This window comes from Dermacentor andersoni, chromosome 1 (genome assembly GCF_023375885.2).
Source record: "Dermacentor andersoni chromosome 1, qqDerAnde1_hic_scaffold, whole genome shotgun sequence".
Lineage (NCBI taxonomy): Eukaryota > Metazoa > Arthropoda > Arachnida > Ixodida > Ixodidae > Dermacentor > Dermacentor andersoni.
This window is the reverse complement of record NC_092814.1, coordinates 217,036,913-217,109,001: the sequence shown is the minus strand read 5'-3', so window position 1 is coordinate 217,109,001 and position 72,089 is coordinate 217,036,913. Positions and strand designations below refer to the sequence as shown.

The 72,089-nt window shown below is 46.0% G+C and overlaps 1 long non-coding RNA gene across 1 annotated transcript; it reads left to right on the top strand.

Annotated features, from left to right (window-relative positions):
• The first annotated feature begins 22,116 nt into the window (after positions 1-22,116).
• Positions 22,117-34,461, top strand: LOC129381078 (uncharacterized). The gene is made up of 4 exons (XR_011895718.1): positions 22,117-22,628; positions 24,345-24,450; positions 26,949-27,018; positions 34,376-34,461. It is a non-coding gene; the product is annotated as an uncharacterized lncRNA (long non-coding RNA).
• Positions 34,462-72,089: the final 37,628 nt, after the last annotated feature.

The following is a 72,089-nucleotide window of genomic DNA, read 5'->3' as shown; positions in this document are numbered from 1 at the left end:
GGTCTCCTTTTGCAGCTACGCCAGTACTGTGTCCGTTTTATCACATCTTCAGTGGCTTTCTTGATGAGTGACAGCGGAATTCTACCGCAGACATCCGTTATCCTTGCCTTGAACTAATCTGACGTCCGTCTCAATCCTGTAAGCACGATATTTCACATAACCCCAAAGAAAGAAATCGAGTGGGGAGAAGTCAGGTGACCTAGCCGCCCAATTTACAGGCCCGTGCCTTCCAATCTATTGCGCATGAAAAGTCGCATCCCGCCAGTTTCGTGCTCGACTGCTGCTGTGTGCGGGTGCCATATCTTGCTGATACCACAGAAGTGGAAGACGTGGCAGCGGGACTTCACTGAGAAACTCATCCACCACTCCTTCAAGGATTTCGTTCACGTAACGCTGTCCAGTCTCAGTGTGTGATCGAAGAAGATGGAACCGATGAGAGCACCGGCGTAAATTCCGAACCACACATTGAGCGACTACTGGTACTGGTACCGACTGCGCTTTACGCAGTGTATATTGGAGTCCTTCCAATAGTGCGCATTATGCAAATTTACCTAGGCGTTCTTGCGAAAATTAGCTTCATCTGTGCACATGATGTTGCTCAAAACTTCCGGTGACCCATCGCCTTTTGTGAGCACCGAATTCGACAAGTCTAGACGATTCTACAGGCTCCTATCTTCTAAGCATTGGTGCTGGTTAAAGTAGTACGGGTGAAAGGCCGTCGCTTAGAATCCTCCGAACGGATGACTTGGAAATTGGTATCTGGGCGGCCACGTCCAGCATACTAGCATAAGGGTTTGAGGTCATAGATGCTGGAACATCCGTGCATAGGCTAGGACTCAAAGATGGAGTCCTCCGCCGTTGTTTCTTGAAGCTGCCGGTTTGTTACAGGCTTTCACAATTTCTGATGATAGTCGCTGCGCTTGGTCTACCGCCACACTTCCATGACTGATATATATATATATAAACGAGAAGAAAGGGGGCTAACCGAGGGTCCCGATTTTTATTAGTCATATCATAAGAAGCCAACAAACACTGACACCAAGGACAACATAGGGGAAATTACTTGTGCTTAATAAATGAAATAAAGAAACGATGAATTAACGGAAATTAAAGTGGATGAAAAAACAACTTGCCGCAGGTGGGAACCGAACCGACAACCTTCGCATTTCACGTGCGATGCTCTACCCATTGAGCTACCGAGGCGCTGTTTTCCCATCCACTTTCTTGGGTATTTATGTGTCCTAGTAGAACCCTGGGAGTGTTAGCCAGCGCCACCACACACAGACCTTGGCGGCGGACGTGGAACGTCTTTTTGCCGCAGGCGTCACGAAAACGTGATCTTTATGGGTGAAGGCAACTGATCAATAAACCCCCATATGCTACCTGAAGGCATCAATGTAGCCGGATTCGAGACCCTCGTTATGTAATAAACGAGAAGAAAGGGGGTTAACCGAGGGTCCCGATTTTTATTAGTCATATCATAAGAAGCCAACAAACCCTGACACCAAGGACAACACAGGGGAAATTACTTGTGCCTAATATAAATGAAATAAAGAAACGATGAATTAACGGAAATTAAAGTGGATGAAAAAACAACTTGCCGCAGGTGGGAACCGAACCCACAACCTTCGCATTTCGCGTGCGATGCTCTACCAATTGAGCTACCGCGGCGCTGTTTTCCCATCCACTTTCTTGGGTATTTATGTGTCCTAGTAGAACCCTGGGAGTGTATGTATATATATATATATATATATATATATATATATTCGCGGCCTTCCTCTTGTTGCCATTTACAGATCCCAAGGCAAGGATCATGTTTGCATTCTGCTCATTAGAGAAAGACATGCCGACTGGTTGACGAATCAAAACGCATCATTACACCTTTGCACTTACACCTTTCCATCAATCTTCATAAAAATATTATTTTGATATTAATCTGATTTCAGTTTCCTATGCCGCATTTTGGCAGGTTATTACAAGCACGAACTGTAATGACGTTCATTGTTTGAAGAACGATTTTCTTACATACTGAACTACGCCGCATCATGTCGTTCGTTTGAAGTTGTATATACTCGAAGCGTACAAACACTACGTTTTCACTGTGGTCGCGATGACTTAATGTGTGGTAAATAACGACCGATCATGAACTCCTTCTTTGCTCTTTCCTACTCAGGCTGCACAGGATGAGAGGTAGGGAAATATTTAGCACATAGTTTCCCGCCTGTGAGCTTAAACCATTGTATTTTCTTTTTGTCTTACTTGTTCAAAGCACACATCTAGTTATCGGACAGTAATACACTGCTAACTGCTACTCATTTCCTTTGTCTTTCAGGATACAACGCCCAGAATCGCACAGCAACAAGCTCACAAAAACAAACGTGTCCATTATAGCTGAGGTGCTACTGCAACTAAGGCCCAGAATGCTGAAGCAGCTTCGCATAACTATAGTCTCCTTTCTACTGTTCCGAAGTTTGATTGATTGAATGTAATAAATGATGCAAACTTCGCAACGTTTCCAATTTGTCACACCTTTATTTACAGTAGCTCCTTTCGCACCTCTGCACACCTCTGCTCTTTGTCTTTCCTTTCGAGTCATATATTTTGTGTACGTGTGCCCGAAGTCTTTCGCGGCCCACCACACTTCTTGTGACCTCATGGTCGCATGTACACTTGTTTATCTATAGCTCCAGTAGCTCCTTTCGCACCTCATGGCGCAAGAAACGGTTTGGCGATAGAAAGTTGGCCATAACAGATTCTGACCGTTCTTCCTGGTGAAGTGAACAAAATAAATGCATGGCTAACGATAGACGACGCAGATGACTATCAGAAAGCAAAAGCTGCGTTGCTAAGGAAATATCGGCTCTCAGCGGAGGCTTTCAATAGTCGTTAACGCCGGGCGAGTCTTTTCAAGATTTCATTTATAAGCTGAAAGCCCGCATCATTGAGTGGCTAAAAGGGAAAGATGCGTTCGGTTGTCACGACAAGGCAGTTGAGTTAATCTGCATGGAGCAGTTTTATGGGTCCTTGAGCGAAGAGATACGCCTGTGGATTCAGATAAGTCGGGCGGAAAGGACTTGGAACGCGCTGCAGTGCTAGCAGATGAATTCTCTGCATGTCGCGAATCCGAGAAAACGCGTGCCAGGTCATTCACTAAATTCAGCAAAGAGGAAAACAGGCGCCCCATTCGCGTCGCAAGATCGCGCGCTTGAGTTGCCTCGCGTGGGCGTTACGCAGCTACGGCGCAGTACATTCAACTCTCAGTGAAGCAGAGTTATATCATGCAAGAAAGTGCTTAGGCCCAAACAATGAAACGTTCCTTTCCTTCGAGCGCTTCCTAACCTTACGTGAGGCCTCCTTACAGCGGAGGACCGATAGACCTCAGACTCTGCCCAGGCGGCGCTGCGGAAAAACCTGTCACCAGCGCCCCCATCGGAGCCTTGGCGCGAACTGAGTAGAGCAAGGAGAGCTGTCCGCAAGCGAAGGTGCATAGGCCCCAATGGACTCTTCTCTTTCGTTTGTGTTGAGGCACGGTTTCCTAAAAATCAAGGACCAGGAAAGCGTCTTCCGCCCATTCACGCTTCGGAAAGGAAGCTCAGCAGGGCGATGTACGTGTACAATATAAAATAAAGTCTCAAGTGTTATTTCGGCGTGCTGCAACTCGCAAGTACAGAGAGCATCAGCAGGTTTGTCTATAGGCATATCAGCATAAATATCTAAGCATTTCAAATTGGTTCATATTGAATATGTCCTGAACACAAGACTTAAGTATCTCTTATAGTTTTATGTATTTTATCGTAATGTTTTGTCGCGCAATTATTTACAGAAAGTAAGTCCTTTCATAGCCTTTTCCAGGGCAGCAAACAGAAAACGTTTTCCAAGGCAGGGGCAGCAAACAGCGTGCGATCATAACGAAAGAAGCTTCTTACAGTGCCTACGCACTGCATCTTTCTTTCTCGCAGGAGCTACAGCATCGCTTGTACCTTAATTTGAACTTTTCGCAGACGCTTCGAGCAACAAGCGCGCACAAATAAATGTAAATAAACGCGAAATTTTTTTCTTTACACACGTGCGTTACTTCGCAATTACTCGTCCAGTGCTCCTACAGCAACTTCATTGCTCACATTCGAAAAACGCAGTCGAGCAGGCTCAGCACATTGCGAAGCGTGCCTACTGTTGTATCGGCGCAGGACATACAAAATACCGAAAGTAGAAATGAGCTCGCGATACAACGATGCTCTAGAACAGGATTTTGAATTCATAAACGAACCAAATGTTTGGTTAAGCTGACCTGCCAAATCTCTCCGTTCCACTTGTTGAGTCAAGCGGAGGCGGACGTCTGTTAAAAGGTGGATATATCGATGGCACATAAGCAGGATGGGTCGCAACGTTGTTTTTTCTGTTACCAACGAAGTGGCGGCTGCAAATTCTTGAGTTTTCGCTTGGTTGCCACGGTCCTTCGTCAGGGCTACGCAACACAATTACAGAACAAAATTGGCGCACTTTCTCATGCGAGCCGCTGTGTTGTGGGGAATGCAAGTAATCCGATGACCCAACAGGTTGAACGGCCCGTATCCAGCGCTCTCGCCTTTCCCCTTCATACGATCGCGATGGAAATCGGTAAAACTGAACGTTGTTATTCCGTCCTTCACGTTCATGGCAATTTACAACACAACAGTAGCGTCGATTACGGCGTTTCTTCGTAGCGCGCGGAGCTATCGCGGTTGCCGTCGTTTCTGCCATCAGTCTGAAAAGTGATCCAGCAAGCGCTTTATGGCACTTCGGCGGCGCGTCCGACTAGCGTAGAAATTCATAGCTCTCTGTCTGGGTGTTAAATGCGCAAAACACTCGTAATATGGACCAAAATCTAGTTAAATCGTTGTTTCGCAGTCGCTAGCTGCATAGGCAACTTAGCAAGGGAGTCGGACTTCGCACTACTCAATTACTGCCTCTTCGCAACGGCAGGTGGCGCTACGTGTCTTGCAAAACTCAAGTCTGATGTCCATGGAGGAAGTAAGCGTACTCCACGGAGGAAGGAAACTAAGGAGAGGCCCTGACGTCACTCTTTGTGAAGCAAAAGTGAAGCCAGAATTTGGCGTTGCTCATGGCGATGCTCCGCCTTTTGGGCCACCCTCCTTTCTTGTTTACATCTTTCGCGAAACCACGCCGCGCTGCGCGTGGTGTCGCGCGCTCGCGCAACATCTGGCAGAGCACGGTGCAGGTAACACAGCGCAACAAGACACGGTGACTAACGCAAACCCGCCCACTCAGCGCCTTTGCCACGGCCCGAAACCTACCAGAGCAACACGTGTGAGCGCTCAAAACCATAACAACGCCGCCATTGTGGCCCAAAAGGCGTGGCCATACAAAAAAAATAAAAATAAACAAGCAGCAAAAGAATGAGAACCTACTACGTCATTTCCGCCACACTTTTCTCCTAGCGCGCGGAGGGGGTAGGGCTTCTCCTTAGTTTCCTTCCTCCGTGGCGTACTCTGAAAGCTCCCTTCGCCCGTATTCACGTAAGGAACGGTTGCCGCATGCCTGGGTTCGAGATTATCTCTTAAAAGCTTTACGCAAACACCATTATTCAATAAAAAAAATGTTGTATCGTCGCACAGTCTTTAAATTAAGAGCTAATATAGAGAAGCGCGGACGCTTTCTTCTAGTTTTGTTTACTAAACTTTAAAAAAGTAGCGCATTACAGTGCCAAACTTGATGTGCTCCGTCAACGCTGGCACACCGGCGTCGTGCAGCGCCTAGCAACGCCTAGCAACGCTTTCATGCCACACGCGTGACTTAAACGAACATGCCTGGCAAGACGTACCGTGCTCGCGCTTCTCCGCAAGTGGGCGACAGCGCGCATGCGCAAGCGAATGTAACGTGGTTAAGCAGTGAGGTAAAGCGCTCGTTCAGGGCCAGGAGCGGCGTAAGGACGCATGAAGGTAGCTTTGGAGCTACCTTATGCTGAGAAAGCACCAAGGAAGCGTTCACCGAGGGCCCCTCAGTAAGGAAGCTTTCAGAGTGACATAAGGTAGCCTCACCGCAATGAAAGCTTCCTTACTGAGGTAAGGAAGATTTCATTGTTTGGCCCTTAATCTTTCCTTTTTGTGCAGATCTAACACCTCTAAAAATATAACAATTACGTTTATACATATCGAAGCATTTTGAAACACTGCCAATAACAAAGTACGAAATGGCATCTTCCAAGACGTCTATGAGTGAGCCCAATGTACGCGTGGTATCACGCGCATAAAAGTGCGTTCTTGTGGATACAAACCACCATTCCTCGCGAGGCGCGGCAGGCGACAGGCGCTAAACGTGAGCTTGCGCGCGTCCGCAAGCGTACGTGTGGTCTGGGCTTTACGGCTTCATCCACACCGTCTAACTTCTCTTCTTGGGCCTGTGTCATAGGTCCGGCGTTTTCCTCAACATCCCTACTCAGAAACAACAAACGCGAAACATAAACAAGAGTAATCCCAGGTAGCACACAAAGTCTTGAAAACGTCGTATTAAGGGATTCAACGTCTGAAACGGATTTTTGACCAAAATCGACGCATCAAAGACGTTCCAAACAAGATAGCTTAAAAACGAGGGGTGAATACGTTTTGATAACGTTGGAAGCCAGGCAGCTTAAAAACGAGGGGTGAATACGTTTTGAAAACGACTCAAGGCGCCACCGCCACGCCACGGCGCGTCAGCCTCTTTAGCGGCTTCTACAATATTCAACAACCCATCAACGCGATCCAACCTTGCGCAAGGTGGCGATACCGTCGTCAAATCATGTGACCAAGGTGGCCACGTGATTCGTGAGGTCGGGCAGCCGGGCGAGCCGGGCATAGTCGCGTCGTCATGGCGTCGTCGCGTCACCGCACTCGCATTGCGCTGTGGTGTGTTTGCGGCTGTTCTGAATGTGCTGCCGCTGCCCTTTGCTACGTAAGTGTTGCAGTGTTTTGCTGTCAAGAAAAAAATATTCTGTGATCAGTTTGGGTTGTGCGATATGTTTGTGTGGTTTTAATTTGGAAATCAGTAGTGTTTTCAAGTGTTATGTGACCTAGGCGGCCACGTTATTCGTGAAGCCGGGCATAGTTGCGTTATCGCACTCGCATGGCACTATGGTCTGTTTGCGACTGTTCTGAATGTGCTGCCGCTGCCCTTTGTCATGTAAGTGTTGCAGTGCTTTGCTGTCAAGAAAACGACATTCTGTGATTTGTTTGGGATGTGCGATCTGTTTGAGCCGGGCATAATAGCGTTATCGCACTTGCATTGCGCTGTGGTATGATAGCGGCTGTTCTGAATGTGCTGCCGCTGCCCTTTGTCATGTAAGTGTTGCAGGGTTTTGCCGTCAAGAAAACGACGTTCTGTGATTAGTTTGGGTTGTGCGATCTGTTTGTGTAGTTTAATTTGGAAATCAGTAGTGTTTTCAATTGGAGGGCGCGGAGTGGAGGGCACTAATCAGCTCTTCAAGTTCATTGTCATGTTATGTGAGGCGCCTTTTCACTGACGCTGTAATTAAGGCGTTAAGGACAGTATAAGGACGAAAGTTAGAGGGACGAAATCGTGCCGATGTGTCCCTAGCGTCGGGATCGGCCGCTATGCGTGATCCTAACAAGAAAGCATTTTGCAGAATGCGAAGAAAGGCGGCAAAATTTCTGTCTGTGCGCACCTTGCCGATCTCCGCAACAGAGCCGTCATCGTGGTATTTTAGTCTCCCGTTTAGCAAGAGTGTTGCAGACAAGGGAACTGGTTCAAACAGGACTTTTTTTAAATGATTCAGTACTAGTGCGGTATCCCAAAAGGTGAGGTCAAGTGCTCGCCCTATTTTCTTCCCTCGCGCTACAGCGCACTGACGGAATTTTGCGTGCACCATACCGTGCTTTTATCGTTTGCGCTTCAGGTTCTCGATTGTGTTTTCGCCCCCTTTACCCACGTGATGGGTATTTCATGGTATTACCGGGTACCACATGTGTCCATATATTGTGTCCAATATATGAAACGGCCAAATTCAATGCTATTTGACGCCTCAAATGGTAGTAATGTATTGAGTCCCTTGTAGCTTTGTGCTTGTTATCAATTTTACTATTTGGCGAATGGATACAGCATGTACGCTGCATAACTCGCTTGTGGATACTGCATACGTGAGTTGAGTATGCCCTTGGTATAAAATAACTTGTATGCTTTAGGTAGTACGATTGTTTGCAGTTTGGGACATGTGTCGGAATGTACGCTGTGCGCCCTTCGCGCTTTACGGCGGCCTGCCGAGTTCGTGCGGGTGCCATGTGTGCGCATGGAGTTCGCGACGCGCTCTCGCAGTTTCATATATATATATATATATATATATATATATATATATATATATATATATATATTATATATATATATATATATATATATATATATATATATATATATATATATATGTGTGTGTGTGTGTGTGTGTGCTGTTCGCGCGCTTCGCACTACAGGGCATGTCGCAGTTCTTTGTCCTTGTGCGACACATTTTCCTAGCGTACGTCTGTGCATTATTTGATACCGGTTTCACACGGGGCTCTTTTAGCCGCTATCCAGTCCGTTACAAATCGAATTTCTCGGTCGTGATTGGCTCCTCTGCGCAAGCTACGAGAGTGAGCCAGTCGCATCGATAATTTCGATCCGGATCGGGCTTGATCGCGATCGAGAGTGGTCGTGTGACACCGGTTTTACACATGGCTCCCACATAGGGAACACTTTAAGTTCAATGCTACTGAGTGAAGAGCAGTGCATATATATGCCAGTGGCGGTATGTGGGCAAGTCTTTCTGGTGAAGCCAATACTTGTGCATTCAAAACACTTCAATTACCAGCGTAGTGCATGAATGTGTCTACTTCGACAAAATGGAGCACCAGTGCAGATATCTGAGCATACATGTCCAGGGCAGCAAGTGTGTCTACATTGAAACCACTACCAGCATGTGCGGCAGTTCTATTTCCAGCAGCGGGACTGCACAATAATCAGTAGGGTGCTCTCAAGCTGTTTATCTATGAAGCTCTGCCTGGACTGTGTGCCAAATATTTTTGGACGTGAAAGTGGGGGTGAATTGGTAAACATCAGTGGAACTGTGCCTGGACTTTCTGGCAAATGTTTTTGGATGTGAAAGTGTGAGTGAACTGGCAAAGAATTTGCTCTGGGCTACATGTGTTAAACGTTTTTCTCATTCAGAGTGCTTTTTTTTTACATTAGGAGACTGGAGATGTGCGCAATGTGTGACATGTCAGTGTGCTAATTAATGTATTTGCTGGTTTGCAAATTATTCGTTGCAACTTTGTTTTTGCCAGAGAGGTACAACTTTGGCTCTTGTAAAGGGCTTTTTAGATAAAACTCTTACTATTTATTATGACCATTGCTTCCTTTGTTACACAAATGCAGCTTCCAGTGCATTCCAGTTTATTTCCATGTTTATGCAAGTTTCTAATATGAGGCTTGCATATTCATTTCTCACGTTCTGGAGTGGCAAGATGCAGCATTACTGTCTCATCGTTCGCTGTACTACAGTAGTGTTCACTTGTTACACTGAATCCCCCGTTTAAGTATTCTGTACTAATTTCACTTTTTGCTTTTTTGTTGTATGGTTATTTTTTCTCGCCATTACCTTCTTTGATATATCCTAAAGGCAATATTTCCAATTTTGCATTGTTCCCATTTTTTTTTATTTCTGTCACAGGATTGTTTTATGATGGTATGCGGTGGTATTTCTTTTTGTGCTCTTTTCAAACTTCTAGCTGATTGGTAACATTGCTTGGAGGCAGTTACCATCCGATTCATACTCTTGCATTTTTCAGTCTACTTCTTCCATTCGCTCCGATGTCACTTCTGCATAACTCTAGTCCATCTAATAGCACGTGCACTTTACTATGATAAATTAGACACTTTAGTACACTCCAGGTTTTTCTGTTCATTTTTGTATGTGTACTTGGAATTTTGTTTATGTGCTAGTGAATGTTCACTTTCGAGGTCATTACGAATCCTTTCTGCGACTTTTGTCATTGTTGATGTACTTTTACTTCTATTTGCATTTCTCACACAGTTTGTTCGAACCTTGCATAAGCTTTACATTTTAATAAAGTGTTTTTGCTTTGTCACAATGTTCTCATTTCATGCACTCTTGGCATGAAGGGCTTGGTCTGGCCACCTGCCAAGACATGGCCATTTGTTCTTTGCAGGATGTCATTCCCATTGTGGTTGTAAGCATCGTAGCTTACTAGAGGCGGTATTAAGGATTTATTATTCCTAACAGGCTCATTTTCGTGCGACTTGGTAGAGGATGCGCCGGCCATGCGGGGAACAGTGCTTGGCACTGCGCCATGGCTCTTACAGTCAAAACCGACGCTTCTACTCAACTGGGGCGCGATTGGAGATCGTTGTTCGAAACGCCCGATCAGTTTCACCTCACGCGATTGGCCTAGGCCGTGCCAACGGGTGCGGCTGACGACGTCTGCGCGGCATAGGCCAGTCGCGTGAGGCGAAACTAAACGCGTGTTTTGAACAACGATTTCTGATCGCGCCCGTCACCCGCGAAAATTAGCTTCAGATGATCGTAAACCTTTCAAGACCGCTTCTAGACCAGCTTTTTGATAACGTCCTAAAAACGTTTAGAAATTGGTTACGAATAGTTTTGGTAAAGGGATTACTTGTGTCTTTCCCAATCCTATTTCTAGACCAGCTTTTCGAATACGTCTTGCAGACCTGTTCTAGATCGTCTCAAGAAAGTAATTAAGCCGGACATTAGCAGAGATATACGACGTTTTCCCGCCGAAGTTCTCTCATTCGTGTCTTCTTTAATCCGTTTTTATCGTCTTGGATAAACGCTACGAAAACGTTACGTATCTCTTTTGTGCTACCTGGGATGCAAGACCATTTGAAAGGATTGGGTGACCAGGACACCGCCAGAAGGCGAACATCATTGCTGCGGTAACAGCGAGTTCGATAATAACTGACCTGTAGGAAAGCAGTTGGGGAGCGTCGAAGATTTGTGGCACTGTCGTGGCCCGAAGCTTCGTCCAAATGCGCGCGCTTTTGAGGAGGCGGTGTAGATATCGTCGTCCCACGTTGTCCGACGAGCAGCTTGAAGTTGTCCAGCATCGGCGGCGGGTGATGCAGCAGGCTCAATAAGACGCGAAAGGTCGATGAGCGGTCCACGCAAGGTATACTGCTCATGCGCAGCTCGTTCGCCCGGATATCCGCCAGCTGTACAGCAGGCAGCGACAACAGCTGTTCCAGGAGCGGCAACAGCAACATCTGTAGAAACGTAATTGGCGAGCGTCTAACGATTGCGGCAATTTATGTGGCATAGTCACTAGCGCTGTGCGATAATCGCGTATCTCAGGACTGTCAATAAACTGAACTAACACAGCAAACTGGGCGAGTTGGTCACTGAACATATTCCTAGGGGTGGGCAGCGCAACCCTAACGAAGGACGAACGGAAGTGCACGATACGAGCGATACTGCGCTCGTATCGTGCACTTCCTTTTGTCCTTCGTTAGGGTTGTGCTGCCCACCCGTAGGAATATGTTCTGCCAATAAAGTTTCTCCATCCATCCATCCATCCATCCATCCATCCATCCATCCATCCATCCATCCATCCATCCATCCATCCATCCATCCATCCATCCATCCATCCATCCATCCATCCATCCATCCATCCATCCATCCATCCATCCATCCATCCATCCATCCATCCATCCATCCATCCATCCATCCATCCATCCATCCATCCATCCATCCATCCATCCATCCATCCATCCATCCATCCATCCATCCATCCATCCATCCATCCATCCATCCATCCATCCATCCATCCATCCATCCATCCATCCATCCATCCATCCATCCATCCATCCATCCATCCATCCATCCATCCATCCATCCATCCATCCATCCATCCATCCATCCATCCATCCATCCATCCATCCATCCATCCATCCATCCATCCATCCATCCATCCATCCATCCATCCATCCATCCATCCATCCATCCATCCATCCATCCATCCATCCATCCATCCATCCATCCATCCATCCATCCATCCATCCATCCATCCATCCATCCATCCATCCATCCATCCATCCATCCATCCATCCATCCATCCATCCATCCATCCATCCATCCATCCATCCATCCATCCATCCATCCATCCATCCATCCATCCATCCATCCATCCATCCATCCATCCATCCATCCATCCATCCATCCATCCATCCATCCATCCATCCATCCATCCATCCATCCATCCATCCATCCATCCATCCATCCATCCATCCATCCATCCATCCATCCATCCATCCATCCATCCATCCATCCATCCATCCATCCATCCATCCATCCATCCATCCATCCATCCATCCATCCATCCATCCATCCATCCATCCATCCATCCATCCATCCATCCATCCATCCATCCATCCATCCATCCATCCATCCATCCATCCATCCATCCATCCATCCATCCATCCATCCATCCATCCATCCATCCATCCATCCATCCATCCATCCATCCATCCATCCATCCATCCATCCATCCATCCATCCATCCATCCATCCATCCATCCATCCATCCATCCATCCATCCATCCATCCATCCATCCATCCATCCATCCATCCATCCATCCATCCATCCATCCATCCATCCATCCATCCATCCATCCATCCATCCATCCATCCATCCATCCATCCATCCATCCATCCATCCATCCATCCATCCATCCATCCATCCATCCATCCATCCATCCATCCATCCATCCATCCATCCATCCATCCATCCATCCATCCATCCATCCATCCATCCATCCATCCATCCATCCATCCATCCATCCATCCATCCATCCATCCATCCATCCATCCATCCATCCATCCATCCATCCATCCATCCATCCATCCATCCATCCATCCATCCATCCATCCATCCATCCATCCATCCATCCATCCATCCATCCATCCATCCATCCATCCATCCATCCATCCATCCATCCATCCATCCATCCATCCATCCATCCATCCATCCATCCATCCATCCATCCATCCATCCATCCATCCATCCATCCATCCATCCATCCATCCATCCATCCATCCATCCATCCATCCATCCATCCATCCATCCATCCATCCATCCATCCATCCATCCATCCATCCATCCATCCATCCATCCATCCATCCATCCATCCATCCATCCATCCATCCATCCATCCATCCATCCATCCATCCATCCATCCATCCATCCATCCATCCATCCATCCATCCATCCATCCATCCATCCATCCATCCATCCATCCATCCATCCATCCATCCATCCATCCATCCATCCATCCATCCATCCATCCATCCATCCATCCATCCATCCATCCATCCATCCATCCATCCATCCATCCATCCATCCATCCATCCATCCATCCATCCATCCATCCATCCATCCATCCATCCATCCATCCATCCATCCATCCATCCATCCATCCATCCATCCATCCATCCATCCATCCATCCATCCATCCATCCATCCATCCATCCATCCATCCATCCATCCATCCATCCATCCATCCATCCATCCATCCATCCATCCATCCATCCATCCATCCATCCATCCATCCATCCATCCATCCATCCATCCATCCATCCATCCATCCATCCATCCATCCATCCATCCATCCATCCATCCATCCATCCATCCATCCATCCATCCATCCATCCATCCATCCATCCATCCATCCATCCATCCATCCATCCATCCATCCATCCATCCATCCATCCATCCATCCATCCATCCATCCATCCATCCATCCATCCATCCATCCATCCATCCATCCATCCATCCATCCATCCATCCATCCATCCATCCATCCATCCATCCATCCATCCATCCATCCATCCATCCATCCATCCATCCATCCATCCATCCACCCACCCCCTTAAAGGGCTTCTCAAACGGTTCGGACAAATTTTGTAGACGCGTAGGGTCCAGCTAAAGTTAATCATTCGCACCACAATTTGTATGAAGCGTCTCATATTAAGAGAGCTACGGACGATTACAAGTTACCCTCCACCATAACCACGCATATTTTCCTCAACTCGTTCGCCGAGTGATCGGGGCTAAGCTCCGCCTTCATTGGCTCTGCGTCATGATGGCACGTCATGTCGCCTACTTCCGGTTCTCTAGGAGCGAGTGCACGAAGCCTCTTCAACCTCTCCGGCAGCCGCTTGGCAGTCGACCCCAAGAAAGAGCTATTGAAGCAGCGTGCGTTGCGACCATTCTGCCGAACCGCCGAACGTGTCTGGTATTCCGGTAACGATAGGCGAGCTGGGCGTTTCCACAGATAGGTGGAGGCATAAATTCAAGGTGATGAAGCAACTTTAGCGTAGACGTACGTGAGCGGCCTGGTCGGTCTGCACGGTCCAGCCACCTGTTGGCGCAAAGCTTAGCCAGCAAAACAAAGAGCTAATATTGCTCTAACCAAGTGGAAAACATTTTAAACATTTACGAAAACAGCATTTTAACGATTACGTTCCTGCGAAAAATTTACACCAGCAGCAAAGGAGAATACACTTCGTTACTGCTGCTGTGTTTGGTTGAGCTCTGTGCCACCAGGTGGCTGAACCGTGCAGATCATTCACGTTTGCGCTTCTGCTCATTCCGTGAAACAGCACGGTCAAGCGGCCAGGCACTGTCCCTTCGCTTGCGTTTGCCCTAATACCGGGCTCGCGAAACGCTATGTTGGTAGTAATCCTCCGGTGTAAAGTGGCGGCCGCAAACGCGCAAATCTTGGCGCCGATCGGATACCGATAGTCCGATGCGCTGCAGCCACTTAGCTCGTCTGCTGCCTTGCAGAGGGACACGATGTCGAAGCTTGACATATTGCCAGTGACTATGTTTGTAGCCCGCAATGCAACAAAGGTGATTCATGGTGCTCACGAAAAGACAGACCGACACTGACCGCGGAACTCTCGTCAAGACGGAGCACGCTGTAACACAATCAGACGACTCTTGCTGCGTGCCGGAAGTGCCTAAGTGTAGTAATAAATTGTTCTTGTGCATTCTCTGAAGGCATGCTGTCTTCAGCGCCCCATGGAAATGGGAACGATGCCGTTTACTAGTACCGAGCACCGCTGATGCACAATGCATCTGGTGTAACTAGAAATACTTTATATCCAGTGCATGCAGAAATGTAGGCAGAAGAAGGCCTATGATTTTCGTGCCTGTCTTCGTCCGCACTTACGTCATTCCTAGTCATGCGGCATTAGTATAGCACACTGCTGGTATATAACAACAACCACACACAAAAAAAGAAAAAGAAAGGAGTGGCCGAGTGGGTCATTTTTAATTCTATTTGACCATGGAAAAATTACCTCTACTTTTGAAGACCCTAGTAATAATATTTTATTGAATAATATGATCATGGTTGCACCATGGCACATGTCAAATTAATTGAAGAACGGTGCTTTCCGAACATATACTATATAACGTGGTATAAGTACAACGTTATTGATAATTTTTCGTGCCACACGATCGGGTCGAGCATATATTTCCATAAAAATGTGCCGACAGGTTCAATGGTTCTCGTATGATGAGGAGGACATAAATATTACATATACAGGTGCAGAAAACCCACAGAGATTTGCCTGCCTAAGATGTTGTGAACGGACGAATTCATAGCTTAGCGTGACAGTAACAGTTGATGACAATTGGGTACCTTACGTCCGTCTAATGGCAAGCAGTGGTGGAGTGTCGTGTTGTCATGCGTTGTTTTGAGGTTATGCGTTGCCTTCAGTAGTCTTCCCAAGGACAAGACATTCCCCGCGACTTACTTTAGAACATACAGCTCCAACGTCTACATGAGGAAAAGGAAATAGAGTAGGCGCAAAGAAACAACGTTGCAAACACTTGAAATGCCTGACCGGATGTCGCGAAAATAGCCCAAACTTTCTTAATCTGGTCTACACGATTCTGCTACATCTGACAGTTTCAAACTTGCTCCATCCGCACCGCTTTGTTGCAGTAAAAAAGGTAACAACTAAAAATTATCGAAGAAACCCTTTCCATCTTCTTTGACTGGCAGCTTCGTTTTACTGAGTAGAATCAGAACACCGCCTGCTCGTCAGAAATAGGCTGTGAACAGCGAGGGCGATTAACATGTTGACTCACTAAGAAACCTTAGCTTTCAAACAGACGAACAAAAGTTGCTTGTCCTTGATAGAAAAAAAAGATTGAAACTACTTTTGCGCCTGCCCAATATTATCAGTGAGAGTGGCCGGCCAATAATAAACAGTTCTCTCGAACGGAATTGAAGTTTTTAATCCCATGATTGTTCCTTTACTATCCTTCTTTTATGGTCATTCGAGACATCATTGAAAGCGAACGGGCACAACACGCACAAACTATGGGCACTAGGACATTCACAATTAAGCATTCCGGCTTTCTTCACCCTCGCTTTCCGACCGATGCACATGAGAACCTAGTCTCCCTGACCACTCAGAAACGCCCACGACAAGTGGTATCCATCTTCGCTAACAACATTGAGCTCGCTCCGGAGCAAATAGCACCACAACAATATTAATAACAGCGGAAACGCAGGAGCCAAAAAACAGCAAAGCTGCAAGAAACATTTTCAGTAAGACAACGCAAGTATAATCCTGGCAAGTGGAAAGTGCCAATGATTGGCACATTGAAAAGGGGAAGTGGAATATTGCGACGCTCCTGGAAGGAAAAAAAAAGCTCCAGGAAACGCAGCTCCTCTCGACATTTCAGTGCCTCTCTCGCCGAGTGTAGCATAGTGGTTAAATAACCCTAGAGCTTTTTCCACATCAACACATCCGCCAGCAACATATATTGCTCATTGAAGAGTAAACACGTGAACGCTCACAAACATCTCAGAGACTTGGTGAATGCGTGATACTTGCAAAAGTAAGAGGATTGATTTGTGATACCGGTTGATGCGTGTAATACCTTCGCACGCGTCTAACGTCCCACTTTCTTTTTGGGTTTCTTCTGACCGCATACTCGCTTGTTTCCTCAACACCAGAATCAAGCAACTGATATCTTGCGTAAGAGGGCCTGAACTCGCTGCCAGCACGCCCCTTCAATGAAAACAGAAACACATTTCCTCCTGGAAATGCGGCCTGAATAGCAACAGGTGGCAAGCGCAAAATAAACTGTGCTATCCTGCGCTGCGAATATTAGAGAGGCAATGCGTTCCACGACATTGTTTGGGCCTTACAGAATGAGTTGCGCATTCGCGGAGAACTATCGGGACTTTCCTATTATATAAGGGGAATGATTATGTGAACCTTCGGGGCGCAACCAATCATTGCATGATCAGTCAGCAATTAGTTCAACGATCGCATTCTTCAGCACGCGTAGGTCGGACATCAGATGGCGGTCATATTGAACAAAACTTAAGGAAGATCCGTAGGAAACGTCCATGTTCCGAAGCGCTGGGATTCAAAGCGGATGGAAGCATTAACTGGTCGGAAGTCGAGATAAGCAAGAAACGGTTCGAGTATTTATGGAAAAAAGCAGGGAAGATATTGAAAGGACTGGAGTCGTTACAGACGTTGGCAACTCTTTTCAAAATTGAAAACAGTGCCGGAAAGCGAGACAATAAATTGAGACACACACAAGCGTGTTTGTGTGTGTTCCACTTTTTTGTCCCATTTCGTAGCCTTGCTTAAAATTTCGAAATCATATGCCAACTAGCCCAACACCAAACTCTCCTATAGATAACTGTACAATACAGAGATATAGGTTTTGAGGAAATACAAAAAAAGAAATGATCAAGAAGAGATAGGCGAAATGCAAGACTGCGATAGCTGTAATAAAACCTGATTAGCTCAAGCAGGTAATAGACCATTTAATTGTCGCGACCCCGTTCCAAAGGATACTCCAATAAACATCTTCATCATCACCTGTTTGCTTTTGCGCACGCTGGCCCATGTTTTTCTCACAACCAGTAGCATCAAGCGATGCTTGCTATCGACTGCAGTTCAAACAGTGCCCTGTGAAAAGGTTAATAAAAAATAAAGACACTGAATCAACGCCTCCGCATTTTTCTCGGCTTCATTTAAGGGATTCCGAGCAGTTCGTACACGCATATTTTCTAGCAACGTGTTCGTGAATGTTTCAGTTCTGCTGTCACTGAATGCTTTCTTCAATCATAGTTCTCACAGTATATACTCCGCATTTTAGCCATATTAGAATGAGTAACCAGAATAACCAGGGGAAGCTACTAACCACAATAACGCAAGATGTTCCTATCCCCTGCATCACGGAACGCGCCCCAAGGACCACCTCTGATGCAGTGCCTACTTCAGCCGTAGGATGGCGCCAGTGGTGTCAGGAAAAGACGCGGTGGCGCGTTGGCTGTCTTCCGTTTCTCACTCTCTCTCGGCTTCTCCTTTGTTTATATGCTCCCTTTCTCTCCAGCTATAATATTGAATAAAATTTGGAAACAGTGATTAGTGTGGATGTAATTTCTTTCACATGAACTAAAATATTCCGGCCCTTTATGGAACAGCAGGAAATACTGCACGTGTCAAACCTTTCGGCGATTTAATTCGACAAGGCTGATTGCACTTTAGTGCACATTTCGTAAAAGTATGCGCGCTATGCTGAATACGCTTGAAAAACTTGGCGGATTAACGAGGAGCTCAGAAGCGTAGCATAACTAGAATTGGCGTCGTTTTGAGCAATAAGATATATGCGAAATTGGGATACAAGGAGACATTTGCGCCTCGCATTTCGTTAAAAAGATTTGCATATATACAGAAGGCTCACAATAATAATACAAGAAAGTGATATCCTAGAACCAGAACCCTCAAAACATGCAGGAGTCCCTCTGGCAAAGGAGGCAGGTGACTGCTGAACCTGATAGCTGCAGCGTTTTCGACTAGCTGCCGTAAACAATGAATTAGGCAAATAACTTTACCGTGGTGCTTGCCAATAAGTTCCTTCAACTGTCTCTTTATCAGGTGTGTGTGTGTGTGTGTGTGTGTGTGTGTGTGAGAGAGAGAGAGAGAGAGAGAGAAGGAGCACACATACGAAAGTTGCATGTTCAGTTACTAACGTCAGAGTAAAACAGTATTAAGTCTTTTTACTATGACAATTTTCTCACAATCAATCAATCAATCCACCGATATTTTATTGTCTCTGAACTAGAGAAGGAGACAGGGCCAAAAGCACGGAAGCTTGACAGAGGTCCTGTACACTTTTTTCAACTTGGCAGTGCAGCTGACCAAGAACGAAAGATAATTTTTCGCTAGCTAAGAAATACTAGGTAAGAAACAGCGCTCTTCATTGCAGTACAAAAGGAAATAGCAACACGCTATGGGAAAGAAACAATATAATTACAAAATGCATGCGGTATCATCTCATAAACTTGTTCAGAAAGAAATTTTTAATAACAATATTTGAATGCTCAATAGGGTCAAACATTTCTTGGTTTAACCGATTAAATAACACTGGCAGAGTATAAGAGATTGTTCAGCGTAATATGCTTGAGGTGTCTGAACTAACCACATTTATTTATGACCAGTCTGCGGAATATGGGTGCTTTTTTGCAAGGTTTGACAAATGACCAATATAATTTTCATCACTTCGTGAAGTTCGAAACTCATTAAAAGTCTGTAATTGTATAAAGCAGAGACTGGTAAGATTTAATATTCCAAAAAGAGGTCTCGTGCATTGTCAGTTGGACAATGCACAATATCATTTAGATCAATCAAAAACAAAAGCGGCCCCAAAATGCTTACCTTGGGTACTACTGCCCTAATGTTTTGTATTGAAGACAGTTAATTTTTTAAATCTACATATTGTGTTCTCTCTGAGAGGCAGGATTTCATAAGGTCTCTTGCTTTACCGCGGACACCGTAGGATTCCAGCTTATTTAGAAGAATTCTGTGGTTTATTAAATTAGAACCTTTGGTAAAATCTATGTATATTCAAGTTCAGTGTTTCACGGAAGCCCTTCTGGTCGGGATGGCACATAGTGAAAAGGCAAACGAAACCCGGGGCACTACGCTGACCAAAGTAAATTTAAAAGAAAAGAAGACGTTTCGGCCCCCACATGGGAGCCTTGTTCACAGGTAAAAGAAACAAATGAGTTCGAGCAGTTTGCTTAAATAGGCTTCAACACGTGACGCAGGCAGCGCGTATGCACTGATGGCAGATTGCCATCGCTCCTGTTCAGAGTGTGTGGCGTAGTCTGAATCACGAGCGGCTCAAGATAAAGGCGCCGAAATAGCCCTTTTTTCCCTGGCAAGGGCACGTGCCTTCTCCTAGTCGATTGCGTGGTCGCTTGAAGCGGCATGCTCAGCCAATGCACTGGATTTCACATTTTATTTTCTCGCGTCATAACTGTGCTGTTTAACACGCCTTTCAAAGTCACCAGTTTCCCCAATATACAAGTAATCACAATCCGCGCATTGGACAACGTACACAACACCTGGGAATTTCTTTTCTTCTTTCCTTCTCAATTTACTTCGGTCGGAGTAGTGCCCCGGGTTTCGTCTACCTTTCCCCCTATGTATATTCGTGCAACTATCTCCTTATTTTGAACCTTTTCTATTATTATTTCTTTTTGAGTCAGTAGTGCTGTTTCTCTGGATTGATTCTTTCGAAAACCGTGTAGAAAATCAAGGAGAAGGTTATGTTAATTAAAAAATGATACTAACCTACGATGAATTAATTTCTGTATACATCTTGAGTATACCGGCACTATTATTATAGGGCGATAGTTATTAACCGAGTTTTTGTCCCCACCTTTAAAGACCGGGATCACTCGAGCAGTTTGTTATGCCTTCGGAAATACAGCGGCAGAGAATATCAGATGGTAAATGTGCGTAATAACTAGACATATGAAATGAAGAACACGTTTAATTGGCGACATCTGGAGGCCACTTGCATCTACTGACTTGTTATCTTTTATAGCGTTCACGCACGACAAATCTTCTGCGCAGTTAGTGGGAGCAAAGAAAAGTAATGTTGGACTGTTGGTTCCTTTCAAGAATTCAATGTAATTTTAGTCACTATTTATCTCACTCTGAGAAGCCTGTTGAAAAATAGAGTTGGTAAAGGCCTCAGCCAAGTAAGGACCGGACATTCGCTCTCCCTCATGATGAAAGTTATCGAAAGCATTAGGAATATTTGGTTGCAATAAGGAACTAAATTTCCGCCAAATAACATCCGATCGTTGTTCAGTCGGACTCCAAAATACATTTGTAAAGTAAGCATATCAGACCATCTTTAGTTTTGATGCAAGATTATTTCTGAACTTTTCGAATTGGCGAAACAAGTTTTTGTCTCTTGATTTTACGAATTGTACCAACAAGCTTTTCTTGTGCTTAATCATATGGAGCAACTCAGATCTCATCCAGGGTTTCTGCGCCCTTGGTGGCGCGGTCACTTTTCTTTTTTTTTTATTGGAAAGTGCGTGTCATAGATGGTCTTGAATGGATGGATGGAAAAACTTTATTGAGGTCCAAGATGGTCTTGAATGCAGTAATAATATTATAGTGAGCAGTATCACTGCTGTCTGCCTCAAAAACGTGGTTCCAAGTCCGTTGACTGATAGCACAGCGAAAGCATTTAATATTGTTATTATAAATTACTCGCCTCATTTTTTAATAACATGCCCAGACTTATCAACTAAAATGAAGATTCCAAGATGATCATAAATGCCGTTGTAAACAACGTCTGCGGCTAATATAATAATGTCAACATTTGTAATGAATACGTCTAATAAAGATGTATTTTCTAACTGCACTTGCGGCGGCTTTCTTATTATTGCCGTGGACACTCTAGTGCCATCGACAGTATGGTGACGGCATGACGTGGCGGTATTTGCTGCCCTTGTGCAGCAGTAAGGCGAGGTATCTGACATATTGCTCATAATGAATAATAGTACTTCGCGCGCTTCCTACAGCGCTCGTGTGCGCTACTCACGGAGATCGCAAGGAACGAAGCCAACCAATGCATCATGGTCAGTGTATCAGACGCACCACACATGCGCCTCGTGGGTATTGAACGCGAAAACTGGTCCATATGCAAACTAGTGCGCTGTTTATAACTGGAACTTTAGAAAATTATTCAGGCGGCTGCACTGTAAACACAAATGAGCCCATATGGGCGTTTTAACAGTTGATATGCCATTTTTCCCCCCTAGCTTAAAATGAGTACTCCCACGAGAAGAAGTAAAATAAGCTAGAACCATTATTGTACCCCCGACCCCATTTGAAGGGGCATTGCGGTTGTAAAAGGGGGGTTTTCAAGGAATAACGGTGGCATAGGGGAAATTGAGACGAGCCAAACAGAGAAAAGAATAACTCAGCCATGACCAACAAGGCAGTCAGCCGCAGCGACAATTTCAGTAGGATTATTTCTGCAGTCAGATTCGAAATATCCCGCGCAATGTGTGTCGGCGCTGTTTTTCTGTTCGGAGTAGCCGCGCCTTGGTGCTGCAGAGGACGCCGAAGTCGGAACTACGCGCGGAGGAACACCAGCCTTCGGAGCGCGCGCGCGCGCGTTGAAGGCTGCGGTCGAGCAGCCATTTGCCAGCGACGGGACATTCTTCTACCGTGGTTGATGTTTCTGACTGCTTTGAACCCCCAAGACTCCACGGTAAGTGACTTTGAACGATTATTACATGTTCTATGAGTGTGCATGTGTTATAAGTGAGGAGACGCGCTGATATGACTTATTGAAGGTCTCGATACAACATGGCGCGACAGTTGGGCCGTCCAGAACCATTTTGCACGATCACTGTGTTTCTTCGAGCTTTGTCGTAATCGAGGCGACTTGAGTGCTCAGAGTCAAGCGAGTGTACTTAAAAATTAGGATTTTATATAATGAGGGACTTTGCCGCGTCTTTAATTGGGCGGATGTGAGCATTCGACATGATCCCCGAAGCGCAAGCCACTACCATAATAGTTACGTGCAGTGCGAGGTGAGCTAAGCTTCGCCGCCTAACCGCGGCCTGAAAATGTGGCGGCTCGTTAAGGGTTTACTGCGGTGCGCGTGTGTGAGTGTTTGTACAGCGATCATTTGAGCGAGAACCGGCGGCGCTTCTTTGTGCGCGGTATCTGCTAGCTGGCGCGTACGTGGCGCCAATCCCCTAGCTCGTGCGATTGTGTGCAGTAGGTCGCCCACTTAGCGCGCATTGTGCAGATTTGCATGTACGCTCAGTACGCTCCTTTCTATCGTCTGTGTCTCTTCGCGCCCACGTCGTTGATTGTGCAGGCAGTGCGCGACTGCGGCACGTAGCATGTAGAGCCTGCGCCCGTCGACTTTGATCTACGGGCGTGAAATGTCGGCGGCGCGTTTGTGGTATTAAAAGCGTGTGGTGAGCTTCCGACGGCACTACGGGTCAACGCCGCATGAGCTGCCGGTCAGAGTATAAGAACCTCTTTATTGTTAGCGTACTGCTTGGCGGTAACAGGTGTCCTGCTTGGGTTCAGATTACTGGATATGCCGTCACTTGAACCTCGGCGGCCGGAGCAGGTGAGTACCAGTGGCGCCGGCACCTTGGCGGGCAGAAAACGGTGCCCGTGCCGTGACGAGATATATCAATTTACGCGATAGCATTGCCGGTGATAGGTCATACGGGCGCGTCGCTCCATGCCTGTGTTCTTTGCTGAGGCCGCCACTACGCCTGCGGTGCACTTACTACGCTATATCTACATAGTCGATGCTTGTGCAATGTTGTTATTCAACAGCTGCAGCTGTGCTCTGGATACCTGAACTTGTTTAATGTTTAATTACTTTGCTGCTGTGCCATTGCGTATTGAGTACAGATATATAGTATTCAATTCTAGGTGCCAAATTCACACAAAGAAGTTGCGCTTTTCAACTCAGGATCATATCACACATCACAGCGTCATCCTATATTGCACGAGTATTAATAACAAAATTTCTGTTGCTGGTGAGAAAAAAAAAAGGCAGACCGATCAACCTGTAACCTGTATCTGTGAGAAAAATGTGCTTCAAGTCCGCCATTGTCTATAAAAAAAGTACTACCTTGGTATTCAATGTCAGTAACACTCATAAGTTATGCATCCTTTTGTGTGAAATAATTCGTCTTAGAAGCCATTCATTGTAAGGGATCAGTAAACATCTCATAGCTTAAGTAGTGCATATGTGCATGAGTTGGGCAAAGGTATTGGTTTGTAAAGAGCAAAGCCATTAAGATATAAAATATTGGCAAGCTTAGTTTAACAATAAGCTGACGAATATACAAAACCTAATGTAGCAGCAGATGTTCTCCAAGATAAGCTTGTGACCAGCTTTTTTGTGTTCTGTGTGATCATTGTAGTGTCAAATTTTTCAATTTTATTTCAGGACTGCGGCTGCGGTCGTTTCATTGCCAACTGTGAGGATGAAGCAGCTTCATGGCCGGAGATCGGGCGCCTCCCATCAGTTTCCCTTTTCAGCAATAGAGGCCTTGGTATGCTCTTACCTAGAGTTTGCTTTTTTACCCTGTATGTTTTGAGTGCAATGGCTAGTTTAGCGGCATTACTTAGAGTGATTGGTGTGACACCTGTTCCATAGGAGGTATGCAGGTTATCCCACGTAACTTTAGCAAACTTTTAAAAATATGAATATGGCACCTAGCTGCACAGAACCTATGTAATGTTGTTTCCTGTCTCTTGGAAATACTTGGATTTGCTGCATTTTGCCTAATTACCTAATTAGTCTTAATCAATTAATCAACTTCTCAAATGTAATTAGATAAAAAGTCTCAATTATAAAATTGTAGAGCATCGTGAAAATTTCCCAGTACAGCTATCTGTGGCTCAATATGTGCTACATTATGTGTTTTTAGAGCATGAAAGAAGCCTGAGAATCTCGCAAAGTGCCTTGAGTATTTTTCTGTGTGACAGTGCCTGTGTTGTGTTCTTCCTTCAGTCCTCGTCTTTTGCGCTGTACTAACAGTCGACCTCGAGTGGCCATTCCCGTGGCAGTCTTGCATGTATTGAGTGCTTGCCCTGTATAGGCATGTGTGTTTCCAGTAAGAAAAAAATACTGAAGGAGCCCAACGTGATGTATTTCAGGACAAGTGTATGGTGTAAATTACTATGTGACAATAAAATAAACTGAAACAAGACTTCACAGTAGAGGTATGCAGGTGTGTGCATCAGCATAATGACGAAAACCTCATGCAAGTTTAGAAAAATATTCATTAAGTTAGTTTCTGTCATTCTTCTCTGTCACATTATTATTGCAAAAATGTGCTCTCTAGTATTGCACGATTAAAAACACAGTTCAAATACATCATTTGCTGGAACCTTGACATTCATAGCAACATAGAGAGGAATGGTTAAAAATTTGCTTTGCTTCTCTGAGCTTCATTTTAGGTCCTTCTCATGTTTGCTAAGCTTCTTAAACTATCATAGACCCCTTCCAGGGTTTACAGGCAGCTTGAGCACATTGTGCCAGATTGTGGAGAAGCTGCAGAGGTCGCAGTGTGTATAGTGGTGTCCGGTAAATGCAAGTTTATTGCAAGATGCATTATGCCCAGTACCAATTATATTAAGTTATAATTTTAGCAAAAATCTCTGTTTTCGAGATATATATCAATGTGTATCCAAAGAACTGCACTTTTTAAAAGAGTTGCTCATTCTCTGTCTACTGTTTGGTGTTGTTAAATGCATGTATGTTGGACAGCATAGTGCTTGGCCTTCAGCTGAAGGTAGTAGTGTAGGTAGTAGTGTAGAAAGTGGTAGCAGTAGTAGCTTTATGCATGTGCATAAAGCTGCAGTAAGCCAAATGTGAAAAGATAAGGGCTAATATGATAAAGCCATGTAGCAATATTTACGGAAGCAAACTGTTTGATGCAATGCCTAGGAAAGTAAGCAAAAATATAAGAATGTGCTTATATGATAAACAGTACCTATGTTTCAGGCGCATGGCCTTCTACCGCCATATTCCATAACAGTTCATTATTTAACACTTTAAAACTACTTGCCCTGTTTATGTCTAACTGCTCTAAATTCGAAAATTTTCATTGATTGCACTATGAAGGTTTTGGCCGTGGCTTAAGTTACTGCCAGAATTAAATATATAGTTCTGGCCGTCCTATGTGTGATAACAAAAAGCCATTTTGGAATCAGGTGACTGTTATGCAGTATGCTAAGTGTGCGTATTAGAATAGCCACTTATATTTTCATTGTAACCATGTATAAAGTATGTATGTACACATCTCGAAGCCATAGACTGTGTACTCTTAATTGGAGGTGTTATTGTGTGGAGTAGGTTTTTTTGTAAGCATTGTCTAGAATTTGCATACATTAAGGTGTAGTGAAGCCAAGCGAAAAATATTGACAAAATGGCTAAAGTACATTCTTAAGAGTATTAAGCGAACTTAGATGACTTTACAGCATGTAGTAAAACAAGAATGGGAACTGAAGTGCTTAATTTTTGTTCATTATTACCATATGGCACCAACATGCAAGGAAGACAAAAGAGGAAGAGAAGTGAAGTGCACTAAAGGGCAACTCGCTCCTGATGGGAGCTGCATTCACATCTACATGATGCATGCAATCTTTGAGTTATAGCAGCAGCTAACCACCTGTTCACTTTGTTGCACATTTGTATTTTTTACATACTAAGTCTGGCCCTGGAAGTGTTAAGCAGTGCCACTTGTGGCATTGGTGCTGCATGCAAGACATCCTTCTAACCACAGGTGTTATGTATTATGTAAACCTAAGTTCTTTTAAATTCATGTAACCCACAAAAGTTCCATTTGAAAGGATGTGCCATATTTGCCACCACTGCCATGAGTAGCATTGGCTGACAGTCACAGGGCGAGACATTAACCTTGCTCAGCTATTATGCAAAACTATTTTACATACAAATGTGGTAATTAGTATACATGCCGAAAGCCTCACAGAATAAAATTTTTTATTCGCATCTTACAACGATTGTTATTTTGCTTTAACTCAGGAGGCCTTTCTACCTGCGTTTCATCCTGTGGCTGGACCACTCCAACGATCTCGGCAGAATGGTTACACAGGTGTGTTCTTTTGTGATTCTCAGTACTTATATTTTCTAGTTTACGTTCAATGTAAATGCACAGATCAAATGAAAAACAGGTTAAAAGATAAGCTCACAGGCACTCTATCCAAATGTTTGTTAGGAAGGAAAATCTTTTTTACAAGTTGTCGTTATAGCAACACAAGAGAGTGTGCACATCACACCACCAGTACCTAGCAAGCAACAGCATTATACCTTAGAAGAAGCCAAAACATCAGGCGAAAACCTGCACTAAACTAGGGACTGTATTAAGACCTTTTCGAGGCTTAAACTACTTCTTGGGTTACTCTGTCTAATTGCTTGAACTGAACTGACGTGTCCTGCAAAACAGTTTGCATTCGCATTTGATACAATTTGCAGCAAAATATGAACAAAGGGCTGCAATACTCTAAGGGCCTACTATTGAAGTTGCAACCAGTCTCCCCAGTGTACTGCAGCCTCAGGAACATGAAATGTGGTACACTGTACCACATGCACACACAACAAATTTTAATCCATGGGCATCTGTACACTGTGCTTGTGCAGGACTGCGCAACTGGCTGTTTATTCGTGACTGAAACAGCTACGTACATCAAGACTGTATTGGAAAGCCACCATTTTTTTCAGTCAGTGTAACAGTCCATAAACATGAATTTCCATGAGCATTTTGTCTGCCACACTTTTCTTTGTCGTTTTTTTTTTTGCACTCCAGCTTTGATGGCTGCAAGACACATCAGGCTGGCTGAAGAGACAGTGGTAGCCTAGTAGGTGGCCTCACAAAGTTGTTATTTTGATTTTTAAGAGCCGACTTGCTTTGGACAATGCTGAATAACGCATCAAATGGCACGGGATTATTGACAAGGTTAGAATGACTTTGAAAGAAGTTTAAGGCTTCTTTTTAACTCTGATCTGTCTGCTGAGACCAAATCATGTCAGCTTTTAATGAAGCAGTTTTCAGGTTGGAAAGCTGCAAGGCTGTGTGGGTACTCAAACACCATCATTGCTTCATATAGCTGAAGTTGCTGTGACATCAAGGCAGAAGCAAATGACATGGCAAAGGAAAAGTTGGTCGACAAAGGACTCATTGGCAATTATGTAGGTTCAAGGGCTATTGCACTGAGTAAGAAAATGTGTTCCTGATACAGTGTGAACAGTGTTAATGCTGAAGAACAAACTGGCACCATCTCCCCAGTCCTACACAAGCACGTGCATAGAAAGGGATGCCTGTTGGCCTTGAGGGCCACCACTGGAGGGATCACCTGCTATCGCTATGACATAGAATGTGACATCAGATGACTATAGTTCACACCTTTGCTGCAGCTCGCTGGCTGGGCAATTGAAGCCTTGATTGTAAGGATGAAAAGTTTCAATCACAAGGTGGCAATTTAGTTGCCAACTCTTACAGCATGGTTCACTACTCAGTGCTGCAGTGCTGGACGTGTTTGACCAAGCCTGGTGCGAGTTCTCATGAGTACCCATGTTCATGCTGCCGCTAGATACTTAGTTGATAAAGTCACTGAAAATGAAATTTGGTCATCGAAAGAGTCATGAAAACGATGCACACAAGGCTTGTAGCGTGCTTACTTGGTATGACCTCAGTCAAGACACCCTGTGTAGAGATGCTGGCAAAAGTGCAGCAGAAGTGTGGATTGAGGAGACAAAAATATAAGCTGTTCAAGTTCCACATATAACAAACTGATAATAAATCGTCGTTCAGCAAGAACTCCGGCAAAAGGGGCAAGCCGCACTCCCCAGAACGAATGCTATAAAAACAGTACTGTTATTGCAGCAAGATTGCCTATAGCTCTTTTGATAGCTGGTAGCTGGTAGCTACTTGATGGTAGCACTTGATAGCTGGTATCACACAATGTTTTCTATGCCACGGAAATATTCCAGCACGTGGGGGCCACAATTCTCCTAGAGGCCAATACAGACACAAGTTGCCAGCAAGCATGGACTAAAGATTTTTCCGTTTGCATTGATGTAGTCTACCACATTTTGTTTTCTTGGGTGCACAGTCACACTAGGGTAACAATTTTCTGCCTGAATATTCATCGCAGGGAGCACTGCAGCCAGCTAAAGCGAGTTTTTTGTTCACACCTTGCCACAGATGCGGCAAGATGTAGACTTGACCCATTTTTCTAGGCACATTTGTTAAGTTCAAGAAAGAACACAGAGTAGCTTAAGAACTTTATTCCTTCTAGATTTAAGGCGTGGGGCCAGGTATTAACCATTGTTTTAAGAATTTTACCAAACCGGGAAAGATTCTTTCTTGAAAGTCTTCTCATATCAGCTTGATACAGTCCCTGGCTTAGTATGGGTGCATGTGCTGTGGTTTTGTTTTAGTCTGTTTAAAAGGTCGTTTTCCTTTTGAGTGTTCCAGTCGCAAAGAAATCACAAATATATTTTGATTTCAGGAACCCTTGTGACATTACACAATTCCTTTACATGTTGCAACCAAGCTTATTTTTCAAACACATGCCTTTCTTTCAGCATGAAAAAAACATCTTAGATGAAACTAGGCAAAAATGGCTGCTTATGCATTTGTACGATATTCCAACTGAGAGGGGTGAAAAGTAATAAAATGTTCTACTTTCATAATTTTTCTACCATGTGTACAACATTTCTTAATAGGCATGAAGCAAATTCACTTTTATCACTAGCCTATTACAGAAACAAAAAATGACAAACTGAGCTTTTAAGGGGGCCCTCAGAAGGGCCCAGTTCGTGCGTCTTCTTTTCTAGCGCCATGGCTGTGAGTGCAGCTGAGCACATCTGCAGCCTGCACACCCTGTTCTAGAGGTGATCTGCTGCGTGTGGAAAGACTAGACGTGCTGATATGGCGTGGTACTGTGTGCACAGTCTTCCCACGTGTTTAGTACACGGGGTTGCATAATCTAGTTTCAGAGATGTATTGAAGTTTGAGACAGACAAAGCATTCGCCTCCACTGCCAGCACTTTTCATGATAGTGTCATTCCACTGTGTGTGGCAGTATCAAAGAGGACAGGGTGGATGCGAAAGCAAGGCTGGGTTTGCTTCATGCTACCTATGTGAAGGTATCGTTAACACACCATGAAACCATATCTTTGGTCGCTGACTCTCAAATTCAAAATTTTTTTCTCACTCAGATTTGTGTTTTCTGACTGCAGCCCTTTCCGTGGGAAAACAATCCATTTGCAAATGTACTTATTTGACTAAACGGGCGAATCTGAGTACAACAAACCAAATTGCTGATTTTAGTGCATTCGTTATGTTGGGGTTCCTTTGTATATGACTCCAGAAAAAGCCGACCATTGTCTGCTCACACTCCGCCGCGCCCACCCATATAGGAATAAACTTAATTTTGGTTGGCCACGATGCTTATCGGTGTAGTAGCTGTCGTGTGTCCACCCATACACATTTTGTTGGCTTCCCGAAAACCTCAAAGAACAGCTGTATTTTGCTTATGTGCATTCACTAATCAAATAAGTACATGTTTGCTAGAATCCCCATAATATTGAGTCAGCTGGTCTGCTTGAAAATGTTCAAAATATGGCAGTTAGATTTGTAATAGGAAGTCATACTAAAAGGCTTTGTATTACTGAGAGTAAGGGTAAGCTGCAATGGCAGGATTTAAAAGACTGGGAAATCTCTTCAGTTAAAATTATTTCAAGCATATACTGTTCCAAACATCTAGAGATAGAGAAATTCATATCAGGCTATCATCATACCTCACAAGAAAGAGATTACACTAAAAAGGTTTATTAATTTCCTTTTACTTATAGGTGATGCCTCACATTGTTTTTTCCTTGGACCAAAGGGACTGCAAGGTTTTTCAGCCTGCAATTGTTTGCATAGTTTTCAAAGATAATTCCCTCCCTGCTTTGTGTGCTTGATTTGAATGTAAGTTACATTACACAGAATGTATACCCCCCCTGCAATGCCAGTACAGGCGAAGCAGGTACTAAATGAATAACCACGAAAAAATTTTGGAGCGAGCAAAAATGGCATGTGCAATAGATATGCGTAGATGTCCCGTTGGTGTTGCTGTCAAACAAGAAATTGGGATATCGAGGAACTGAGCAAAGTAACTACATGTGTGCTTGCCAAACTATAGCTGTCATTTACACCTTGATTGTGACTTAGCTACCAAAAGAAGTTTTTTTGTCTTGTTCTTTTTCTGTTAAAATGTACTTTTTTCTTTGTCTACTTTCGTTTGGGTTTTTGTAGCTATATCGTGCACATGGGACCAATAATGCCGTGTGGAAGTTAGTGGTTGTTGGTATTTCTCACTGCCTGTCGTTTGTTCAATGTGTGTACTAAAGTCAATAGAGCACCAACCAGTATAAACCAGTGTGTTGAATTTGTTTTCTTGTTTTAGTACAAATGATCTGACTGGTTATGTGCCCAAATAAACAATTAGATTATAAAAAAGTTCATCAGAACATGTCATGCATTTTACTTATAATTACCCTATTTCAACTGCAGAACCCACATATTAAGGCATGTAGATTTAAGTAGAACAAGCCTTTTTGCAATCCTTAGTTCTGAATAGGTGAGAGCAGTGCTAAGGACACAAAGTGAGTCCACATGGATAAATGGCATGGTGCACTGTGCACTGACTAATAATTGATGTGTTTTCGCAACAGACAAGCAAATAAATATCCAGTAATGCCTTGTCAATGGCACGAAAGCACATAAAGAGGCAGGGGGTGGTCAGATACAAATGTGCCGTGGTTTCAGGTTTGTTAACAAGCATACCACTTTTCTGTAACTTCAGAGAAAAGGTGCTGCGCTGACACATTAATTTTTTTTTTCTTGTTGTTATTTTGTGGGATTTGATTAGTTTCTGGGTTAATGGTTGCTGCTTTCACTAACATGTTGCACTTATGAAATTTGGGCTGTCATCTGCACTGTTTACAGTGTATGTACTCTTATGGTCACATTATAGTGGTGCTTAATCGTCAAGGCTCTCATTCAAATATAAGCTTGTCTGGTCTACATATGCTGTCCTTCATGCCAAAGGAAAAAGATATACTATGTTTGTGTCAGAAGGAAAGAAACTGAGACTGGTGTCTATTATTGCACATAAATTTATGCTTAGTTGCGTTAACATTTTTGCATAATTTCAACAACTTATTTAGTGCATTTCTGTAACATTCACACTCTTTCTTATCCACTTAGGTGTAAGGAATAAAGGCAAAAAAGTAAAGCATTGCAGTGGATTTAACTTAATGCTCTTGATTCTTCTTACCTTCTTGATAGCTTTTCTATTTGGAAGAGCATATGTACAAAAGCATGTTTTGACCAAATAGGCTGCTGTTTGGGAGGCTTTGCAAGCACCACTATAACGTGACAAAAGCAGTGTGTGGCCATTTGGTTATATAAATTCTGGTGTAATGACACCACAAAAAGTAAACAAAGATATGTACGCACATGACACAAGCACCGGATCTCACTTCAAGCTTTAAAATAAGGAAACAGGCAATATTTAATAACAGGTGGAGACATGATGTGATGATATCTGTTAAAAGAAATTCTTTATGCAGTGCAACTAATGGATCACTGATACATTCGTCATTCTTTTTAAATATTGCAAGCCACAATTACCTTGCATGTTGTCAGGTCGTAATACCCGGCTACAACGCAAGTATTGTGGAACACAGGACCGCAGTCACATTCTTTGCAGTATTTAACATTGTCTGATGGAGGATTGTTTCACACGGATGACTCATACTCCCTCAATTTCCCTGATTTCGCATTAATAGAGCATCCCATCTGTCCAATGTAGGCACGGCCTTATCATGGCAGCAGACTACACAACGCTTGCGGCCTAGCTCACTAGATGCATATTGTGCTTCAACCACAACCAAGCTTTTCATTTTTTTGGCTTCTGCCTTTTATTACAGCACAAAACTCTCCTAACAAGGGTCTGAGAAAACAATGATTTGCACAACTAAATTAGGCATGAATATGGAATATAATGAATGAGATGAAGTAAAAAAGTGGTTGCAGTTGTTTCGTATGCATTTGTAATTTTCATCGGTAATTGTGTAGCTGGTCTCTACGGGCAAAAATTTTTTTTTCTGTATGAAACGTGATGAGAGATTTGCTCTGATGAGAAAAAAAGACAAGCCAGGAAAACAAATTAATTTGTTGCGTGCAGCACAATTTGCAGGCGGTGCACTGTGCAACGGAGGTTATGTACAGTCAGCCATTCCCATCCAGTCATGCTTGCATTGCATACACACATTGTATTAATTTGAGATTGCGGCTAATGAAGTTTGTGTGGAATAACTCTCATTCGCACATAGTGATGCACTGCAAAATAGATTGGTTCGTTCCTGTGTTCACCAAAACTCGTAGCCAGAAATTATGAGCAGATGTACATAAGATAATTAAGCTTTGGCAGATTAGCACGAAAAGGACAAATGCATCAGTCATTCTCAGTTACATTGCACAAAGAATTTGTTTTTGAATTAATGACATCACTTCCTGTCACTATGTGTTGTATATGATGTCTGTTTTCTTATTAAAGCGAGAGTTGAGGTTAGGCACTTGTGTCCTGCATGTCTTTGTCTTCGTTTGCTTCTGTGGTGCCATTACACCAGAATAAGTCCATGACAGGAGCTGCCAGTCTATGCAGTTATACTACATTGGGCTCAGTACGCCTGGCGGCCTGAATGTGACGAGTGCGAAGTAGCAGTAAGAACTTCAGAAGGGTAGAATTTTGTGTCGGTGGCGCATATTACAGTATGGTGAAGCGCTATAGATGGAACAGTGTGAGGCGAGACAGATGGGAAAGTGCTACAGACAACTGTGAATGTTTACTGGAAAGTTTCGCTGCAGCGGGACAATGCATGCGTTATCCTGGTGCAGCAAAATTTGCCAATGTTCATAGTTGTCAGTAGCACTTCCCCATCTACATTACACTTCACCGTGCACTAGTAGCAGTAACAACAGCAACCAACTGACCCAAGCAATAATGAAAGCCCACAGAATTGCCAAATTGTAGGAGAAATGTTTCAGTGTAACACATGTTTTGTTAACTGACAAGCAAATGGCATACATGTCTGCGAACCGATGATCAGACGCATTTTTCATGCACATACATTATTTTGTACAACTGCTTCCTGCTTTGGTTTTTTATGGCTTTCAGGAAGCATTCCAAAGTGCTTAACTGTTTGTCTGTTCTAGAATTGAATCTGTTCTCAGCCAGCACTATGTGGCATTACTGCATAAGCCCTTACTTCGTCAGTGTCCTTCGCACTGTTCCCAACTAAATATGAATAACCAAATAACCATGTTTTTAAATTTTCAGATTATGAAGAAAATACTCTTAATATGTATTTCATTAGAAAAATTTTCTCAATTTTAGGAAGAAGTCTGGCTGGCCCCAAGCCTGGTGCAAAATGAAGAAATGGCACTCCACATCAATTCATGTTTACTTGTCGTCATAACCAGTCTGTTAGCTTAATTTTTGGTTCTTCCTATTGAATTCTCAAGAAAGGTACCAACTCTGTCATTCATTGAAAACAAATTTTTGCACTTGGGGATGCAGCCATGCACAAAGCCTTTGAGCTCATTAATATCTTTATTCTTTAAAGAAAGTGCAGCTCCTGCGTGGAGCATTAGGTTGAATGAGACGAGGGTAAATGAAAAGATGGCGAAATTAGTCGTCAACAGTTGTCCAACAAAGGAAGTCTCAAGCTGGAGGCAACATCTTTGCAAGAGAACCAAATGGCTCCAGCCTGAGACATTCGTTGTTCAACCTGGCAAGTCTCCTTCTCGAAATATTTCCTCTAGCCTGAGACCTATATCCATTCCACCACCCTTGACCGACAATACACCTATACATTTGGCAACCCATGGAAAGGTAGCAAATTCACATTCAAGGAAAGGGAATGTAGTGTGCACCCTGGAAGGTAGCATGAACAGTATTTTATTTACTTAATGAAATGCAGATTTGCTATCCAATTACTTTATTTTGATCCCCGTTTTATAATTGGACAGCATGGTTCCTCAGAGAGAATAATAATTCGAAGCTCACACAATTTTGCTCCTTTATGTCTGTTAAATCTGTCCTGGTTGCTACACTATCAGCCCTGTCTGCAATTGCATAGCAGTGTTTTTAGCATGCATCCGAATTCAAAAGAATAGTTAGGCTTCTACCTCAGAAACCCGCCGTGGTTGCTCAGTGGCTATGGTGTTGGGCTGCTGAGCACGAGGTCGCGGGATCGAATCCCGGCCACGGCGGCCGCATTTCGATGGGGGCGAAATGCGAAAACACCCGTGTACTTAGATTTAGGTGCACGTTAAAGAACCCCAGGTGGTCGAAATTTCCGGAGTCCTCCACTACGGCGTGCCTCATAATCAGAGAGTGGTTTTGGTACGTAAAACCCCATAATATATATATTCTACCTCAGAATGTTTGCTACTGTGTTGCAGCTCGAATTCTATGTCTAGGTGGTCACTGTGATGCCATGTGCTATTAAATAAGACCAATATGCTATTTGAAGGGCAATTAAATGCAATCTCAAATGACCTCAGCTCGGGGAATGACAAAATTGGAGGTCAATGTGATAAGGAGGATTTGATTTCTGAAAACAAGGCACTTAAACGGGAGAAAGCATGACTAATTTCGTCTAAAGATGCTGCTATTGGATATGATCAGGGAAGGTACTTGTTTGTGGCTGCATTTGCAACATGTTACATTGCTGGCTTTATATATTGCACTGGGTACAGTGAAATGTTGCTGCTTGCACAATATTCAACTAAACATGGTAGCCATGCTAATGTGTCCATGCAGAACACAACTCATCCACTATTATGGACTACAGTGGAATCTCGATAAACGAAAATCGCTTCGAAACTGCCGCTTAAATAGGATACCATCCTGATAATTGGTTGGCTCTCTGCAATGTCTCTCAGTAAATATAATGCCTGGTAAATGGAACCAATTTCCCTGGCACCTTGAGGCTCCATTTAAAGAGCACCCACTGTAAAAATATAGGGGGGATTGTGTTTGGAACTTTCGTAAATGTAGTTTTAAACAAAACCGCATTTCAGTGGGAGCGAAATGCAAAAGCACCCGTGTACTTAGGTGCATGTTAAAGAACCCCAGGTTGTCCAAATTAATTCCGGGTTACTCACTATGGCATGTGTCATAATCAGAAGGTGGGTTCTGGTTCGTAAAATACAATAATTTTTAATAGCTTGCTCAGAAATCCAGCACTAAATTATGTAGCTTGTTTGTGTGATGAGTCTCAATTTCTTAATTTAGTACTTTGACATTTATCATATTTGTGTGCTAGTCCATGCAAAATACCACTGATCGGCCTCATTATACCAGCCACTGTTAATTAGGAATGGCTTAGTCAAGCAACTTAAACTTACAGCACAAACACCTAAGACGAACCACAAAAGGAAGATACGACACACACTGGTGCTAACAACTTTATTTCTTCGTCGTCAATGCAATATAAACCCTAGGCCACACTACCGCGCAGGCACTCGGATTACATTACAGAGATCTGCCAAATTATCACATACGCAAGCGTAGGAAGTCAAATTCAGATGGATGCAGGGACAAAGATATCTTACTAATGCAATTATCGCCCTGCCTTTCTTGTGGTAGGGCTCTAAGGCAAGCCACACATGCTCATTCTTGCTTTTGCCAAGAATCGACGTCCCATCAAGTTGTGCCTCACAATTGTTGCAAGAGTTTATATGCGCACCAAGGTGCGCTCCTCTATTTACATTTTTGTTTACTTGTTGCGCATGTTCCCTGAGTCGCTCATTGACGCAATGCCCTATCTAGCCAAGCTATGTCTTACCACATGAGAGTGAATGGTATAAACCACGCCGACCGTGCACAACACGTATGAAGCATCATGCCGAATTTGGCATCCTCCTCTGTCCTCTCCGCAGGTGCGGGAGCATAGCTTTAAAAGCTTGTTCGGTGCAGAAAACGCCTGCAAGCAATTTTCTTGAGTTGATAGATGACCTTATGTGTTTAAGGGACCGCGCAGGGAACATGCACAAAAAGTAAACGAAAATGTAGATAGAAGAGTGCACATTGTTGCGCATATAAACTCTTGCAAAAATTGTGAGGCACGACTTGATGGGACGTCGATTCTTGGCAAAAGCATGAATGAGCTTGCGCGGCTTGCCTTAGAGGCCTACCACATAAAAAGGCAAAATGATAATTGCATCAGTGACATAGCTTTGTCCCTGCACCCATCTGAATTTGAGTTCCTACGTTTGCATATGTGATAATTTGGGAGATCTCTGTAATGTAATGTGTGCGCCTGTGCAGTTGTGTGGCCGAGGGCATATATATGCATCGACGACGAAGAAATAAAGAAGTTGTCAGTTAGCGCCAGCGTGTGTCATATCTGCCTTTTGCGGTTCATCTTAGGTGTTTGCGCTGTAAGTTTTAAGTTCAGAATTATGTACCAACTAGGATAAATGAAGTTTTACTCTTAGTCAAGCGAGCTCAATATATAGTCTGTGCAAAAGTGTGGAGTGTCAGTACAAAGTAACAGTTCAAACACATGGCTCTGTACTTACAGTTCAGTATGAAAGGAGATAAGATTTCTTAGCATTTCTTTCATTTACTAATTTCATTGTGTTAGGACATGTAGAATACTAGCGACTGGCATGCTTACAATGTACAGTGCTCTTTTTTAAAATCCAGACAATTGTTTTACTGGGGCAGAAATGTGCTTTTTTTTGGGCCCGGAAGTGAACATATATTTCTTACATTTGGTGTAAAATAAATTTTCTTCACTGTCAGTGTGTGTCTCGTGCATTTTTCCTTTCAGCTAGTCGCAACTGCTTTCGAAGGCGTTTGCTGGCCTCGGAGGCACTGCCAAGCTAGGACGACTGTATCAAAGCTTTGCAAAGAGGGGCTCTGTGATCAGCGAAAGGGAAAAAAAATGAAGACGTGCGGTGACGGGTTCACTCGCCATTGGACCACGTGTGCGCGTGACTTGGTCGATTCAGCGGTGGCCCTGTGCCGTCGATTGGACCACGTGTGGCGAGCCCGCGGCGAAATGCTTCGTGGCGGTACGCCGCGCCTATGCAGCAGCAGACGGAACACCGCAGGCCAAGGTGTCGGACGCCGGCGTTCGCTCCGAGCAGGTGCGACGCCTGCTCGGGTGGCAGCTCACGGACGGCCGAGTTCCCTTGAGCCTTGATCGCCGGCGTTCGACATTTCGGCCTGCGGTGTTCCGTCTGGTACTGCGTAAGCGCGTGACCCGCGCCACCATGCATTTCGCTACGAGCTTGCCGCACCTAAACTAAAATTCCTTTAATTCCTTCACAATACTCCCATTGTACCTCCCAGTCAAATAGGGGAGGGGGGGTGAAGTGGGCGTATTACGGTACCCCCGTTGTGTGCCCAATTAATGCCCACTTCAATGGGAGTTTTATCGTACGCCCTTTCAATGGGAGCAAAAAGATGTACAAAAGGGAATGCGCTAGAGGACAAGCAAAAAACGCCCATCTGGGTGTTTTCTTGTTTACAGTGGACGCTTGGCAGTATATTTTTTTCTATGGGGCTTAGAGGAGTTGGACGTTTGTCTAACGCTAAAATACGGCAAAACAAAAAATGTCATGTCAGTGCTCCTTGACGTGATTCCTTCTTTTAATAAAGCATTTACATTTCATAACGTCTTACTTATACAATGGTTGGGACTAAACAGCACTGAACCGACGAAAACACCAGACAGGACGTTCACAGTAAGAGCGCTTTGACGTGAGGGTTTGTAGTCAGCGCTCATCCTGTCTAACTTTTGTCTCGTATTTGCATCTCTTTTGGACTGGTTAGTCAACCATCAGGTCGTACAAACTCGTCTGAAGATCTGTTGTGGTATGCAATATACCAGTTATTCATCGTCTCTCTACAGTAGTTTCTATCCCTGCGCCCGAAAAAAAGCGAAAAGAAAAAGAAAAGCGCTCAACCACGCTTTCGACGAATTGGTTTTTGCTGCTCGAAAAACTGCGTATAGTCGGCGCGAACGCGCGTTCGCCAGTTTGGCTCCAGCATTGCCCTGTTACTTGTCCACCGCGTCACTGAAAAATTCACTGATACATAAATGCACCCCCATATTCGTTAGTTGCAAGTGTCATTGAGAGAATTTCGAATGTAACTGAATTAGATTATAGGCGATCAAGATAGCTGCGCGCCACATGGTAGAGCAGCGGTAAAACTGAAAGAAATGCTCCGAATTTACGTTCATTGCTATTACTGCGTAAAATAAATCGCTGAGAATGGCGTCACATTGCCCACATTAAGGGAGGCAATTGAAATTGGTGTCTGTCTGTCTGTCCGTCCGTCTGTCCGTTTGCCTGTCTGTCCGCCTGTCTGTCTATCCGGCCGACCGTCGATGCAAAAATCCCCAACGGGTACTACAGCATGGCGGGTTCAGAGACTGTTATTTGACAAGCTGGCAGGAAAAAAATACAACACGATGTGAACCTGTTTTGTTCTCACTGTCTCCTGTATACTCTATAAACACTGGATAGTTGAAAAAGGATTGCATCCCGCGATGGTAAATGACCAGTGATTAAACCAAGAAACAAAATCAGTGATGGCTGTAAAATGATATCATAGCTGGTTCCTGCAGTGCAGTCTTTTCCGCCCTTGAAAAATAGTATTGTAAATAGTTACTTCTGGTCTCACCCGTCGCGGTGGCTTAGAGGCTATGGTGTTGCGCTGTTAAGCACGAGGTCACAGGAGCGAATGCCGGTAATGGCGTACGCGTTTCGATGGGGTCAAAATGCAAAAACGCCAGTGGCCCATGTATTGGGGGCACGTTAAAAATCCCCTGTTGTTTAAAATTAATCCGGGGTCCTTCACTACTGCATGCCTCATAAACAGATCGTGGTTTTGGCCCGTAAAACACCAGAATTCAATTGAATTAAATAGTTTCGCTATGAAACACGGGATTAAATCGTGCATTTGAAGTGTGGTGTATAAAAAGTAGATATTTATAGAAATTAGGGACTCATAGTGCCTTCAGTTATTGAAACAGGAATTTCAATCTGATAATTTTTTTCGGTCCGCCTACTGCAAGCCATCTGGGCTGGAAAAAGACGTTACAGAAGCGCTTCCGCAGCTCTTGAAGACGAAGGATTCAGCGCTGCGTTGCCCTGGCTCAATGTGTTTCAATATTAGCGTTTCAGCGGGATCCATTGTAATTGCAGCGTACTGCAGGCTGCCGTAATAATTACCTTATTAGTGCCAAAAGATGAACAGCTGGAGGGTATTCTGTAAGAGTCCACCCAGTAGACTGGCCATTTCGATTTCGACCGCTGCTGATTGGATGCAGCTGTACGATCGAGGAGGAGACGAGCGGCCCCTGCCAATCAGCAGCGACCAAAATGGACCGTCTACTAGGTGGACTCCTACGGAATACCCCCCTCCCCCCCTCGGTGTCCACAGTTGAAGAGCCCTCTTGAGAAAAATTGAGAAAAGACAGCTCGCCTTACGTTGCAGCTACAACAAATCAACGAATTGCTTTGTATAAGGAAAAGAAGAATGCCAGATGAAACGGCCTTCTTATCGTTTGGTTTTCCTCCGTGTTATTAAAGCTGTAGTACGACTTAAAAAAAAGATTTAAGAAAATTACACGGAAATCACGCGCAAACTATATATATATATATATATATATATTCAATGCCACTGCTCATTTGAGGGGAAGTTCTTTACAGCGGCGACAACTGAGGTACCCATGTAGAGAGAGATGAAAGAAAGTGGAAAGACAGGAAAGTCAACCAACCTAGAAAGTGCAGTTTGTTACCCTGTAAGGAGAAACGGGGGAGGGGAAAGTAGAAAGACGAGCTGAAAATGAAAAGGTTCAGGCACACCCAGAGCACACATTCGCACGATCACAGCCATTTATGCCCGTGGGTAGGGTTACTAGGCGACCTTTATTAAATGTATACAAGACGCCCTATTTATACACATTGGTGGAGCCATCCCAAACTTCTTAAAAGTGTCGCGCTTGGCATATATCGTCTAAACATAGTGTTCAGCACAGTTCGCTGCAAGGAATATTCTGTCAAGTGAATACCGAATGATTGTAAGCAACCGACAAGGGAAGCCTTGAAATGACAACGGCTATCACTGGACATGAACTGGCACATCATTTTTCAATGGAAGAAAAGTAGGACGCATAAAAAAGGGAAAGTATGTGGGGTCTTCGCGTCTCACAGGATTACCGACCACCGCGGGTTCGAGCTTAGCGAGCCACAGGGCCGCGTTAGTCGTCGCCTCTAGCGCCGCTGCGCGCGAGCTCAGGCCGCAAGGGGCTACTGAGCGACGCACGCAAGAACACAGTATTGCCCTGAGTTAGCGGAAACCGTTTATAGTATCCGGTGGCACACGACACTGCACAAACGCCGGTCCCGGAGCGGTGGCGAATCAAAGGGATCCCGCACCAAGGGCGAAAAATAGTCAGGGGTGCCTATAGCACGTCACTCCGAGAGCACAGGCTCAAGCTGGGACACGCCGCTAGGAAAAATCCCGGTGGCTATGCTACTTGCTCTCGCGATAATCAATGGACCAACTCGCGAGAGCTCGGGCAATCTTCATCGGCTCAGGCCTCCGATGAGTGCGGCTCGGCGTGGTACCACCTCGCGCTAGCACTAGGCACCTGTTCTTCGGCTTAGCATCCGGACAGGATCAACACGAGGTACGCGCTCCCCGCACGGGTAAAGACACCAAAAGTCAGCTCAAGCCCTAGTCACAAAGGTGTTGGTGGACGAGAAGAAGCATGTACGTACCCGGCGCAGTCCCAAGGGAGAAGAGACGCTACCGCCACGAGAGTAGCCGCCAGGGGCGCCTCGTGACGTCTTAGCCCCGCCCTCACCACGAACCATCGCGAGTGGACCGTGTTGTGCACGGCGGCCCTGCAGATCGGGGAAGATACTACACCTGCGACAGGCAGTCGTCACGCCTCCATTTGTTACACCTGTCAGCAGCCCAAATCGGCCTGTCCACGCCGAAGTAAAGGTCGGTGCAAGGCTACGACTTTGCACGCCTGTCAACAGCCCAAATTGGCATGACCGCGCCGGGGGTCGGAGTCAGCGTGCGTTCCTCCTATTTTCGTGTCCAGGAAGGGCGTGCATTTCCGACCGGGCGCACCGACTTTCCTTCTTGGTGCCCAGGGAGGGGCGTGAGTTTCCGACCGGGCACACCGACTTTCCTTCTTGGTGCCCAGGGAGGGGAGTGCGCTTTCGACCGCGCACACCGACTTTCCGTCTTGGTGCCCAGGGAGGGGCATGTGTTTCTGACCGGGCGCACCGACTTTCCTTCTTGGTGCCCAGGGAGGGGCATGTGTTTCTGACCGGGCGCACCGACTTCCCTTCTTGGTGCCCAGGGAGTGGCGTGCGCTTTCGACCGCGTGCACTGACTTTCCTTCTTGGTGCCCAGGGAGGGGCATGTGTTTCTGACCGGGCGCACCGACTTTCCTTCTTGGTGCGCAGGGAGTGGCTTGCGCTTTCGACCGGGCGCACCGACTTTCCTTCTTGGTGCGCAGGGAGTGGCTTGCGCTTTCGACCGGGCGCACCGACTTTCCTTCTTGGTGCCCAGAGAGGGGCGTGCGCTTTCGACCGCGTGCACTGACTTTCCTTCTTGGTGCCCAGGGAGGGGCATGTGTTTCTGACCGGGCGCACCGACTTTCCTTTTTGGTGCGCAGGGAGTGGCTTGCGCTTTCGACCGGGCGCACCGACTTTCCTTCTTGGTGCGCAGGGAGTGGCTTGCGCTTTCGACCGGGCGCACCGACTTTCCTTCTTGGTGCCCAGGGAGTGGCGTGCGCTTTCGACCGCGTGCACTGACTTTCCTTCTTGGTGCCCAGGGAGGGGCATGTGTTTCTGACCGGGCGCACCGACTTTCCTTCTTGGTGCCCAGGGAGGGGCATGTGTTTCTGACCGGGCGCACCGACTTTCCTTCTTGGTGCCCAGGGAGTGGCGTGCGCTTTCGACCGCGTGCACTGACTTTCCTTCTTGGTGCCCCGGGAGGGGCATGTGTTTCTGACCGGGCGCACCGACTTTCCTTCTTGGTGCGCAGGGAGTGGCTTGCGCTTTCGACCGGGTGCACCGACTTTCCTTCTTGGTGCGCAGGGAGTGGCTTGCGCTTTCGACCGGGCGCACCGACTTTCCTTCTTGGTGCCCAGAGAGGGGCGTGCGCTTTCGACCGCGTGCACTGACTTTCCTTCTTGGTGCCCAGGGAGGGGCATGTGTTTCTGACCGGGCGCACCGACTTTCCTTCTTGGTGCCCAGGGAGTGGCGTGCGCTTTCGACCGCGTGCACTGACTTTCCTTCTTGGTGCCCAGGGAGGGGCATGTGTTTCTGACCGGGCGCACCGACTTTCCTTCTTGGTGCGCAGGGAGTGGCTTGCGCTTTCGACCGGGCGCACCGACTTTCCTTTTTGGTGCGCAGGGAGTGGCTTGCGCTTTCGACCGGGCGCACCGACTTTCCTTCTTGGTGCGCAGGGAGTGGCTTGCGCTTTCGACCGGGCGCACCGACTTTCCTTCTTGGTGCCCAGGGAGTGGCGTGCGCTTTCGACCGCGTGCACTGACTTTCCTTCTTGGTGCCCAGGGACGGGCATGTGTTTCTGACCGGGCGCACCGACTTTCCTTCTTGGTGCGCAGGGAGTGGCTTGCGCTTTCGACCGGGCGCACCGACTTTCCTTTTTGGTGCGCAGGGAGTGGCTTGCGCTTTCGACCGGGCGCACCGACTTTCCTTCTTGGTGCGCAGGGAGTGGCTTGCGCTTTCGACCGGGCGCACCGACTTTCCTTCTTGGTGCGCAGGGAGTGGCTTGCGCTTTCGACCGGGCGCACCGACTTTCCTTCTTGGTGCCCAGAGAGGGGCGTGCGCTTTCGACCGCGTGCACTGACTTTCCTTCTTGGTGCCCAGGGAGGGGCATGTGTTTCTGACCGGGCGCACCGACTTTCCTTTTTGGTGCGCAGGGAGTGGCTTGCGCTTTCGACCGGGCGCACCGACTTTCCTTCTTGGTGCGCAGGGAGTGGCTTGCGCTTTCGACCGGGCGCACCGACTTTCCTTCTTGGTGCCCAGGGAGTGGCGTGCGCTTTCGACCGCGTGCACTGACTTTCCTTCTTGGTGCCCAGGGAGGGGCATGTGTTTCTGACCGGGCGCACCGACTTTCCTTTTTGGTGCGCAGGGAGTGGCTTGCGCTTTCGACCGGGCGCACCGACTTTCCTTCTTGGTGCGCAGGGAGTGGCTTGCGCTTTCGACCGCGTGCACTGACTTTCCTTCTTGGTGCCCAGGGAGGGGCATGTGTTTCTGACCGGGCGCACCGACTTTCCTTCTTGGTGCGCAGGGAGTGGCTTGCGCTTTCGACCGGGCGCACCGACTTTCCTTCTTGGTGCGCAGGGAGTGGCTTGCGCTTTCGACCGGGCGCACCGACTTTCCTTCTTGGTGCCCAGAGAGGGGCGTGCGCTTTCGACCGCGTGCACTGACTTTCCTTCTTGGTGCCCAGGGAGGGGCATGTGTTTCTGACCGGGCGCACCGACTTTCCTTTTTGGTGCGCAGGGAGTGGCTTGCGCTTTCGACCGGGCGCACCGACTTTCCTTCTTGGTGCGCAGGGAGTGGCTTGCGCTTTCGACCGGGCGCACCGACTTTCCTTCTTGGTGCCCAGGGAGTGGCGTGCGCTTTCGACCGCGTGCACTGACTTTCCTTCTTGGTGCCCAGGGAGGGGCATGTGTTTCTGACCGGGCGCACCGACTTTCCTTTTTGGTGCGCAGGGAGTGGCTTGCGCTTTCGACCGGGCGCACCGACTTTCCTTCTTGGTGCGCAGGGAGTGGCTTGCGCTTTCGACCGGGCGCACCGACTTTCCTTCTTGGTGCCCAGGGAGTGGCGTGCGCTTTCGACCGCGTGCACTGACTTTCCTTCTTGGTGCCCAGGGAGGGGCATGTGTTTCTGACCGGGCGCACCGACTTTCCTTCTTGGTGCCCAGGGAGGGGCATGTGTTTCTGACCGGGCGCACCGACTTTCCTTCTTGGTGCCCAGGGAGTGGCGTGCGCTTTCGACCGCGTGCACTGACTTTCCTTCTTGGTGCCCCGGGAGGGGCATGTGTTTCTGACCGGGCGCACCGACTTTCCTTCTTGGTGCGCAGGGAGTGGCTTGCGCTTTCGACCGGGTGCACCGACTTTCCTTCTTGGTGCGCAGGGAGTGGCTTGCGCTTTCGACCGCGTGCACTGACTTTCCTTCTTGGTGCCCAGGGAGGGGCATGTGTTTCTGACCGGGCGCACCGACTTTCCTTCTTGGTGCCCAGGGAGTGGCGTGCGCTTTCGACCGCGTGCACTGACTTTCCTTCTTGGTGCCCAGGGAGGGGCATGTGTTTCTGACCGGGCGCACCGACTTTCCTTCTTGGTGCGCAGGGAGTGGCTTGCGCTTTCGACCGGGCGCACCGACTTTCCTTTTTGGTGCGCAGGGAGTGGCTTGCGCTTTCGACCGGGCGCACCGACTTTCCTTCTTGGTGCGCAGGGAGTGGCTTGCGCTTTCGACCGGGCGCACCGACTTTCCTTCTTGGTGCCCAGGGAGTGGCGTGCGCTTTCGACCGCGTGCACTGACTTTCCTTCTTGGTGCCCAGGGACGGGCATGTGTTTCTGACCGGGCGCACCGACTTTCCTTTTTGGTGCGCAGGGAGTGGCTTGCGCTTTCGACCGGGCGCACCGACTTTCCTTCTTGGTGCGCAGGGAGTGGCTTGCGCTTTCGACCGGGCGCACCGACTTTCCTTCTTGGTGCCCAGGGAGTGGCGTGCGCTTTCGACCGCGTGCACTGACTTTCCTTCTTGGTGCCCAGGGAGGGGCATGTGTTTCTGACTGGGCGCACCGACTTTCCTTCTTGGTGCCCAGGGAGGGGCATGTGTTTCTGACCGGGCGCACCGACTTTCCTTCTTGGTGTCCAGGGAGTGGCGTGCGCTTTCGACCGCGTGCACCGACTTTCCTTCTTGGTGCCCAGGGAGGGGCATGTGTTTCTGACCGGGCGCACCGACTTTCCTTCTTGGTGCGCAGGGAGTGGCTTGCGCTTTCGACCGGGCGCACCGACTTTCCTTCTTGGTGCGCAGGGAGTGGCTTGCGCTTTCGACCGGGCGCACCGACTTTCCTTCTTGGTGCCCAGAGAGGGGCGTGCGCTTTCGACCGCGTGCACTGACTTTCCTTCTTGGTGCCCAGGGAGGGGCATGTGTTTCTGACCGGGCGCACCGACTTTCCTTTTTGGTGCGCAGGGAGTGGCTTGCGCTTTCGACCGGGCGCACCGACTTTCCTTCTTGGTGCGCAGGGAGTGGCTTGCGCTTTCGACCGGGCGCACCGACTTTCCTTCTTGGTGCCCAGGGAGTGGCGTGCGCTTTCGACCGCGTGCACTGACTTTCCTTCTTGGTGCCCAGGGAGGGGCATGTGTTTCTGACCGGGCGCACCGACTTTCCTTCTTGGTGCGCAGGGAGTGGCTTGCGCTTTCGACCGGGCGCACCGACTTTCCTTCTTGGTGCGCAGGGAGTGGCTTGCGCTTTCGACCGGGCGCACCGACTTTCCTTCTTGGTGCCCAGAGAGGGGCGTGCGCTTTCGACCGCGTGCACTGACTTTCCTTCTTGGTGCCCAGGGAGGGGCATGTGTTTCTGACCGGGCGCACCGACTTTCCTTTTTGGTGCGCAGGGAGTGGCTTGCGCTTTCGACCGGGCGCACCGACTTTCCTTCTTGGTGCGCAGGGAGTGGCTTGCGCTTTCGACCGGGCGCACCGACTTTCCTTCTTGGTGCCCAGGGAGTGGCGTGCGCTTTCGACCGCGTGCACTGACTTTCCTTCTTGGTGCCCAGGGAGGGGCATGTGTTTCTGACCGGGCGCACCGACTTTCCTTTTTGGTGCGCAGGGAGTGGCTTGCGCTTTCGACCGGGCGCACCGACTTTCCTTCTTGGTGCGCAGGGAGTGGCTTGCGCTTTCGACCGGGCGCACCGACTTTCCTTCTTGGTGCCCAGGGAGTGGCGTGCGCTTTCGACCGCGTGCACTGACTTTCCTTCTTGGTGCCCAGGGAGGGGCATGTGTTTCTGACCGGGCGCACCGACTTTCCTTCTTGGTGCCCAGGGAGGGGCATGTGTTTCTGACCGGGCGCACCGACTTTCCTTCTTGGTGCCCAGGGAGTGGCGTGCGCTTTCGACCGCGTGCACTGACTTTCCTTCTTGGTGCCCCGGGAGGGGCATGTGTTTCTGACCGGGCGCACCGACTTTCCTTCTTGGTGCGCAGGGAGTGGCTTGCGCTTTCGACCGGGTGCACCGACTTTCCTTCTTGGTGCGCAGGGAGTGGCTTGCGCTTTCGACCGCGTGCACTGACTTTCCTTCTTGGTGCCCAGGGAGGGGCATGTGTTTCTGACCGGGCGCACCGACTTTCCTTCTTGGTGCCCAGGGAGTGGCGTGCGCTTTCGACCGCGTGCACTGACTTTCCTTCTTGGTGCCCAGGGAGGGGCATGTGTTTCTGACCGGGCGCACCGACTTTCCTTCTTGGTGCGCAGGGAGTGGCTTGCGCTTTCGACCGGGCGCACCGACTTTCCTTTTTGGTGCGCAGGGAGTGGCTTGCGCTTTCGACCGGGCGCACCGACTTTCCTTCTTGGTGCGCAGGGAGTGGCTTGCGCTTTCGACCGGGCGCACCGACTTTCCTTCTTGGTGCCCAGGGAGTGGCGTGCGCTTTCGACCGCGTGCACTGACTTTCCTTCTTGGTGCCCAGGGACGGGCATGTGTTTCTGACCGGGCGCACCGACTTTCCTTTTTGGTGCGCAGGGAGTGGCTTGCGCTTTCGACCGGGCGCACCGACTTTCCTTCTTGGTGCGCAGGGAGTGGCTTGCGCTTTCGACCGGGCGCACCGACTTTCCTTCTTGGTGCCCAGGGAGTGGCGTGCGCTTTCGACCGCGTGCACTGACTTTCCTTCTTGGTGCCCAGGGAGGGGCATGTGTTTCTGACTGGGCGCACCGACTTTCCTTCTTGGTGCCCAGGGAGGGGCATGTGTTTCTGACCGGGCGCACCGACTTTCCTTCTTGGTGTCCAGGGAGTGGCGTGCGCTTTCGACCGCGTGCACCGACTTTCCTTCTTGGTGCCCAGGGAGGGGCATGTGTTTCTGACCGGGCGCACCGACTTTCCTTCTTGGTGCGCAGGGAGTGGCTTGCGCTTTCGACCGGGCGCACCGACTTTCCTTCTTGGTGCGCAGGGAGTGGCTTGCGCTTTCGACCGGGCGCACCGACTTTCCTTCTTGGTGCCCAGAGAGGGGCGTGCGCTTTCGACCGCGTGCACTGACTTTCCTTCTTGGTGCCCAGGGAGGGGCATGTGTTTCTGACCGGGCGCACCGACTTTCCTTTTTGGTGCGCAGGGAGTGGCTTGCGCTTTCGACCGGGCGCACCGACTTTCCTTCTTGGTGCGCAGGGAGTGGCTTGCGCTTTCGACCGGGCGCACCGACTTTCCTTCTTGGTGCCCAGGGAGTGGCGTGCGCTTTCGACCGCGTGCACTGACTTTCCTTCTTGGTGCCCAGGGAGGGGCATGTGTTTCTGACCGGGCGCACCGACTTTTCCTTTTTGGTGCGCAGGGAGTGGCTTGCGCTTTCGACCGGGCGCACCGACTTTCCTTCTTGGTGCGCAGGGAGTGGCTTGCGCTTTCGACCGGGCGCACCGACTTTCCTTCTTGGTGCCCAGGGAGGGGCGTGCGTTTCCGACCGGGCGCACCGAAAGGGGCAACCAGCTCACCGACGCCGGGATAGGGCTCCTGACTCCATCTGTCTCCTTACGGCGGATTGGTGGAAACCAGGAGCAATGATGACGCAGGCATTAAAAGCGGATCCGGATGGCTGAGAGACGAGGCTCGGAAACAGTGTGTGAGTCGGACATGCTGAAAAGCTACCATAGTGTGCTCCGATAGTTGGAGCCGTTTTGTAATCTCAATCACGTAACCTTTTTGAATATATTCCTTTTTTGTTCATTTTCTTAAAACGTTGCTCGGAACCATTTCTCCCGGCACCTGGCACGGCACCATCAATGGAAACTTCGTTGACCACACGGACCCCCGACTTCGCAACAAGCGCCACCGCTGACAACTAGTTCCGTACGAGTGAGGTGTAGGGATGGCAGAACAGGTGAATGCGCACGCGCAATGGCGCGATGAATTCGCCAAATCCCCACAAGTATCAACGCAGAAATTACCGAAGAAAGCACGGCGTCCACCTTTTTTAAGTGAAGGTAATACTATATTTCAGTTTTCATTTCATATTAGCTGGTATATGTCATCCTTGTATATGTTATCCGAGTGGATAAGTACTTGACAGAACAGGATGGATTTCCGATGGGGGTGAATACTTCAACTGTGGCTGAGGACTTTACGCGAATGCTGGCTTCAATAGCAGGAGGCGACTCCCTCGCCGTGGCAGTGTATGAGCTATTGGGGTCGTAGGTATGCTTGGATGGCTCGGCAGCCACTTCTATTTTGCAGTTTCCCGAAGAATATGTACCAAGCATTGGGCAGTGCCGTTCAGCCAATTATCATTTCGCTTCAATTATGCTTATTTGTTTGCTGCATATTTTATCATATACGAGGCACGTTCCGAAAGTAAGTTTCATCATTTATTTTCACACGGAAACGTTATTGCAAAAAATACACCACAGTATCATAAACTATACACCTTGCAATATTCTTCAATATAGTCGCCACCGACAATGAGAGATTTGTCATAGCCGTGCAATCACTTTGAAAAAAAAAACCGCTCTGCTAAAACTCGGTGCCCTGTGATGCAAAGCCCGAGACATAACCTCTTCCCCATACACGATCTGTAGGCCTTTGCGCGAGACGGACACACTAGTCCTACGTGCCCATTGATACCGGATAACAGCACGCACTTCCATCGGCAACCGCGTTGTCAGCCCACGTCTGTCTGCCATCGTGATTTGTACTCCAATAACGTTGGGCACGCCGGTCTGCTGCTGCTACTCCCTTCTTCGGCGCTCTGCGGATGCGTCATCCCTCTTCCGATGACGCTCCTAACGTCATTGAATCAGCAACATATGTGGATTCTTATTGCTATTGTTCTTTCACCTGGTGTACCATTTTCTCTTTAAAAGAAATGCAGAAACTTACTTTCGAAATGTACGTCCCTCGTAAATAAGCACGCGAGCGGATTTATTGAGCCGTGGCGCTGTAAATCTAGATATACCGGATGTAGAAAATATAAAAGGTACTTTTGCGCTTTCTGCTTCAGTTAAACCTAAGAGTAATGTCTTTGCAGAAGCAAAACTAACCTTTCTTTCTTTTCTTTTCTTTGTTATTCTGTCTGTCCCTCTCTCTTTAGCCGCAACATATCAACTGAGCCATTTTTTAGAACAAGTTTGGTGATATTTGTGTGTTCTATGCGGAAAGTAAAAATTATGCGAGTGAAACTTGATACACTTATATTCATTTTTTTAACGCCATTGCCCTGTGTCACGCTAAGGGCTACGTGTTAAGTCCTTAGACGACCTAATTCCTATGCTGAACTTCGCAGAACATGCAGTCCCTTCTACTTATTTATTTATGTTTTCCTATGATAAAGGAGTGTGCTAATTTATCTTGGCAAATATTGCGTCTACCTCATGTCACTCACTTAACCAATCAATCGTTGTTACAGCTGAAAACAGTTAAAACATCAATTTTCAAGAAATTAATTGACACATACAAGTGCACCCGCGTTGAAAGAGTAGTACGCGAAGCATAGCGTTTATTTACACTGCTAAATAGCTCTCACTGCGTAGTTATTTCTATGTTTCATGGCTTTTATATACTAGTAGTGAGTGTGTCAATCGCGCACTTGCGTTGATTTCACGTGTTCTCCCGGAATCTCTGTGCTATATTGTCCCTTTACACATTTTTCTTTTCAGGGGCGCTATGACGTAAAACTTTTCCAAACTTTTCCAATTCTGCAATCAGCCCTCCGGGATTGGTGAAAAAAATTTTTGGACCACTCCCACTTCACCTGTCTGTCACGCGACGTCACGAAAACAAGAATATCTCCCGATCTGATATGATGTGTACACACTGATTATGCATGATTTGAACGAACAGAAGAAAAATAGTTCTTTCTGATTCGACGCCTTTTCGCCATTAGCCCTCGGCTATTGGTCAAAAGTTTTAGGGCTGCACCCACATCCCCCTGCCTGTCACGCGACGTCACTAAACCTCAAAAACTCACCGCGTCAAAGTGAGGCGACCGTGTTAAAGATGCATTATTATGCCGAAAAAAACTGAATTTTCGTCTGAATAGCCGCAGGTTGCCGCGTTCCAAAAGGAATAAAAGATGGCTGTCGCCGATCGCTGAGGCACTGGCTACTCGCACCTGCCCGAGAGCATGGGTTTATTTGGGTATAATAAACCTTTTTGCGTGGCCGTGTAACGTTTTCGTGCACTTTCGGCACGTTTAAGACCTCGTTCTTCCGACTCCTCTTTGCTGCGCATATGTTTTAGCGTCATTCTTAAGCTTCCGTTACATGCCGCCGCAATTTTCGACCAGACACCGCAAGCTAAGTAAGGCAAAGCGGACCAATCGCAGACGCCGGCGCCACCCTCTTCATCCGGTTGTCAATTTTCAGTGCAGTGGCTCGGCACCATCCAATCCTTCTCCACTTGAGCGTGCTCCTCACCTCTTTTCAGCCAATTAGATAAGACAAGCCGCTCACTGTAGGCAACGTTATTCGTTTTTCAAGCAAACAAAAGTGACCTCCTATGAACGAGGAGAGCGTTTGATTGGTCTGTTCAGACAACCCTGCGGGTGACCGCCCGATGCTTGCGTCGGCGGTTCCACAAATCTGACGTCAGGAGATTGGAATAAAAACATATTGGAACAATGTTACGTTATAGGGCCCCAGGTGAGTTTTGCACGCGGCTTACGTCTGCAATTTCACAGGTCGAGTAAAAAGTGGCACAGAGTGACAAAGCGCAAAACCCAAAATATCCTCGAAAATCTAGTGAGATATCTGATACTCGCCCTCATCCCTCAATTTTTGTTAACTTTTTTATACGCGTGGAGCTATGTGTAGCTGGTTGTCGAAAGGATGATGTTGCGAAGGGAATTCCGGCGCGTTGTTGCATAGAGGTCTTTACGTGAACCGATATGAACGGGGACCACTTCAAATGCACTGCCTTCCCCTTGTTGAAAGACAACGCGCATGCTGGGAGAGGTGGCTATCTTGTCCACTGGTTGCCCAAAATGTGCACCACATTTACTCAACACGGCGCAGATTTGTGTTAGGCAGGGCGAGTGTATCGTTGGGAGCGCCTGTGTGGTACGTGTAACCTCCCCATTTGAGATGTCAAAGAAGGCCACCAGGCAATAGAAAAAACAGAAAGAAAAGGAAAAAAAAAAGAAACAAATGGCAACATTCACAGGCCTGTTTCGTCGAGGAGTCAAGCTGAATCTGAAAGAAAGCTTTCAGCAGCACCCTTTAACACCTAAAAAGGAAAACAAGAGAAACGGGATTGTGGTAAAGCAAAGTCCATGTATGAGCCGAGCAACTGTGGACGCGTTATTCGTATGCTTTGTTATTATTTGCCCTACTGGAAGCAACCTTAGCGGAATCTCGCTCCAGGTGGACGCACTCGATTTCCAACTTTACTAGTTTCCACGCCTTTTTTTTTTCGAAATAACCATCAACCTTTTTAATGTGTTTGCAACGAAAAGTAAGCTCAGAGAGTGTCTTACAGCTGCAATCAAGACAGTACGTGCTAGAAGATTGCTCCCCGTGCGAAGTAGTTACGAGGAAAGATAGCGGGAATTCGAAAGAGGACTCCTGCGTATACGTAGATCCTAATGATTTGACAACTTTCTCGATCGTGTTTGCCTCTGCGTGCGCACTAGCCGCAAGCACGGCTGTCCGCAAACTTCAACTTCACACCAATGGAAGGAAGCCCATTGAGAGCGCGCGCTCGTGTCACCAAAGCGAGGCGGTGAACGCACTGAACGTTGACTTCGCCGGGTAGTGTGGATTCCAAGCGATAATTGTCGTTGAAGTCTAAAAAAAATTATCAGACTGCACAGGACTTCTTCACTATAGGGTCAGAACACCTCAGGTCCCAATACCAGTAATGCAAGAAAAATCTGGCTGAACCATGCTACTGCATGGACAAATCCATGCTGAAGCTGCCGTGACCATGAATAAAAATATCATAACCTGTAGCAATATAAGTCATGCCATGTGACAAAAGTAGTATGAAGGACAAGAATACGCCTCTGCTTATGGGCTGAAAATGCAAAATGCGCTGGCTTAATTGTCTTGACGTATAGATAAGCCAAGTGGTCTGGCGTCAGGGCTGACGATCAACGATGGAAACTGGGATGAAATAAAACAACTGGATTAATTTCCCAAGTGCTTCTTCCTTCAACCATACGACATAAGTCGCGATTTTGTTAAGATGAAATAAATAAATAGGCGAAACTCTTTCAGCCTCCAATAATGCCTCGTGGATGTCGCCATGCTTTCAGACAAACACTGCTTCGGCTTGAAGTGTTCCCAAAGAAGCCCTACGGTAGACTTTTACGGTTAAACCCTGCAAAAATACGCAAGAGTGCAGCTTCTCTTTTGCTGCCTCGTCCACACTACGTATCCTCTGTGTTTCATGATTATCTTCGACAAACGTAGTTAGCAGACGTTTAGAACGCGAGGTAATGTGAACTGGGGCGCGCAGTGCGAACTAGTCAGGTAACAGAAATGGCTCTACGATGCTGAACTGAAAGATGGGAGAACAGAAAATCGCCGCAATCGAGAGAAAGCAACGCAGGAAAAACCTGCTTTGGGACTAGGAAAAAAATAAACGAGCAAAAAGTACTTGGCTGTAAACGTGCCACCTCTAGGTTTCTTTCAATTTTCTACTAACTGTTAATTGACATTACGCCATGAAGAGCAGTAATTAAAGAAGCAGTTAATTCAAATGGTTAACAGATTTAATGTCATCCACTCAAAAAAAAAAAATTACTGCCGGCTTCTCTACTCGACTGGGAACAATATGCGCTTGTTTACCTTCGCGTAGAATGGCCCGTCTTTTTTAAAAGCGCTATGGATGATAGCTGGAATACCCTATACGTATACGATTTGCGATCCTTTCGGAAACAATAGAAGAACCTCTTCAGTCAAATCAAATGAAACACAGGCAGCACCAGATGTAATGCTCCTCCTTTCTCATTAAATTTTTTGGAAAACAGGCGTATGACATTAAAGAAGACCGAAAGTATACAAACATAGATTTTACTCCAACCGAACGTGTACGCACCTTTTTCTTGTTGCAGCAACAGCAATATGTACAAAAATGAAAAAAAAATCTGTGTAAAAAAAGGCTAGGTGGATGCGCCCGGAAGTCAGCTTTATGCGATGTATTTTTGCTATGGTCGGAACTTAAACGATTCAAACGATTCGAATTAGTAAACATCGTAACAAGAAATGCATTTTTTTTACTAAAGGGCGGATACTCAAGCATTGATGTGTCACTTCTGACAGTCTTATTAACTAAATAAGTGATGTGAATTGCCTGTGCATTTCTTGAAGCCTCAAAGCCTTTACGTTAAATTTTGCGGACATGTAGCGCGAATTGCCAGCTGACCCTGAGAAAAGCGACAAATGGCTAATTGTGCACTTGAAAAAGTGCTGTACGTGTTGCAAGCTGCAGGTTAACCTCAAGTGGTAAAAATAACGAGAACCATATTAACCAACAATTCTCCAAAACAAACTTGAGCATTCATTAACGTACCTACATATTTCGATTGGCAGGAAAACCAACTGTTATCACGTTGTCATAATAAAGGTCCTTGCAAGGCACGCAGCTCCGAATGTTGCCGGTGTTCGCCCGTAAAATGAAACTATTAATGATTTTAGTATATCCTTTCGTCTATCGGCATGCATTTCCCGTAGAAGACGACGATTCGTCTTGTATGTCATGATATTCGAATAACCAAAAAGGGCGTAATGTTCACTTCAAAGGCGTTCAAGTTGTAATTCAGTGGTGACCTTGATTCCGACTTCTTTTCATTCCGGCTGCTTTGTTTTCAGTTTTGCCTTGCCTTCTTTCCCAGTAATAACATTTTTGTTACTATTTCGCTTGTGTTGTACCAACCAATCCGCAAATGAGAACGTGCATCTACTGCCACCGGAACTTCATTGCCCCATAGTCGATGCATAGTCGGTACAGACCCGAAGGCAGACCCAACACAGAGAACTCGCTAGAGTGGTTCAGGATAGGAAATGCGAAAAATGTCATGATCAGTGTTTTCAGCATAGCGAGGTTCTGACAAGCCACGAGCGACCAAATGGCATTTGAAATAAACAGTCATACAGATCCCCTCCTTGGAGACTCAAGACAACCTATATATACGTGCGCGGCAGACCAGACACAGTTGCTAAAATTACGCTATGGAAGAGTCATTTTTCCATCGTAGCTAATCAGGGTTGATGTCTCGGATGTTTGGCTCCAACAGAGCTCGGTTTTCAAACAGGTTTTCAAATCCTGGAAAAGCATGTGCGTGCCTGATCCCCTTCGAGCCCGTCGTTGCAGCAAGTGGGTAGAGCTTATATCTTTTTTTTTTCTGATGAGAGAGGAAGACGTTGCTTTAAGAGATTAGCAACTGCCACGAACGACAGGAGTACTAAGTTATAAATGGAGAGACAGAGCGCACGTAAAAGAAGCGAGGCGCCATCGGAGTAAGCAGCTCTGTGTAATAAACGCAAGCACAAAACACGCACATACGCACACACGCAATTCTTGGCACTTACATTCTTGCTTTTTAGTTCCCATTAATATGTTTGCCGCAAAGAAAGAGAAGCGCAACTTTAGACATTTTGAAGGTATAATGTCTGTTTGCTTAGCACCACTGCACATATTTTAGGTGCAAGCAAGTTTTAGCCGAGCTTCTTTACAACAAGGTTTAATTTAGGGCACTGTGGGGGGAGGGGGCGTCAATATTTCTTTAAAGCAAAGTTTTTCTTACCTACAATTCCATGGTTTTGCTTGAATCGGTCAGTCTGTAGGTCGCTGGTCGGTTTCTCGCCGAGTACATTCGCATTCAACTAAAAAGAAACAAGTGCATGTCCGGCAAGGGGTTTCAAACTCGGCATACCTGCGTAGCAGCCTGATGCCCCAAGCACTAGACCAAATCCGCATTTTCTTTTTCATGATATTTGTTACAATGCCTGTGCACCTAAAGCATCTTTCTGATTAATGTGATCTCCAATTGGACTGCCATCGCATTTTGGTGAGGTGCCTGTCTTTACCACGTATAAAGTGGAACCACCATTTCCACCTAAAGTATGAGCCGTGACTCTTCTGTTTGTGGCTGTCATTGTGCCCGCCATTCTATGAATAGGAATGTATTAGGCCACAACCGCACGGACACTTCTCTTTGGCAAATGCCAAAGAGAAGTGTAAGCACAAGGATACTTTGAGAGGATCGTTGTGCGTTGATGATTATGATTTCCATACTGTGACATATAACCACAACGGAAGATTGGGTAAGAAGCGTGTCCGCATGCTGATTATGATGACGATGACTTCCATACAATGGCACATACTCATGACGAGAGCTTTGCCAAGAAGCAGGCGGTAGATATCATCACAACGCCAACCAGCTCTTTGAGATGATGGCGACGTGGTGATGATGATTATAATTTCCATGCTATGGCGCATACCCACAACGGTTGGCCAAGAAGGGGGCGGTACAGTGGCATATCCCCTCTGCGGAGGCCATGTAGTGGGAGGTAAATATCGTGTCAACGCCAACTAGCTCTTTGAGATGATTGCCACGGGATGACGATTATAATTTCCATCTTATGGCCCACACCCACAACGGTTGGCCAAAAAGCGGGCTGTACAATGGCACATCCCCTCAGCGGGGGCCATGTAGCGGGAGGTACATATCGTGTCAACGCCAACTAGCTCTTTGAGATGATCGCCACGTGATGATAACTATAATTTCCATCTTATGGCCCACACCCACAACGGTTGGCCAAGAAGCGGGCTGTACAATGGCACATCCCATCAGCGGGGGCCATGTAGCGGGAGGCACATATCGAGTCAACGCCAACTAGCTCTTTGAGATGATCGCCCCGTGATGATGATTATAATTTCCATGCTATGGCACATACGCACAACGGTTGGCCAAGAAGCGGGCTGTACAATGGCACATCCCCTCAGCCGGGGCCATGTAGCGGGAGGTACATATCGTGCCAATGCCAAATAGTTCTTTGATGATTGCCACGGGATGACAATTATAATTTCCATCTTATTGCCCACACCCACAACGCTTGGCCAAGAAGCGGGCGGTACAATGGCACATCCCCTCAGCGGGGACCATGTAGCGAGACGTACATATCGTGTCAACGCCAACTAGCTCTTTGAGATGATCGCTGCGTGATGATGATTATAATCTCCTGGCTATGGCACATACCCACAACGGTTGGCAAAGAAGCGGGCGGCACAATGGCACATTCCCTCAGCGGGGGCCGAGAAGCGGGAGGCACATATCGTGCCAATGCCAAATAGTTCTTTTAGATGATTCTAGCGTGTTTATGGTGAGTTTGATTGCCATACTATGGCACAAACCCCCAAAGGGGTACTGGTCACGAAGTCACCACTACATCTAACATAAATAAGGAGAAATTGAGAAATACAAGCGTGGGTAATATTGGTCACATTGCGTAGCATGAGCTAGTACGCGAGAGCCCATGCGCGCCAAATGATTTTACGTCAAAGACAGAGGAATGCAATGGCCAAATGGGTAACATTTCATTAACCGAGTCATGAAAGCGTCGCTTCCCATAGATTCTAGCATATGCAGTGAATCTGCATGATTCGTTTTTATTTTACTAAAGGCATCTAAACCCTGCCGGAGGAAAGCATTGCCTGTCTGTGCAATTTGCGAGCATAACGAACACAATATTTAGAAAGGTAGAAAACTAGTGCTTTATTTTGCAGATGGAAGTGTTGGTGCCAACGGTCACAAGTGTTTCAACGTGAGTAGAAAGTGCGTAACACGTCCTTTTATTCCTCTCAATGTCGCCTGTTATTTCAAGGTACGTGAGGACCCAAGAGATAAGCCTAATATAGGTGAAATGTTTAGGTGAGTTTGAAAACCTGCAACCGTTTAACTGACTGTGCTTCCCAATATTACTTAAAAAGTGCTCTAAGGAGAGTATATAGTGGCAGCAATTGGTTGTATATTTCATAATATCAAGAATAGGAAGGCAAAGAAAATTGCTTCTGACCACACTGTATCTGCCTAGCTATACATCAGCTGACACCTGAAAGGCCGTCAGCAGCGGGGGTGGGTTGAGGGTTCTTGATTTCTCGGACAAACTGAGCCAGTCACACCGGCGTGTGTGGCAGGCGCATTGACACTGATGCCTATCGCAGAGTACGGCCAACTACTTCTGGAAGAGCAACCCAGACGCTTCGGGCTTAGTCGGCGTAGAACATTTCCGTGCCTTATTAAAAAAATTAAGTTCTCGCATTTCTAGCGCCAAAACCACGATATGATTATGAGGCATGCCATAGAGGGGGATTCCGGATAAATTTTGACCACCTGGCGGCTGGGATCGAATCCGTGACCTCGACCTCAGCAGTGCATGCGCCATAGTCATTGAGCCATGGGTGCACCTTATTTTTGCCCTGAATACATAAACCTATGCGTTCGTACCAAGCTTGTTTGAAATGACCTCAGTCGCTGAATGCGTAGGTGTTCCTTGTGCATCAATAGCCACTGCGAAGTCACCCGTGGCCATGATGGTATCTTCCTGAACGCGTGAAGTCGCGACAGATACTTTTCGAAATTATTTCCAAATACTCTGGATAAGCTGTGTGGATTTCCGCTGAATCATTCATAAACTCATCGTTTCAAGCTTCCAGTGCTTTCACGCCTCGTGCTGCCGCAGACTCGCCTCTCAGTTAGCTCAGATGGAAGAGCGACAGAGAGGTTGTCCTTGGGTGGAAGTGGTCAGACCAGGACGAATTTAACTGCCAAATTTACCTTTCCGAGAGACCAAAATTTGGTCCTCAGTAGGATTCTCTGCTGCAGTCTGGTGGATGACATGCTTTTCTGTGGTCAAATTGCATTATTAAATTTTGATGTTTTACGTGCATAAACCACGATATGATTTTGAGGAACGCCGTAACGGGGGACTCCGGAAAGATTTAGACCCTCTCCGGTTTTTAACATGCACCCAATGCACGGCACACGGGAGTTTCTGCATTTCTACCCCATAGAGATGCGGAAGCCGCGGCCGGGATTTAATCCCGTGTTTGTTTTCCTGTGTTGGTGCGTACATATTTGTGTCTGCATATGCGTTTGTGTGTGGTTGTGTTTGTGCATTATCTTTGCACAGAATTGCTCTATTCGTTCCAGCAGACATCGATTGGTAACTATGGCCCAAGAATTACGTTTTCTTTAACGGGACGATTCTCAACTGTACCAGGCACGATGAGCGCTGTTCTTTGTGTGCTGAAGGAAGAACATTCGCAAAGAGAGTGCGCAGTCGTCTCTTTACATTCACTAGTTTCACATTAGAGATTATTGGTGACTCTGATGAGAAAAGAATATACTTTTTTGTGAATGCCACTTCAAGCCTTTGACGAAAAAGGACAGTTAATTCACGCAGTGATAAGTCGTGCGAAAGGCGGAGATGTAGGGAAGGGGGGTCCGGAAAGCTATTTTGCTTGATTCATTAAAATAGGAATAGTGCTGCTGAAAAAAACCAGCGTACGCAATCACTGTTATTTCTACATACTCTATAAAGCCAAATATAAATAAACTTACTGCACGACAGAGCGCCAGAGAGCAGCTGTTTGTGCCCAGATGCCAGAAGCTACAATGTGGTTCGCGCGCAATATCGGTTCTAAAGAGCAAAATCTGGCCACTAGTGAAGGCGAGCGCGAACTCGGCAGCGCATAATAAGCTTGACACAGCCGCAGACATATGTATTGGAAGATGCGCTTGGTGACTCGGGTCAGAACGAATTAATCAAAACTCTGTACAGCGATTTTCAAAGAAACGAGAAAAAAGCGGCGAGATATCGAGGCACACAAATATCCTGTTCATGTCAGTAGTAAAGATAAAAACTTGGTCATCAGCGCAAACAGAACGTGCATCGAGCCCGCATGTAATCAGAATAATAGTTCCTGACTGACCGAATGCCTTCCCCTTAATGTCAAGGAATGTTCGGCCATAATGGTTTTGTTCGCGCAGGTGAAAATTGGAGTAAAACCACAGGGATGCGCTCGCCAGTGTTGTGTATTGTTTTGACCCTAATAATTAATAATAGGGTTTTACGTGCCAAAACCACTTTCTGATTATGAGGCACGCCGTAGTGGGGGAGAATGTTTATGCATACCAGGAGGGGATAGGACAGCGGAGGACTTGTCTGCATCGGCGTGGGACGGGTGAGGCCTCGTTGCGTCCAATTTTTATTGAGTAGGAGGAAAAGGGGGAAAAGGAACTAGGATGTCTTGAGGTCGTGGTCCAAGGAAGCCAGCAGGTCCATCAGGATTCCGAAAAGCAGTGCAGAGTTTCCGGTAGACCAGACTGCACCGGCCTGGAGGAGTATTGGCATAACCGAATGGTTCCAGTAGGGGTGACTTGACATCAGGCAGCAGTGGGGTTGCAGAATCCACTGGACTGCAGGTCAACAGAAAATCTGCAAGAAAGCTAAAAATGATGTCAGGCATGTTGAGTAGGTGTATCTAGGGCACAGAGAAGGATGGGAAGAGAAGCTAAACTGCCAAAAGAAGAAAGCAGCCATTCCGTCCATAGTGTCCCCGGAGACAAGCTCCACCTTGGTTGGCATAACCAAGGACACTATAGGACGAAAGGCGAAGGGCAAGGTGGAAGGGATATAAAGTGGAGAGAGGGAAAAAGGAGAGGGAAAGGAAACCGATTAAGGAAAAGGTATGATTGTAGAAAGAATTAGGAGGAGTCCGGGAAAGTGAACGATGAAATGATTCGATATAGACGAATAAGAAGTGCACGCTTTCTTTGATCTGTAAGAAAGGAGAGGTAATGATCAGGTGTAGTGGTAGAGGGGAGATTCTCTTTAAGGGGATTAGCAATGTGAGATGTAAGGGGACAGTCATTGAAGTAGTGAAGCAAGTCTGTGCAAGGATTGCCACAGGCACAGTTACTGTGGGATAAAAGGTGAAAGCGGAAATAATAGAAAGGGAAGCGGCCATGAGCGGAGGTGAGGTGGACAATGGGTCGTTTCGGTGGAAAGAAAGAGGGGATGCGATTGACGTTTTTTATCCATTGAAAGAGTGCAGTGTCGCTATTCTCTCGCGTCCAGTGAGTATTCCACTGGGCGAAGGAATAGGTACGCATCCTTGATTTGATAGAGGAGGGAGCGACAAGGAGGGTTCGAGAAACACCATGGGAAGCGGCGGAGTTGGCGAGGAAGTCCGCCATCTCGTTTCCCTCGATGCCCTGGTGTGCTGGTACATGGAAAAGTGATACCCGTCGCCGGTTAGAGATGAACTGAAGGAGCTGCTTGATTTGCCTGACAGAGGGATTTGTTGTCGTGAAAGTATTCAATGTAGTTAGGACGGACAAGCAGTCGGTGTAGATGTGTAGAGGAATGAAATGGGGCAAAGTCTGTATATAGGCTAATGCCTCCAGTATAGCAGCTGTTTCGGTAGCATAAGATGAAGTGGCACCAAAAAGTTTAAATTTTCCAACTTTGGTGATGCGGCCTGTTGGACTATAGAGCACGAAAGCGGCGCCTGCAGACTGGGATGTGTAGGAGCCGTCGGTATACAGATGATAGGCCGGCATAGTGGTTACAAAGGGTACATCTTGAAGTCGAAGGCGGTAATGGGTAAAAATTCAAATTACATTTTGGGTTTCTACCCCTCTTCATTTATTTTTGATTGGCTTAAAGCTGCTATACCTTGGTGGTGCGGCTTTCCCTCATTTTTATTTAGATTATTTTTGCTTTACGAGGGGCCAAAAAATACGCCGTAGTGGGGGACTCCGGAAATTTGGACAACCTGGGGTTCTTTAACGTGCACCTAAATCTAAGTACATTCTAAGTACTAAAGTAATCTAAGTACTAAATCTAAGTAAATCTAAGTACCTCAATTATACCTATTTAGAACCCATGTATACTCATGATACCTAATTATAAAGGTGCGTGTGACAACCACCCCATCGATATATTAACACCCGTAAGGGTGTTGAATGAGTGCTTTTAATGCCTGCACCTGACGTTGCACTCTCTAAGCACCCTTTATACAGCGTGTTTATGTGCATCCTTAGACGGGTGTTCTTATATACATTAGCCCGTTCGGTACCATAAAGGCCTGTCCTTGCAACTATAAGAGAGAGAGGGAGAGTCGAACAATATTGAATAAAATAAAAAACTATAAATGTGTTAAGGATAGGTTTCAAACGCAAAGAAGGCTTTTTTTCTGTAATGTAAGATAAAAGATGCGATCTGATACAGGATTTCTTATGAAAGGAACCAGATTGATGATAGAGAAGCTTTTCTTCAGGCAGAGCTAATTCGTATTAAAAATAAACACCATATTTCAGAATATTTTTGCACATCAGTAAACTGATTACTTTTCAGGGCTGTCTTTTATACCACACAAGAGAGTTCACGCTACTTTATTACTATAGCATAACAACAAATCGCAATGATATGCCTCTGGTATCAACGGGTTATCTCACTACCGTTGCTCATGGCTACGTATGTTGCGTTTCTGGACGCCTACGAGCAACTTTAGTTTTATCAAAAGATATGCTTTCTTGGAGGGGGCGGGACTCGAAACAGATAATCATGCAAGTTTCTGGATAGCAATATCTTAATTAGAATTAAATTATGGAGTTTTACGTGCCAAAACCACTTTCTGTTTGTGAGGCACGCCTTAGTGGAGGACTCCGGAAATGTTTGACCACCTGGGGTTCTTCAACGTGCATATAAGTCTAAGGGTGTTTTCGCATTCCGCCTCCACCGAAATGCGGCCGCCGTGGCCGGGATTCGGTTCCGCGACCTCGTGCTCAGCAGCCCAACACCATAGCCACTGAGCAACCGCGGCGGGTTACCAACATCTGAAAAGCTGCAATGTTTCTGCTCATTTGCGCAGCGGATAGACTGTGTGGCTTCCACGTGAATGTCCAGGGTTGAAATCCCCTACCGTGGATTTCTTCCGCGCGTTATTTAACGATAAATTATTTGTCCTTTGATTTTACTGTACGTAGTAATGTTAACTATTAAGAAGTACGACGAGCTTACGAAGACATTTTTCTTTCGCTTTTATAGTTCGGGCCAATACATTTGCGTAAGGGTGTTAATAATATTCGCAACTCCAAAATTCGTTGCTTGAGCTGACAAGATTGTTTAAACAAACAAAGGTGGCTACAATATGGTGCCACTTTCGCTTGGTGCTGTGCTGAAGTTTCTCAACTGTGGGCGTCAAATCAAGGTGATTTGTCGAAGCCGATAGGATTCTTGTGGCGGATCACCGTATATTTATCGGTCTCGATGATTTCAGCAACGAAACGGCATAAATAGTTGCGCTGTCGGCACAATCGTCCGGTTCGCTCGACGAGCCGCATCCGATTTCTTTCAAGACAAAGAGCCTTTCAAGCAAGAACGGCGGCCAGTGCTTGTGCAAACCGAGCCTCTCCAAAAGGTGTAAGCATTTGTGCGCGACGCTGCACTACTGCTACAGGTAAAAAACTTGACAGCTGCTTTCGATTTTCGTACGCAACTCCTCTCTGGGACTCATGTTGCAGTATATCACATAATAGCACCTCGCAATATACAAGACGTATTTTTAGACCATACTTTTTTTTATAGAACGGCTATAAGTGGAGCGGGTGTGGAATTTTGCAGAGAAAGCTCAATTGGTAGAGCATCGCAGGCGAAATACGAAGGTTGTAGGATCGTTCCCCACCTGTGGCAAGTTGTTTTTTTCATCCACTCTCATTTCCATTCATTTACCGTTTCTTTATTTCATTTATTACGCACAAGTAACTTCCCCTATGCTGTCCTTGGTGTCAGTGTTTGTTTGCTTCTTGTGATATAACAACAAATCTGGGTGTACCGGAGGGGGGTCCATACTAGACCCACTCCTATTCCAAATTTATATGTTTATGATTTACCTTGCTGTCTCTCGTCATATAAATGCATCCGTACGGTGACGACACTATTATATTTAACTCTAACAAAGTGTGTCACATCGTCAACAAATAAGCTAAGCGAAGACCCTGTGAAAATCGCGATCTGGTGTGAGCGTAAGAAGCTACAAATTAGTCATAATGAGATCAAATTGGTGATTTTCACTTCACATCACCGATCACCCGAACACATTCACTCCATTTCTACTAGTCGTCATTCGATCCTAGCAATTGATCACCGTAACTATCTTGGTGTATCATTCGGCCGTCACTTTAAATTTCACTTTCACGTAGCTAAGTTGAAAAAGAAAATGACATACGGAATTCGCGTTCTAATCAAAGCTCGTTCATGCTCCTCGCTTTCTACTGTCATGTCGCTTTATTATGCTTTATTTCACTCCCATATTAACTACAACATTGTATCAAGGAGCAACCCTTGTTAACAACCACCTATTGTCATTGCGTGCCATTCAAAATTGAGCATTCGTATAATCACATTTTCCTCGCGCGACACTAGCGCGAATCAGTTACTGCGAACCAACAACGTTTTGAGCGTAACAGATATTGTTAAATATAACCTTGCCATTTTCATTTTCAGGGTTCTAAACGATAATGTTCCAGTAATCATTATATCAAAGACATCCATATTTAATACTAACAACACAAGATTTGCAGAAAGCATGAATTTTATTTTCCATAACGCTCGGACTAGCTACGGCAAACAGTCAGCAAATTTTTCCGCCTTTTCTATGTGGGACGGGCTACCTTTTCCCCTTATATTACAGCAAGCTCACGAGTTTCAAAGTGCATTAGAACGCTTCATATTAGCTACCCCTGACTAATAACGTAATTCTTCGCATCTTTATTTTTATTACAGCGAAGCTGTTGCTGGCTATAGGCTTCCGTGCATTTTTGTTCTTTGTCAACAAAAACTATCATCATCAGCAATGGATCACACCCCCTAAGCAAGCAAAACGTGCCGTGGCTCATCCCTCTCGTAACGCAGAGGATATATATATATATAGTCGTCCACGCAAATGTATGTGAATAAATGCGTGTGCATACCTTCCGTCACGATGACCACCGATCCAGACAAGAAATGGGTTCGTACCATTGTTAAAAATTCTGTGTCACCTCTGTGCCATGTGCTAAGCAGCTTCGCTGGTTTCCCACCTTCCTAGAGTGGAATGGTTCTTGATGATTTTTTTTCTGCTTTTTCCCTCTGGTGTTTCGTTCTTCCTTTTGGCAAAGTTGCACAATTGTAATATTCTCATTTTTCATATTTTGTTGACAGCCATACGTGGCATGTGCATAATTTCTATCACGACATTTTAAAATATCTTGTATTTTCATGTATTGTGATTGCAGCTACGGTTAAATATTTCTATTCATCATGTATAGGAGGTCCCATTTCAATTTCCAAGTACAGGTCCTCCTGTATATACACTTTCTTGTAAGTCATTATTGACATGAATAAACGGATTCTGAGCAATATATCCAGTGTCCAACCTGGATATTTGCCTGATTGCATAGCCAGGCTCCTGTGATGCCACATATATCGCGCGGGACGCAGGGAAAAAATGCGTAGCCTCGCCAAGGGTGCCTGTTCTGCATCATAGCCTGATGCACTCCTTCCATTAATTACATCCGAACGTTGGCACTACGTTTTTAGGAAAACAAACTAGCTAATAGTAAATTTTATCAAGGCGCAATCTTCGGAAGCATTTCCGTAAGAATCCATGAGCAGCCTCTCGGAAAGCGCCTCCTCCCCATCAAGGGAGCAGCTTCTAAAATCTACTGCATACAGTCGCATCCGGTCGTTAATTTTTGTCTCCCCCCTCTCTCGTAGGACTTGACGCTGTTCTCGAACGAGCCCACCTTGCACGGCGGAGCTTGGCCACTTCCGCCGGAAAGCGGCCGGCCAGTGGCCGGCATGAGAAGCCCATTTTACTTGATCGTTAAATCTTCCTCGTCAGCACGCATCCGCGCTCAAGTTGACTGCAAAAGCGGTCGAGCCATTTGAATGTGTACTTTATTTCAGCTTGGAATTAGCGTGCGAGAAGCTTTACGGGGGCGTCTGTGATTAAATGAGTTTCTTTTTTCTTTCTCTTCTTTATTAAGGGCGTCGGTGTTTAGTTGATGCGCTGTAAATATATGCGAACAACAGTTAATTTAACTGGCGGGGGAAGGGGGGGAAGAGTATTTTGAAAAGTTTCATAAACATTCGAGCCCTGAGAGTGCTCAAAGTGTCCATACGCAATGTAATTACTTTCACATCGCATTAGTGCCCGCTTTATAACAGCCGACTTCTAGAAGGGTGCTAGAAAGGGGCGTGGCGGATACATACTTACGAATAATGGATTATGTTTCGACGCCAAGAGTTAATAACTACTTTAAATAATATAGATGTTAGCGTTCCACTGGACTATTTTGATGGAAAAGAGATGCACCATTTTTCCTCGCCACACGCCTATAGAACGAGTCCTATATAGAGAGTAGTCACGGGTGTCATATTATGGAGCGAAACGCAGTGTCAGATGATGATCGGTAATGAATGCAGTTGGTTTCGAATGTACAGCGCCATCGAGAGAATAACGGGCGACGTTGGGTGATATTGTCACGCATAGATTATTATTATTATTTTTTTGGTTTTGTCGGCGGCTGTTCATATTCAACTTTTCTGGACACGTACCAACTAGCGACCAAGCAGCCGCGGCACGAAGCTAGCGCGTTTGCAATTAGACGAGCGGGTTTTTCGCGAATAATTAAAGCTGCAGGTCGATTATTGAAAAAAGGTAGGTGACAGACATGTTCTAGGAAACAATGCACGCGAGACAATTAAGTGCAGTGATTACGCTGTGGAAAGCTAGAATTTTGTTCCCAGAGCGGTTAAATATTCATAATGGAAGCCTATGGAAACTACAAAATGTTGTACTCAATTTTCGAGTCAAAAATGGTAGCCGTGGTAAAACCGCGGCTGCTATAGTACTATAGCCGCTACAGCGTATGTGGTCCGGTGACTCAGCTTTCGATAGGTGCCTATCTCGACTCGATACACATGGCGTAACACTGTTTCCAAAAGCGATTTTTGAAACACAGTCCTGCAAATTCACGTGGCATCTATAAAAACCAGAGCGATGACAATGGAAGCTTTGGAAGCCATGGCCGAGGGGTTTAATCGTTCGCACTTGTTCCGCGTCATGCTGGCAGCGGTTCGTTACCGTGTTGCGTGATGCTTTATTTAACGCCACGTAGGACTGAGTTCGACAGTGTCCCACCACATGGCAGAAACACAAAACTCAAGATATGGTTTCAGTTTTGGTTTTTTCAGGAGTGCTCTTCAAATATTATAGTTCCTATTTTTACTTCCTAAAACGTAGAAATGGGTTGCGCATTTGTTAAGTCATCGCTTTCATTATCAGATTTTATTCCTTCGATAACATAACAACAAGCATGCATATTTTCTTTGTGTTACGTTAAAAAAGAGAGCGAGAAAACAATGTGCCTTGTAGCATGGGCACACTCAGGAATTCTGGACGTTGCGTCTTTACCATTCCATGGAATTTTACGGCAATGCGCATGCGTAACTGAATGCGGAAAATTTTAGAAAATTTTATTTCAATATATCGGACGAGTATCAACAAATTTCAACTGACTGCGCCGAGAGGGTATATAGTCTCTTCTAACAACATATTAACAACATATACCAACATTATGACACTTAGTCGGAATATTGGTGGTGCGTGAAGGCAGTGGTTTGGTCAGGGATGGGCGGTTATGTTACACGACAGGAGCAAATGGTTTTGCACCCTCTCTGCAGAGGGTCCATTCACTTGAAGAAGCGCCAAATTTAAATCGTAAAGCGAGTTATTAGACACTTTCAGAATAGCGTTTGTCGCCTTGCGTACGTTAAACGTAAGCGCCTTTGCGCGACGTTACGGTGCGCGTCCTTTCAGATCTTTTAGTTTATCGTACGGAAACGCAAACGTAAAGAAGACGTTATAAAACAGGGTGCCGTCTGGGGCCTCGTGCCAATCGTATCCAAGCGAAGGCGATTCATTAGCAACCATCCAGCTTTTGCTATGCGGACGCGTCTCGTTAGGCCTAAGGAGGCAATATCGACGAACGATCTAAAAAAATGGACGCACTATGCGCTCATAACTAACCTTTCAGGTGAGTTTAGAGAAAGCGAAAGCTGATTACAACAGTTACTGGCGATCAACTCGAGTGAGAGTGAGAGCGTAGCCATCACGAGAATTCCCGCTCAAGCGGGAGCCATGGGTGCCGCCATATTCGACAACGCTATTTCTTAGCGTCCGTAAACATTACGAACGTTAAACTCGTAAAATAACGTACGTTGACATAGCGCACGTAAACCACAGAAACCCAATAACCTTGGGAGCATGCGCAGTGAGGACGACGCTATTTATTTACGTACGTAATCCGTTTAGGTTTGTTTGGTTGCAAACGCTATTCTAAAACTGTCTGTTCCCGCTGGAGTATGAACGGTAATTGCAGACCGAGTGTCATTCAGTCTGTTTGCACGCACATGTTTTTGTGAGGCAGCAGTGTAGGAGAGGGAGTATATGCGTGTGCACGCCTTGAGCGTGCGTGCATGTGTACTTGCATCTGCACATGCGCGCGTGTTTCAATCTACGTGCGCAAGAATGCGCGTATGCGCGTGCGAGCATACACTTTTGTATGTGCGTGCAGTTCCGTGTGCGTGCATGCGTACATTTTAGTGTGCGTGCATGCGTACATTTTAGTGTGCGTGCGTGTGTGTGTATGTGGGTGTGCGTGTGCGTGTGGGTGTGTCTGTGTGTGTGTGTACGAGCGAGCGAGTGAGCATTTCCCCGCTTATACCTACTCTCGGGGCTGAATGTGATGTAGAGTTTATTTAAACACATATTTAAATGTACGAAACAAGAACGAATGACATTGCATTTATAGTAGTATTTCGTTCTGAAAGTGAGATCAACGGAATAAAAGCGCCTGAACCGTTAATATCGCCACACCAGATTTCATCACGACAGCACCGTCACCATTGGCAGGGCTCCGTGAGTAGCTAAGGAGCTGTTCACTTTCGTTATCTTCCTTCCCTCGGCGGCAGCGTATTGTCTTGATGCCAGCGACGAGCTAATTATGCACCACCATTGCGTCATGCATCGCTTCTTTGACCGAGCAAGCTTTCGGCGGCACACGTACGCTACCATATTGACATTGAAACTTTAAACAGCGCGCCTTCGAGAAAACAGCGTGAATAAAGATAGAAAACAGACCGCCCACAAGGAACGTGCTCACGGAGCCATACATCGCTCAATCGCTCAATCAATCAATCAATCAATCAATCAATCAATCAATCAATCAATCAATCAATCAATCAATCAATCAATCAATCAATCAATCAATCAATCAATCAATCAATCAATCAATCCGGTATCAAAGACACTTAGTGGGTACAAACAAAAAGCCATCTATCAGGCTTGACGAGGTCTGCACCACCGAGTACTGGCAGACAAGGGGCATAACAAATAGAGCACGCCAACAGAAATAAACTGAACAGCGTACAGAAGTCAGCTGTATTTTTGTACAGTCTTAAATCAGCTGCTATTGTCATAAATACTAGTAAAAAAGCATAATACTAAATCATTGTGTAAAAAAGAAATTATAAAATAAAAACGAAATAAGCTTGAACCCACGATAGGTTCACATGTGTACATGAAATACTGCATGAGATTACACATTATGTTGCGAAAGCAAAAAACACTGAAATATAGAACATCACAGCAAAGCAAATAAGACAATTAGGCGTGGCATTGTATTATATTTGGAACTCTCGATTATTAAGCAGCGCGTATCCGGTATGTTAACATCTGAGTGCCGTACTTTGTACGGGTTCTAGGCACCTTCCAAAGTTCACGCATTCTCAATGTACGAACATGCTCAAGCCGGCATAGTCCGGACAATTCAGTAAGAAATGAATTGTTATTTTTCAATTATAATTTATAGCGTTTATTTAACATTATAGGGTAAAGCTCATTCACTGGTAATAGATTTAGAGCCTTAAAGATTGCTTTCGTGCGTGCATCGTATGCAGCATTATCGATGTTGCGAAGGGCTTTCTTTTGAAGTTGATGTATTTTCTGAGTGTTAGTTTGTATTGTCGGGCCCCATACTTGATAGCAGTACGATAATTTCGACAAAACAGGGATTTGTAAATTAACTATTTTATATTCTGAGGCAGCATGTAGCGATATTTGCACAAAAGCCCTACAGTTTTTGAAAGTTTATTTAATGTTTCATTTACTTGAACTGTCACGTCATGTGTTATTCAAAAACGACACCAAGACTTTTAGCTTCGCGCGCTATTGGTATATATGATGACCCAATTTTTAGACTGCTGGTTATATTAAGTGCTTTATGTTGAGGGCGAAATAAAACTGCTTTCGTCTTTGCAGCTTTTAAGTTTAATGAGTTAGCGACACTCCAAGCGTGAAGTTTATTTAATGCTATGATGCTAGAAGGATCACACCCTGTTATGAAGGTACTTGTATCGTCTGCGTATATAATACATTTTGTGTTAGTGTCTATGTTTACTATCTCGTTCACATATATGTTGAAGAATAGCGGGCCTAGGAGGCTGCCCTAAGGCACACCAGCATGAATTGGTTTTTCTTCAGATAGAAAACCATTGACAGTGGTTTACTTCTGACGATGATGAAAGTACGATGTGAGAAGTGTTAGAAAAGTGCCTCTAAAGCCGTAATGTTCCAGTTTCTCAAGTACGGACTGGTGATTAATTGAGCCAAAAGCTTTAGAGTAATCAAAGAATATGCCTAGTGTGCATAGTCGATTTTAAAGGAATGCAAAACGTGTTCTTTTGGGCTGAGAAGGACCCTTTCGGTTGAGCAACTTCTTCTGAAACCGTACTAACATGGCGTGATAATGCTGTGCTTTATTGAAAAGCTGGACATGCGTTCATATATCAACCTTTCAATGCATTTTGAAAACACGGGAATAATTGAAATTGGCCTGTAATTAGAGAAGTCGTTGATATCACCGCCCTTGAAGATCACTGATACTTTTGATGTCTGAAGTCCTTTGGGGAAAGTGCCGATGGAAAACATGAGGTTGACTACATGTTCTAAAATGGCTATGGTTATATTGATGGCACATCTTACAGGTTGTATCTGGAAGTCATCAGCATTGGTACACATACTATTCCGCAGGGACATGACGGAACTTACAATTTCGTGCACTGTAATGGGAAACAAAGATGCACTATCCATTATTCGTGTTGTTAAATACTCAAGGCAATTGGGATCGTGCTTATTGACTAATGATTTGAAGTACTCGTTAAAGGAATCCGCTAATCAGGTATCTGTTAATGTCTCGCCTCTATTGGTTATTGATAAAATTCATTCCTCTTTGGGGTCGCCTTGCAGTACGGCATTTAGACGTTTCCAGACTAGGTGGGGTCTCCTACACACTTACGGAGAAAAAAGATTCGTCATGTATATCCGTTTTGCTTCTCAGAGCTGTTTGTTTAGATTGTTTCGGAAACACTTAAAAACATGCAAGTCAGTCGGGTGTCTTGTTTTCTTGAAACGCTGGTAGAGCTTATCTTTTTCTTTCATACTCTGCAAGTGTTCCCATGTGACCCATGGCTTACGGGCTTTCCGAGATCGTTTTCTTAACTTACACGGAAAACTTTGGTCATACACCGCCTTAAAGACCCTTATGAACTCTGTATAGGATTCTTCTGGTTGAGTAGAATCTATGACTTGGCTCCAGTCAGCGAGACGCAGATTACAGCAAAATGATTTCAGTGTACAAGAATTTATCTGTCTAAGTTTTGGGAGGCCGGGGTTTAATGTGTTGGATGGTTTAGCGCACTGCCCTAAAAGAAAAATGGGGAAGTGATC